The sequence below is a fragment of the Cebus imitator genome, unplaced genomic scaffold (genome assembly GCF_001604975.1).
Source record: "Cebus imitator isolate Cc_AM_T3 unplaced genomic scaffold, Cebus_imitator-1.0 Scaffold51, whole genome shotgun sequence".
In the NCBI taxonomy this organism is placed as follows: Eukaryota; Metazoa; Chordata; class Mammalia; order Primates; family Cebidae; genus Cebus; species Cebus imitator.
Window position 1 is genome coordinate 9,343,560 of NW_016107366.1, and position 71,820 is coordinate 9,415,379.

General features: G+C 48.3%; 1 protein-coding gene across 1 annotated transcript; it reads right to left on the reverse strand.

Moving 5' to 3' along the window:
- Window positions 1-8,646: 8,646 nt before the first annotated feature.
- Window positions 8,647-37,570, reverse strand: SPOCD1 (SPOC domain containing 1). Its single transcript, XM_037738253.1, is given in 17 exon segments — window positions 8,647-8,922; window positions 8,925-8,973; window positions 8,975-9,477; window positions 10,415-10,601; window positions 10,885-10,974; window positions 11,502-11,652; window positions 11,955-12,105; window positions 12,332-12,443; window positions 14,771-14,896; window positions 16,170-16,286; window positions 16,401-16,560; window positions 17,369-17,453; window positions 17,776-17,836; window positions 17,984-18,115; window positions 18,415-18,591; window positions 19,623-19,664; window positions 36,203-37,570. Coding segments are annotated over 17 exon segments (3,606 nt in total). The 3' UTR covers window positions 8,647-8,827.
- Between the last annotated feature and the right edge of the window lie 34,250 nt (window positions 37,571-71,820).

The window sequence follows — 71,820 nt, forward strand, 5'->3', positions numbered from 1 at the left end:
CTCTGCACTGCCAGCCCTGGAAGGTGGGGCAGGCAGCAATGAGGGAAGCCCACAGGGAGGAGAGGAGCCCAGGGACATGCCCAGGGACATGCCCAGGAAGTCTCCGGCCAGGCCCCTCCCTCAGGACACGAGCACACGCTGTCACACACAGGGACACACATCCTCAGAGAGAGAGAGCAGCCATCAATGGGGCTCTGAGAGTCAAGTCACAGGCACTGATATACACCCAGGGACACAGCCTGCCAGGGGCTGTAAGATAGGGACTATCACACACACAGTCACAACCCCACAGTCACACAGCCTCTGACACTGCCAGCCCCAGCCTGGGTCTCACACGCAGGCCATCAAGCTCAGCCAGAGTCCCCAAGGTCCTCCCTCTTGCCCCACCCCCACACCCCACCTTCCTTCAAGAGGACAGGGCAGAGGGCTGGCTGGCAGAGGGGCCAGCACGGTGGTGTGGGGGGGGCTGGCACAGGGACCCGCAGCCCAACGGGGCAGCCCAGCCAGGAGGGAGGCCTCTGAGAAGGGGTTGCCAAGGCAACAGGCTCCTGCAGAACCAACCAGAGGCTTAGATTCTCGGCTCTTATTTTTAGAAGTTGGGCCTGGGCTGGTTGGGCCGGCCATGGGCCAGGCTCCCCCGGGTATGCCCAGGGCATAGACACCAGCCTGAACACCCTCAGGGGCCCTGGTGGGCAGCTACCATGCTTCTGCTTCTTCCAGGCACTTCCAGCCCCCTTCCCGGGGGTCATGCTCCAGGTGAGATCTTGCATTCCCTCTGTTCAAACACAGCCAGGGGCCTACCAGCAGCACACACCACCCACCAGGCCTCAGGCCAGAGACACAGCCTGCTTGCCCTCTGCACAGCAGCCTCTGAGTGTCTTTGATTGATGGTATCCGGGGAAGGGGGGCTTGGCCAGGCCTGTAGGGTGGTGTTGCGAGGCTTGTGTGTCATTGTCGTCAGCATGAGTGCATATGTGAGAGGCTCGTGTGTCATTGTCAGCATGAGTGCATATGTGGGTATTGCAGGGGCTGCTCTCACTCTCAACTGTGAGAGAGAGAGAGAGAGAGAGAGTGTGTGTGTGCGTGTGTGTGCGTGCGTGTGTTTGTGAATTTCCTCTTCTACAGGGCAAAATAGAGGTCTTCCTCTGTCTCAGCTGCACTTGCCACTCCCCACTAACTTCCACCCCTGCTGGGGTTTTTCTAAGGTGAGGGGGGGGAGCGGAGATCTCAAGCTGCGTGGGCCTTGGTGGCCCCCCTTGTCCAGCCCCTTCCTGTCTCTGAGCAGGCTTCTGAGGGGGTAGAATGCCAGGAAGGGGAGGGCCCAGGCAGGCCCAGCCAGACAGAGCCCAGGAGAGGGGTACTGGGGAAGCTGGGGTGAACTGACTTTAAGGTGACTCCTCCAGCTGCCAGGGATTTCTCTCTTAATCTGGGACAGCTCTGTTTGCATCTCATTTCCCTATATTTGCATAACAAGGGCCTGGCTGGCACTAGAGATCGAAATTCCTGGCCTGGATAATTGGGTGGAAAAGCCTCTGGAGGCCCAGCAGGAATCCTGGGGAAGCAGAGGCTGGAGCCGGTGGTGTTGACTCGTGGTGTTGACTCGAAGGTCCCTGTCCAATCCCAGGAGCCTCCACTTCTTCCCCATCCCTGGTGCAGGAGGGGTGGGGACACTGGCAGAAACGGAGAGGACGGGGTGACAAGATGAGGACTCATTCCAATATCGCTAAGAGAGTACATTTCTAATGTTCTCATCACAAAAAAATGTTAAATATTTGAGGAGCTAGATATGCTGATTAGCTTAATTTAATCATTCCACAGTGTATTAAAAAATCATAACACCGCTTTGTACCCCATAAATAAATACAACTATAATTGGTCAATTTACAATAAGAAAAAAAAAATTGAGTCATCCTTAATAGTCCCTAGCACCCAACATGGAGCTGGGTGTGCACCCAAGGGTGGAAATGGCCTCAACTTGGTAAGGTCAGAGTCCGGATGAGGAAGTGAAACTCAGCAACCTCTTCCCTCCCCACACCCTCAGCCACCATCAGTCTCAGGAGAGTGCCCCTCTGGCAGGAATGACTGGGACCAAATCTGGGACCTGCTACTTACTGTCCCCAGGACTCTCAGACCTGGGCAAACAAGCTCCATGTCCTGGGGTCCCACTTTAGATGACCCCCTTTGGCTCTCTTCTGCATGGGGCGAGGAAGTCAAAGATTCATGGGTCCGCCTGGAGCTCCAGTCCCCTTCTAGACTATATTCCAACCCACGACCCTGGAATCCCCTCCCCAGGCAGGCCTAAGCCAACTACCAGGGTCTATGGAGCCACTTTCCCACGCGCATCTTTCCTCCTCAAGCCCAAAGGGAGGCTGTTTGCCAGGAGTGTGGACCAAGCAGGGATTGGAGTGTTGGGGTGCCCACAGGCATCCATACAAAGGCCCTTATACTGCAGGATGGAGCCCAAGGTAGGATGAGAAGGGCATGGGCGGACGGCTGGGGACCTCCTTTTGTGTTGTTTCCCTAGGTTCTTTAAACACTTGGGGTGGCTCTGACAAGCTATTTGACCTTGGACAAGCTACTGTGCCCCCCAGTAGGGTTAATAATAGTACTTGCCTCTCAGAGTTGTTATGAGGATGAACTGAGTTAATTCATGTAAAGCACTTTGAACAGTGCCTGGCACAGAGTCCCAGTGCGTAAGCGTGAGCTATTATTATCTATTATCCTAGAATTTGGCGTTTTTTTCTCTCCAGCTGCAGAAGTCCCTTTTCTTTCATTTGAGAGACTGAGCAAGAAGCAGGGGAAGGGGATCCCCTCCACTTCCTCTTCCTCCTCCCTCACAGCCCAGGCCCCCTTTCCCAGCTCCTGCACCCCCAGGCCTTCATGCCAGGAGGGCAGCCAGGTCATTGGACTGAAAGTCATGATTTGTTTAAAGTCTTTATTGGCTGAATGACTGAAGGAGCAACTGAATAAATGAAAAACAAGGACTGAGTGAATAAAAGTGAAACAAGGCTGGACGGACTGATGGAAGAACAGACTGACAGGCACGTGTTTTGGCCTTGGGACCCTCAGATCCGTGTCCCTGCACACCATTGTTTTCTGCCCATTTTGATTAGATGTTGGGAGTCAGAGAGGGGAGGCGGGCTCTCGCCAAGGTCAGCTCTGGCCTGGTGAGTGGCTCACCCTACGGAAGGGGCCCCTGTGCCTGCGGATGTTAGAGGGAGAATGCCCACATGCATCCAGGTCCTTCTGGTCCTGTAGATGTCTGAGTGTGAATGAGAGACCGTGGGGCAGGCTCCATCCTGGTCTGGGGCAGCGGGGGCTGAGGGGAGAGGCTGAGGAGCCTCACTACCTCCTTACTTACACCCCAGCCTGCTTCTGGCGGAGCCAGGCCTCAGTGCCTGCCTGTCAGCCAGCGGGTTAGCAGTGACGGAGAGCTCCCTTGGGGCCTGTCAGCCTCCACCATCTGGCCAGGCTGGGGAAAGTGGAGGGACCTGTCGCAGGATGCCCCTTTGGGCCCTCTGACTTGGCACTTGACTCATCTCAGAGACTGATGAGCTAGTGGGCATGTGGGGGTGCAGTTTTGTGGGACTGTATGTGTGTGGCCAGCTGGTACATGGTGGCTAGGTCGGGATGTGACAGTAAGCAGCATTTGATGTGTTCATATTCATGACTGGCTGTATTTGTGTGTCTGCATCTATATGCTGTGCATGACAGTGTATGTCCCAGAATGTGAGCAAAGTGCATGCGTCTCAGGTTTGAGGGTTTTCTAAGGGAAGCTCAGCGTGGAGATAAGGATGGGGAGGGCTTGAACCCAGTGGGGACTGGAGCTGTGGCTTTAAGAGGAAGGTGCACAGTGAATTCCTGCCTCAGCTTTCAAGCAGGAGAAATTAACCTCCATGTCAATCTCTTAAAAGGGGCTAGAAGTCCCTGTGAGGGAAGCCAAGTCAGCCTGAGAGCATCCCTGCCTGTCCTTGAGCCCCAATCCAGTGGTGGGCGGTGGGGGCAACGACTCTGCTTTCAGACACTATCCCAGGCTTCCCAGGGAAGCGTCCCTCCCTGGCCCCAGCACAGAGACAAGACACATACATGTAAAGCCACTCGAAAGTACAGGCACACAATTACCTGGACATGGACACTGGCACAGCATGATCACACGTGATCCAGACACCCACATGTGTAGTCACAGATCTGCTGGGCACAGCACATGTACACATACCCATGCATCATGACAGACACTCACCTCAGGCAGCCACACAGATGTATAGCACATGCATGTTTACACACAGGAATGTGCCCATGCACGGATGAAACACATTCTACAAGGAGTCACAGGCATGCAGACACGCTTGCATGTTTTCACACACATTCTGCCCCCCGTGTCCCCTCCCACACTGACTCCAGTTCTCTCTCGGTCCAATACCCTGCCACTGCCCTCACCCACTGTGAACAACCCTCTGAAGGTCACCACAGGAGGGACGTATGCATCTGTGACCCTGTGAGTAGAAAGCTGTGTGTGTCTACAGGTCTAAGTTTGTATATGTGAGTGTCACTGGTAGTCTGTGTGGCTCTAGCTCTGTGAAAGTGTCTCTTTGTGACACTGTGGGCATTTTTCTGTGTATCTCTGTGTATGCTTCTGGGAGGCCCTATGTGTGTGTGTATGTGTACCCGTCTGTGTGAATGTGAGTATACGAGACAGTGGGGAACTTTTATATCTGTGTGACTGCATTCTGTGGGCTACCTATCTGAATATGACTGTACGTGTATATCTCTGTGTGCATTTGCATATCTGTCATGGCTCTGCGGTCCAGGATCCAGAGTCAGGCTCAGTAGACACCCCTGCCAACAGAGGCTGTGGCCTGGGGTGGGGCCAGGCAGGACTGAACTGAATACCCTGGCCGTTGACAGTTGTATTTACAGAGCTCTGAGTAGGACGTAATTGTTCCTATTAATCTTTCTCCGGTTGTTAATTGCTCACTTATCGGGTTGTGTATTATGCCGACTGTTGCTCTTAATTCGCCTCCATAGCTGCAGGTGTTTGCTGCCTTATTAACTGTTAATTGGCTCGGCTAGGGATGGAGACTTAATTGGCCCCCAGAGCGGGACACAGGCAGGCCAGCCGGGCACTGCTAGGCTCACAGTCTGTCCCTGGAACTCTCACCTGTGAAGCACAGGTGGCAGGCCCACCGCCATCCACCAGCAGACAGCAGTCTTGCATGTAGCAGTCAGAGTGACAACTGCAGAGTATGGCCCCCATGCAGTCCTACCTCCTCTAGGAAGCCACTCAACCCCTGGGAATCCAGCTCCTACACCCCTAACCATCACCAACAATCTTCCTGCAAGCAGGATAGAAGCCAACCCCAGTTTCTAAAGAACAAGAGCTTCCAGGAGTTCTGCTGCTCCTATTCAGCACACTTAAGGGGTCCCCCTCAGTTTCTGCTTGCACAGCGCAAAGAACAGGGAACTCCCTCCACAGCACTGTTACATAGCTGCAGCAATGAGAGAGTTCTCCATACTGAGCTGACTTCTTACCCCCAACCCAAGTGGCAGCAGAGGAGTCCCTACTGTCCACAACAGGGAAACTGAGGCTCAGAAAGGGCAAGTGGGTGGCCCAGGGTTCCCCAGTCCTCTCTGGAAAAGGCACTCCAGGCAGATTCTGCTCTCAGTCTCCTTCCATCTCCAGACCTGCTCCATCCCAGACATCTCAGTCCTGGAAGGCACTTCCTCAGCCACCACCTGCTCAGCCCTGGTCTTCGGGCCTCCCAGGCTCAGCTGTCACTGCTGCAGCTGCCTCAGGCTCCCGGCCTTTGGGACAGGAAAGCAAGTTGTGGGCTCCCTGAGAGAGACAAGGATGTCAGGGAGTGGCAGTAGGAGAGTCCATGCTCACCAACCTGACCTCCAGCTTCCAAGAAAGACAAACAGGCAAACCAATAGTCCTCATGTTGTGTGTCAAATCCAGTCTGCCTTGACATCTGGGAGTTCTTCCTGGTGTCCAGTTGCCATGTCTTAAGCGGCAAAGGAAGCTGATTTGCTTTGGTTGGACTCTAAGAAGGGTTGGGCTTGAGAGAGGGAGGAAGGGAGTACCACCAAGTGCCCACTGTATGCCAGAAAGCAGCAACTAGTGTGTGTACAAGTGGCATCCCGTTTAACCCTCCCATAACCTAGTAAGTTAGGGATTAATATCCGTTTACAGAGAAGAAAACTGAGGCACAGAGAGGGTAACTAAACTTGCCCAAGGCCACACAGCCAGAAAAGGGCAGAATTGGGGTGCCAGAAAGGCCTGGCATTGCTTGGGAAGCTGGGAGTCTTCGGTCAGAGATATCTGGATGGATTCAAGCTAATGGTTCAATAAGGGGACGTGCGGAAAGGGAACCGGTGGTCACTATCACAGCTCACTCATTTACCCCACATCTGAGAACAGGGACAGGCGAAACACTCACGCATGCGCAGCCCACGTGCCCATCAGAAGGAATGAGGAGGAAGCAAAGGGAACCGTCCAGGGATAGTTGCCCAAACAAGTTCCGGCCCCGCCTCTATGCTAATGACATGCAGATATATGTAAATTTGTGCACGCAACCGCTCAAACCTTTGGGAGCAATGGGGTGACACAGGAGCGGTTGCTACGGAAACCCAAAAGCGATATCCGCTCCGCAACCCCCCCCCACAGGCAGGCGCACAGACACGTGCACAAAGATGCAGGGTTCTTCACTCCGCAGCCAAGAGGATCACGGAGTGGCAGAGGGTGTGACCGGAAGGACCCTTAGAAACTGCGTCCAGTCGGGGGAAGCTCAGGCCCCAAGAAAGTCACCGGGAGAGCAGAGTCGCGATCTCTGGTAGCCTGGGGCGCCTTCCACTAAAACCCAGGGCGCGAGGTGTTTCTTCGGGTCCCGGGCGATTCCAGCTCCGGCCTAGCAACAACGAGCCCCGCCCAGCGTTGCATAGCAACGCCCCCGGAGCCTAGCAACCGCCAGCCACGCCCCCTAGCAACGTCCCGCCTAATCCTAGTTCCTGGCCTCTGCCGAGAGAGGCTAGGGGCTCTTGGACTGGGGCCAAAAGGTGGCAGGGGTGGGGGAGGGTGTTATGTTTAGCGGGCAGCAGGATTTCGGGGCTCATCTACAGCCCTCCTGAGGGCGAACTCCATTTACAGAGGGGAAAACTGAAGCTCCCAAAAGAAATCCCTGCCCAGAGTACAAAGCTCGCTCTTCGCTGAGTGCTTTGGAAGAGCGGCTCTGGCGTCTCTCCGGAGGAAGCCCTGGGCCTGGAGGGGAGGGGGTGCACAGTCGTCTCCCTCTGAACCAACTGCATTAGGAAAACCACCCAAACTGTGGGCTCAGAACCGAGCTGTAGGTTTGCATAGTAATTTGCACCATTTGCATATAGCGCGGAGGCTGCGGCGTTCCCATGCCATTCCTAGCCGGAAAAGTTCCCGAAGGAGCCCCGCTCCCTCCCCGGGTTCAACTGTCCAGCTCCCTCTCCCTACCCCTCACCTGCACCCCACCTGCATTCCACCCTCATCCCACCCCGACCCCGCTTCCAACTCCTTCCGCCAAGTTCCTGCACCTCGCACCACCCCTGCCCCCAGCCGCCTTGACTCCGGTCCTGCCAGCCCCGACCTCCATCCCAAGGCCGAGGGCCCCCTCTGCTGTCGTCCGCGGGTAGGGCAGCCGCAGAGCTCATGGGGCAAAGAGGGGCTCTCCCAACCGACCATCGCCCCACCCTTCCCCGTCCAGGAGGGTCCAGGGCGAGGCCTGTACATGGGTGGACTTCGCGAAGGGGTGGACAGGGAGCGGGTAGGGCCCTTCTCACTACGGGCGAAGGGTGGGGTTCTAAAGAGTTTCTCTTCTGGAAGCCAGGCCCCTTTCCCCACGCTGGCCAGCTGGTTCCCCATCAGTCCGCAGACTCCGTTCTCTCGAGGTACACCCTACCTGAGACGCTTGACAGTTACAGCTGCTGTTGGAAGCTTATTCTAGGCCCAAGGCGGGGTAGCACCGTCCAACCCTAATACCAGTCCCCAACCCCACCCTGAATACCCACCACTAAGGCCAAGACCCTCGACTTTTTCTAACACCAGTCTGCGATCTGGCAAGAGAGAGAGAGAGAGAGGAGTCACCCAATCTGGATCTCCCAACTTCCTCAACAGAGACCTACCCACAGGCAGGCCATGAGACTCACAGATACTCACACACATGCACGCAGGTACACACATACACAGAGATCCCCTAGAAGCACAGAGACACAGAGGGGATACGGTGGAGGTAGGTACTACCCTTCCCCAACTAGTCAAAGGAAAAAAATCTCAATATTAACTGAAAAATGTAAAAACCACTGCAACTTGCTCTTCTTTTCCTCTCTAGCAATCTGTTGATGTCTGTGACCCTCCAAAAGGCTCTGTCCATTTCTCTCTCCACCCCCAACCTCAGTCCTGCCTTCTTTCCCACCACCTCCTCTTCCTCTTAGTTCAGAATACTTGCAAAATGCTTCCAGAAGCCACCGTGGCAATAACTGTGCCCTGGGGCACAGAGATGGTTCAGGACCTCAGCCCAGCAATGAGTAAGGCTACACATCTGTGCACAAGACACCCACTGACACACCCACCCAACCCACATGGGACCAGGACCAAGGGCTCTCCTGACCAGCCAGTAGATGCAATCCCAATTTTGCCAAATTCTTTATTGAATGAAAAATCAACAGCAAACATTGTCAAACAGGAAGCTCAAACAGGGCAGGTGCGTAGAGCTGACCCTCCTCTCCTTGCAGCCCAGCATCTCTCCGGAACAGGCTTCAACACGAGTGAGAGCATCCAAACCCCTGTTCTGGTGGGTAAGGAGGGTCAGGCCTTTCTAGGGAGGGGACACTCAGAGCCAGCTTCATCTGTAAGCCCCAAAGAGGAGTCAGGGGCTGGGCCAGGGAGCTCTGGAGCTGCAGGCGGCTGGACAGATGCTACAGAGGGTGAGGGATGGAGCTCTTGGTCTGGGGAGCACAGTAAGGCTTGGAGCTGGTGACTCATGGTCACCAGGGATTCCAGGTGCTGGAGCAGGGCTTTGTGGGGACAGGAGTTCCTGTGGAGGTGCTGGCCATGGCCAAAGCCATGGCCAGCTGGTGCTGCTGAATAGGGATGCCAGGACTGGCGCAAGCCGGGTTCTGGGGGCCATTGCCCTCGCCCAGGACCCTGCCAAATTTCAGGCTTTGGCCAGAGCCTCCCCCTGCCTCTGGGGGGTCTCTGCCAAGCACAGATTCCCCTTGGAGCTATATTGCCCCTGCCCTGGCTCTGCTGCCAGGCGCCTCCTGGGGGAGGGGTGCCCTTCAGGGGCATACTCGGCCTCCTGTCGTCTGGTTGGTAGTATCTCTTCTCTACCTTACTGTTGAAGGAGACCATCTTTTGAACCTTCCCCACCCAGGGGCTGGACGCTGCTGTGTCCGGAAGCCCTTCCTTGGGGAGCAGCACAGCCAGCAACAGACTTGAGTGAGTGACTTCCAGACCTGGGGAAGGAAAAGGGGAGACAGGAAGAGCCCCAAGTCCTGTGGGGGAGAACTATGTTCAGCTTAGCTGCGGCAGATCTGGAGGCTGGATCCCAAGAAGGGCCTCTCCGCAGTGAAATGAGGCCCATGAGATGCTGGGAAGAATAAGTGGGAAGGTGGGGCCATCTCGGAAGATTTGAGCTCTAGGATCAAGGGTCCTCTGGCTGAGGCTGGGGTATGGATGGTTTGACCTGAAGACTCTCCAGACTCAGAGTCTACCTCATTGTCTCAGGACATACAGCCGGGAAAGGCCAAGCGCTTTGCTCAGGAGTGGACAGGGCCCCCACCGCCGCCCTCGCTGTTGTCCTGAGCTGCGCCGTGCAGGGTGTCCAGGTACAGAGGCCGAGCCTGGCCCCCGCATAGCTGTGGTGAAACATTCCTCCCTCCTCTCTTAGGTGACATTTGCAGTCAACCGTGTGTAGACCCTGTCTCTGTCCTGCTGCCTGGGTCACATGTGGCTGTCCCGTTTTTCTTCGGGAGGTGCCTACCTTGAGAGGCAGTGTGGTGTGCTGAGGGGCTGGGTTTCTGAAGCCACGCTGCCTGGCTGTGAAGCCCAGCTCTGCTATTGACTGGCTGTGTGACTTTGCAAGTCACTTGCCTTCTTCCTACCTCAGTTTCTTCATCGATGAAATGGAGAGTCTAGTCTAATAGTACCATTCTGATAGGGTGATTTTGAGACTATAAGAATTCAGCTAGGTAAAGCTTTTAGAACAATGGCTGGCATGCAGTTCACGATGCAAGTGTGAGCTATTGCTGTCACTGTTCTCACATTTGCCTGGCTGGGTGAGGAGTTCCCTTCTGGGATGCGCCTGCCTCTGCTGGGTGACTGCATCAACCATGCCTGGTCTGGTGACCAAGTGAGTGGAGGCAGGGTCTGCTACGGGCCTTGGGCACTCACCTGGGCCCCCTAGAGGGCGCAGCCTGGTGGGCAGGGGCTGGAAGGCAGGCAGGGGCAGCAGAACCATCCCCATGTGCTCCACAGAGGCCAGGCCGTGGCGCTGCCTGTCGTTGAGGTATGAATAGAGCAGGCGGCAGTTCTGGGTGTCCCGGGCCCCGTGTGGGCACAGTCTGATCACGCAGACATCCTGCGATGGCAGGAGGAGAACAGCTGTAAGCTTAGTCCTCCTCTGCTCCTGCCAGCACCCCTGGGCTCCCTGAACCCCGAGAACCCCGCGAGGAAGTGTGTCCCCATCTTCCAGAGGAGGAAACAGATGGACCTGCCCAGGGTCACGCAGTGAGTCTGCAGTCACTCTGGAAACTAGACCTGGGTGTCCCAAGCCAGGCCTCTCCTCCAGAAGTGGAGAGGGAGGGTGTCTGGGGTGGGAGTAAGGTGCTAGGAAGAGGGGGTTCCCAAGAGTGGGCAGTTACCTTGGCCTTGGCTGGGCAGATGCTGGCCAGAAGGTCCCAGACAGTGTTGGGGGAGACGCAGCCTGCTGAGCGGATCACGGTGGGCAGAGCCTGGGGACAGGAGGGACGGCCAGTCAGACTCCCAGCTTCCCACCCACTCGGGGTGGATGCATTCCCAGCCACCTGGAAGGCTTCAGCCTGTGGCAAAGATGGGTAGGCCGTATTCCAAGACCCTCAGTGGCTGCCCAGAAATCTCTAATTGCCCCATGGAGGCCTGCAGCCTGTCCTGGCTAAACTACAACTTCTCCAAAGCCCCTCCCTCCTCTATCCTCGGCCCTCATCCAGCACTTTAGCTGATCATTCAGTCACTCAACGATCACTCCTAAAACCCTCCTGTAGGCCCTTCTTGCTATGTGCTTTGGGTGACAGGGAGTCCTTCACCCTGTGTCCCTGTAGGAATGGGGCCAACACCTCATTTGCCCCCATGCCTCACATAGGGCCAGGCACAAAGAGGGGTGCCAATGACTTTAGAATGGGAGAAAAGAAAGAAAAAGAGAGAGAGAGGGAGGGAGGGAGGTGGGCGGGTGCCTGGGATGGTCAGTATATGAGGGAGTCCTTGGCGAGGAGGGCAGGTGCACCTGGACGAGCCGACAGCTCTGTCCCGAGACCAGCTGGGCCCTGGCCCGGAACCGCTTGATGGAGAACATGTCCAGAACACCTTCCCAGGGCAGCGGACAGGGCAGGGCCTCTGTGGGCGCAGAAGGCACCTGGGGCCCAGATGGAGGGACCCTAGAGGGAGGGACAGAGACGGAGCCATCAGGACTTCTCCGGCCACACCTTTCTTTTCAGAGCAGGTCCAGAATCCCCACTGTGGGAACTGGAACATTGGCCCAGGCTTGACCTTGTGCAGGATGCAACCAGGTGGCTGGGGTGATAAGTTCCATTGCACAGATGGGGAAAGGGAGGCTCCCAAGGGAGGGAAGACTTGCCAGGGCCACACAGAAAGAAAAGCCAGTGCTCCGTCTGTTGCCCCAGCTGGTGGCCTCCCCTCAACCCTGCTGGGCTACCACCTCCCTGCCCCAGCCCCACACCTGTCCTGTGGCTCTGTGGGAGGCATCTCCTTGGCTTTGGGCATCTCTGGAGCAGGCACAGGAGTTTGGCTTAGGACTTTCTGGAAGATATTGTCCCCAAGCCTCTTGGTGGCTTTGAAGGAGCCCAGCAGCTCACTCGAGGGCTCCCAGTCTGCAAACAGCAGAGGCAGAAGCTGAAACAGGGGAAGCAGCGGGACTGACGCCAGCCCAGGGCTTTAGCGCCAGGGTTGAACCAGGTCCTTTTCTAGGTGACCTGGGGCACAGACACCCCCGCTCTGCTACCCTCTCCCTGGGCCACAAATCCCTGTTGCTGCTGAATTGCACACTCAGCCCCAGCCTGCCCACCACCCCTGCACCCCTCCTGTGTCCCCTCCCACCCATGCAGATGCGGCAGTCAGGGTCTAGGAAGTGGTGTTCGTGCTGCCCCGTGGTGTCCTCTGATGCGATGGGCGGGGCCTGTGGGCTGCAGTCCCTGGACACCTGCAGTCCCTGGGAGGCAGAAGACAGAGGGGCAGGCTGAGAAGGTGGCTGGGGATGCCAGGAGCCCACAATGGGTTGGGGACCCCAGGACGTGGTTTATTTTTTTCTCAGTAATAAATGTTGTTTATTATTGTGAACTCACAAAGGAAATTTGGAAAACACCAAAACTTGAAAATTGAAAAGAAAATCGCTTGTTGTCCCACCACTCAGAGACCACTGTTGCTTTTCTGGGTATTCTTTTATAATCTTTTTCTAGACACAGGGTTTGGGAGTCCTTTTCCTAAAACAGCTGGGATCACATATTCAACTTAGTGATCTCTTTCTGTCCACTGATAATAGCAGAGGCATTTGTCTTGTCACATAGTCCCTGCAGCCGCTGCTGTGACGGGGTGGACTAGAGCAGACGGATCCCCTCTGTTGCTATACATTTGGGTTATTTCCAGGTTTTCACTATTACAAAATAGCACTGAGGACATCTTTGTGCAGAAAGTAGTTTCCTAAACTTTAAATTATGTCCTTAGGACAAGATTTCAGGAGCAGATGACAGAATCAGGGAGAAGGAACATTTTAAAGACTCCTGACGTCTATTGCCAAATCACTTTTTTTCCTCATACTAGAAATAGCTTTAAACATAAAACAATCATTGCTTTAGGAAGGTTTAAGAAGATTTTGAAACTCTGCTCTTATTAGCCACCTCCAGAACAGTCTCAAAGCACAGACTTTGGAGTCAGGCAGCCTGGGTTCAAATCTCAGCTCCCACTGCACATTGTGTGGCCTTGGGTAAACAGCGTCAGGTTCCTCATCTCAGAAACGGGCAGGGAATAGCACCCACCTCCTAGGCCACTGTGAGATGTGAATGAGACACTGCTTGTAAAAGGGGAACATAGTAAGTATTCAATAAACAGTCAAGACTGTTATCATGTGTTATTTTCCCCTCCCCTCCCCACCATCTCCTCTGTCTCCTCCTCTCTGGCGCTATCTAGGTCTTTCTCCTACATTGCCATTCAGTTTGTTCAGGGAATACAAATCGATTTTATTTTATTTATTTATTTATTTTCTAAGACAGCCTCGCTCTGTTGCCCAGGCTAGAGTGCAGTGGTGCAATGTCAGCTCACTGCAACCTCCGCCTCTCAGGTTCAAGCGATTCTCCCGCCTCAGCCTCCCAAGTAGCTGGGACTGCAGGTGAGCACCACCAGGCCCAGCTAATTTTTGTATTTTTAGTACAGACAGGGTTTCACCATGTTTGTCAGGCTGGTCTCGAACTCTTGACCTCATGATCTACCTGCCTCGGCTTCCCAAAGTGCTGGGATTACAGGCATGAGCCACCGAACCCAGGCTGCAAATTGATTTTGATTGGGGAGCAGCCACACTCCCTTGGGGCTCCTCTTGGCACAGGCAGAAGTTCTCCCAGTCATTGGTGGTAGGAGTTGGGAGCAGAGATTTCCGTCTGTTCACTGTTTCCCCCGTGCCTGGAACCATGCCTGGCACCTGGCAGGTGCCCCATAAATGTACTGACTGACTGAGTATGTACTGGTTAAAGAGACCTGCCCCCCACCCCTCTCCTGGACACACAGCTGATAAGACCCAGTTGAACATCTGACCCACAGAACACTCGACCACAGCCAGAGTGGCCTTCTGAGAGTGACCAAAGTCAGGGGAAGTTCTGGTGGACTGCAGGAGTCTGAGGTGAAGGCTTCGTGGATTCTGGGACTGCTGAGCCGCCACGTCAGCTTCTGTGCAAGCCTCGGCCAAGGGGGAGGAAGGGGCAGGATGGACATGGGGATGGAGCAGATCCTCAGTGGCAAGAGCCCTAGACTCTTGTCACTCCTGTTGGCTTTTGTCACTCCTGTGGGCTTTCCAGGTCTGAGGACAAGTTCCAGGAGGCCCTCTGGACCGACTGCCTGGGCGCCAGGGGGTTCCCTGCCTGGAGCATCCCCAAATCAATCCACTGAATACAGTGGGTCTTCATTCCTTCCATCTGAAAAATTCACTGCCTGGAACAGTGCAGCCTACTGTTTCCCAGCAGAGATCTTGGCAGAAGGCCTGAGGTTGGGGGTGACTATGATGATGGGACTTAATGCCACTCATGTGGGGGCCTTGGGGTGAGGCCAAAAGGAGGGGGACCAACAGTGACAAGGCGCTGGCAGGCCTGTGCCAGCAGCACTGTCTCCTCCCATGCTCCCCTGTGCGTTAAGGGTCACTGTCCCCATTTTATCACAAATAAGTCGGGCCTCAGAGCAGTCGGGTGACATGCCCAAGGCCACACCACTGGTGAGGCGAGGCGTGGGACCCCCAGGCATGGGCTCTGCCCAGCACCAGGTCAGGCTCCAGCTTACCACCAGATCCTCCAGGGTCAGCGTCTGGTCCATGTCCCGCTGGATCTCCACTTCGCCTTTGTGGGTCATTTTGGAGGCTGGGAGTCTGCACGGCTCCTTCTGTTGCTGCTCAATGATATCCAGGCCCTGAAGAGAAAGAGCAGCCAAAGCTGAGCCTTGTTAGGGGACCTCTAGCCATCAAAAGCCCAAGTGCTCACTTTCCTCCCTTGAGGCCCTCTCTTGTGGTTCCCTTTTCCTCAACACTTTTACTTCCACCATATCCCTCCCCTGGGAAGCCCTCCACCCTTAGTGCTACCTCTCCATGTTCCACTGATGCACCCTTCAAATCCTGCCTCCTCCAGGAAGCCTTCCTGGATTTCGCTTTCACCCACAGATCAGTTCAACCTCTGACTGTACTTCATCCTGTTCTGGGAACGGTGTGGTATTGCTTAAACGGTGCAGGCTTTGAAGTCCCCACTGGGCCATTAATAAAGATTCATAAGGTGGTATGGCCTGGGGCAAGCACTTAGAGGCTCTAAACCTCAGTTTATCTGTTTGTAGGAATTTAGTGAAAAGCACTATATTAAACAACATATAGAGAGTGCTTAGCCTGGAATATGGCTCGTAGCAAATGCTAGTTGTAAGTCTTACTGTCGATCAATGTCACTCTATCTGCAATGCTCCCTGAAAGCCTGTGTCTCCTTTCCTAACAACCCCTGGAGGACAGGGGGTCCGCTTCTCTCTGGTGGGCTCAGCCTCGTGCAATTGCACAGGGCCCTGCGCTTCGGGAGGCCCCTGCATGGCTTAGTGCTCTGTTGTTGTCACCTTGCAATTCTTAGCAGTTGAACAGAGGACCCCGAATTTTCATTCTGCACTGGCTCCTGAAAATTATAAAGCCAGTCCCGATCCCGGTCCCCCACAGAGCCCGGACGGAAGCTCCGCCTATAGGGAAGGATTCACCTGATGGACTCTGGTTATTCCTTCTAATCCACTCAGTGTCTTCCAGAGCAGGGGCTGGAGGGCCTTGCCCCATCCCAGTGGCCTCAGCCCCTAAATCAGTCCCTTATTCTCTCACTGGGCCACCAACAAGCATGAGGTGAGTGTTCTCTAAAGCCCGCTCGGTGCCACAGCTTCCCAGTCCCCGAGCAGTTCCCGGGCAGGGACAAACCCACGCCCACAGGGCCAAGTGTGTCACGTCTCTACCAAGCTCTTTCACTTCATCCCAGCCCCTTTCATTTCCGCCCCTTCTCCTGCTGTGGGAAGGGTCTCTCTGATTCCCCGTCTGCCTTCTGTTTCCTTCATTCTGTCTTTCTGAGTGCCTCCTCCCTTGCTCCCTGTCTCTGTCTCTCCCTCCTCCACCCTCAGGCCACCCACTCTGCTCCCACATCCCCTTACCGTCCTGACTGAGCTCAGCACTCACCCGTTTCTCCTCCTGGTCCCGCCAGCGGGCCAGCTCCTGGGGGGCCAGCTGCATCGAGCTCATCCGCACCAGGTCATAGGGGTTGACATCTCCATGAACCACTTTGAGAAACAGGTCCTGTGGGGGCAGGGGGCAGGGCTGCAGCACAAAGCCGAAACAGCCCCACCTCACATCCTGCAGGGGCTATGAGCCTCAGACAGGGGACCCGGCCCAGCCCAAAGCCCTGCTTACCAGGTTCCTGGGGTCCCGCAGGTTGAACAGCAGGCTGCGGTACTTGGTCTTGTAGCGGCCGTTGGTGCCTTGTGTCAGGTCCCAGAGGGCTGCCTCAATGCCAGCAGCGATGCCCTCCACCACCTCCTCACTCAGCACCAGGTCTGGGAGCTCCCGAAGGCTGTGGAGGCCAGGGCAGGGTGTGGCCATGAGCCCAGGAGGCTCGCCAGGCACTTGGTCTCAGAGGGAGGCAGATGGGTGGGCGGCAGGGTCTGGGCCAACTTGTTCCTGTCGTGGGCGTTTCCCTGCAGGAACCTAGTTATTCTCACCCCAATTCTGTGAGGAGGAAATAGGATCATTCTCCTTTTACAGATGGGGTTACGAGGGCTCAGAGAAAATAAGGGCTTACTCACAGCCGTGTAATTAGTGGCAAAAGCAATACTGGAAACCCGACTGTCTGATTCGTCAGCCCGTGCTCTGTCTCTGGCCCATGCAATGTGTGGGGTGTGTGTGGAGGGGAGGAAGCCCAGGTCAGGTCAGAGTAAGGCCTGAGTCAGGGGAGGGAACGGAGCCCTGGCCCTGGGTGTCATTTGTCATTGACTCGCTGTGTGGCTTTTGCAAAGTCCGACCCTCTTTGGGCCTTGGTCTCCCCATCAGCAAATGAGAGCTCTGGGCTCGGGTCTCTGACCGCTCCCAGCATAGGCTCTCACCATCTGAAAGCATCTGCTGCAGGTGACATTGGCACGGCTGGACGTGAGCCGAGGCTGAGAGCTGCCGCAGCTGAGTGGGGAAACACAGCCTTGAAGCCAGAGAGACCCGGCTTCAAACCTCAGCTCTCCAATGGCACTTTGTGTGGCCAAGGGACCTTGCACAGCTACCAAACGGAGTTAGCCAGATACCCAGAAGCCCTTAGAACGTGGCAGGGCCCCAGAGGCGGGGCATGTGAGGGCGTCCCTTGGGATGTCACGTAGTAGGGAGCAGGGCCTCACCGAGTCCACAGCACCTCCTGCATGGAACGGACAACAGTGCCCCGCACCCCGATATACAGGGATGGCTTCTCCTGTTGGAGCAGAGCTGTGGAGAGAGAATGTCACAGGCTCCCAGGGGTGCCCAGGGTAAAGGGGAGGGGCTGACTCAAGGCTGATGGGCTTAGGCAGACAGGAGAGGGGTCCCACCCTCAAAGACCTAGACCCCTCTCTCCATCTGTCTGAGAGCCAAGCCCAGGCAAGCCAGCGGCCCCAACCCCTTTGGGGAAGAGCTACAGGCTGATGGGATGCGGGGAGAGAAGAGTCCTAGCAGGGGCTGGGGCCAGAAGCAAGGTCCAAGTCCTCCCCAGGCCCCAGCAGTGTCTGGAAGCCAGGGGGCGGCAGAGGAGGCTCCCTCCAGGGTCCTTCACCTGAGTCCTCCGCCTCCTCCTCCAGCAGAGGTTCCTCTTCTTCAGCCTCCATTGGGCCACTCTGTAGTGGAGGCGACAGGAACTGAGGCTGTGCCGATGGGCCTGGCCTTCCAGCCCAGGAGACGCTGCTTCCTCTAGTCACCTCCCCACTCCCACGTCCTCCCTGACCCATGCTCCAGCGAAGAAGGCAAGTGGCCAGGGCAGAAGCACTCCCCTGGTGACACGCAGGGTCCAAGATGGGGTTGCCAAGGGACAGGGAACCGCTTCTTGGAGGGTGGAAGGGGTCAGAGAGGCCACCAGAGTCCCATGCTGTGCCTCCTGAAGGAGGAGGCTGGAAAACCTTGGGGCAGGGAGCAGGACAAACTAGTCAGCCAGAAATGGAGGCCAGGGACGGTTCCCTCCCCAGATGCACTGGAGACCCAGCCCCTTCCTCCTGCAGTCCACCCTGAATTCAGAGCTGCAGAAGGAAGTACACATGGAGGCAGGCCAGCCACCCCGCTGGGGCCTAACCCTGTCTCTGGCTATTCTGTGTGATAGCGAGCAAGTGGCACCCTCTCTCTGAGCCTTGGTGACATCTCTGTCAATCAGGTGTGAAGCTGCCTCTCTCAGCAGGATTAAATGACGTCACGTGTTCTGTACCTGGCACCCAGCAGGGCCCTGCGCCATGGGTCTTTTCTTCCTTCTGAGCCTCTTGGCAGGTGAGAGCGAGCTGAACTGCATCAAGTCCTCCAGGACCTCTAGCTTTGGTGCGAGCTGACCCCCTGCCTGGCTATGGCTGACAGCCCCCAGAAGATGGATCACTGGCCCGGAATCCAGCTGTGGGGGAGACGGCACTTCAGAAGTAAGCAGGGCCAGTGGCTGTCCCCACCTTGAGAGTACTCCCCTCACCTGTAATTGGTTCATGTCTCTCTCCCACTGGACTGTAAGCTCCGTGAGGACAGACAGCATGCCTGTCTTGGGCCCCGCTGTATTCCCAAAGGCTGGAAAAGGCCTGGCCCATAGCGTTCAGTGAATGTTTGCTACCTGGCTAGCCAGTGTCCTGGGAGAGAAGCCTGTCTCCATCCCCATCCCTTCTCAACCTCCCCTTAACCCCCAGTCACATTCAGAGTTAACTGGACTCTCTCCCAGGACCCTCTCACCCTCCTGACCGCAGATGCATCTCATCAGGAGGGACACGCCCTGTTCTGACTCCACCTCCTCCCGCTCAAAGCTCTGTCATGCCCCTTTCAGGGGTCACTGACTTGCTCTCTGCCTCTCCCTTGAAGCAGCCAAATGCAGTCAGCACCTTTTGTAACCCTGCTGATCACTTCTCTATTGCCGATTTAAAAAAAAAAAATCGCTTCATGACCATTTCAAGGTGCAGAGTAGATTTTGTTCTTCTAATGAGCTACAGAATCTATCCTGTTCCCCTTTTTACTATGGCTGCCAGGAAGCTCAGCGTTAACTTTGAGCCTAGTAGTTGTACCTTTCCAGGATTGGTGGAGAGTAAAGTGTTGTAACAAGGTTCTCCCTTCTCCTTCCTCTTTTCTTGCTTTCTTTAGGCTTTTGGCCCATTTTAAATGTGTTTTGATTCCTTTAATTTATTGCAAACCACAGGGAATTGTTTTAAAACTAGGTGAGTCTGAAAACTAACTCTTAAACGAATGATCATGAAATGGTCAGTAACCAAGGTCTGCAGGAAACAAAAAGTCTAAGACCCAATATTATAGAGGGAGGGGAGCACTAGGATGCTGGGGGAGGGCAGGCTGGGTGGGGGTAGGACCACCTCTACTGTGCAGGAGCCCTCCCCCTCCACCCCACCTGAGGAAAGGGAGGAAGAAAAGCAGTATTAAACAGTAAAAACTTACATAATACACAAGCTTCACCCCATGGGGTATTTTCACTTCCTCCTTGAAGAGAAAGAGGATGCAGAGATTAGAATCCAGAGGACCCGGCCACCCCATGGCAGGAAATTCACAAAAAGACGGCATTCTTGTTGAGGTGAGTGTTCAGTGTTCACTGAGTTATACTTACAGCAAAAAAGTTGTCCATCAAAGGGAAAATGGTTAACAACAAAACATCCATCAGGCCAGGCTCGGTGGCTCACACCTGTAATCCCAGCACTTTGGGAGGACAAGGCGGGCAGATCACCTGAGGTCAGGAGTTCAAGACCAGCCTGGCCAACATGGTGAGACCCTCTCTCTCCTAAAAATACAAAAATTGGCCAGAGTGGTAGCGGGTGCCTATCATCCCAGCTACTCGGGAGGCTGAGGCAAGAGAATCACTTGAACCCAGGAGGTGGAGGTTGCAATAAGCCGAGATCACACCACTGTACTCTAGCCTGGGGGATACAGCAAGGCTCTATCTCAAAAAAAAAAAGTCCATCAAAGGGAAAATGGTTAGTACATGGTGACACTTCATACTTCTAAGTGTCTTATAAAGGGTAAGGAAGTCACCATAAAAATGACCACTCGTTGAGGGCTTATGAAGTAGCCGGCCCCACAGGTAGCACATCATGCAGGCTTTTACGGTCCCAGAACGACACCGTGAGGTATACACTATTTCTATCCCCATTTTACAGATGAGGAAACTGAGGCTCAGAGAGGATCTGAAAAGTCCTATATCTGCTAAGCTGCAGAGCTAGCATTAGAACCTCGCTCTGTCTGACTCCAAAACCCAAGCACTTAACTCGGGGGCTATGTGGAGACATGGAAAGATTCATGGGACGATGTCATGAAGTATTATTGGGAGAAAAAGAAAAAACAGGTTACAGAACAGTATCAGTTGCATAAGCCCATTTATGTAAATATATATTTATAGATACATAATAGAGGTTTATCTGGGGAATGAAATTCCAGCGAGACTTTCACTTTCTACTTGTAGATACTTGGGTATTCATGTTATTCAAAATGAGCATGTATTTCTTTTGTAACCAGAAACATCTTTTTTTATTAAAAACAAGTTCAGAACAATACGTGTAGTGTGCTACCCTTCGTGTTACAGACAGAATGAATTTTTAAATTTGTATTTGCTTGAATACGCATAAAATATCACAGGAAGTATCTGCAAGAACCTATATAACCCTGGCTGCCAGTAGGGAAGCGACTGGGTGCCGAGAAAGATGAGTTTCACTTTTTTTGAACCATGGAAATGAATCAGCCTTTCAAAAAAGTAAATTGAGAAAGAGGGAGAAAAAACAAAGAAAAGGGGTGTGGGAAGAAGAGGAGCAGGAAAAGCATCAAGACCAGCCCTTCACAGTTCAAAGCTTTCTGGCTGGCCCCTGTCTCAGGGGTCCTAACGTTGGCGTTATGTGGCTCCAAAAGAACAGGCAGGAGAATGAGACAAGCAAAGCCTTTCAACACTGGACGTATCAGAGCAGAATACAAACTACGTATGTATCACATGTTTAAAGAAGTAAAAGAAAGAGGTGAACGCATGAGTGAAGGACAAAAAGAAAACCTACAAAAAACAACCAGGCAGATTTGGTTGGGAACCAACACAACTTCTGGAAATGAAAAATATAACAATCTTCATTAAAGTTTACAAACTCAATATATTGGTTTAATAGCATACTAGATGCCGCGGAAACAAATCAGCTAACTGGACAATAGATTTAAATAAATTATCCAGAATCTTCACAGCAGACACTGTGAAGCACCAAGAGACACATTACGCCTGTAATCTCAGCACTTTGGGAGGCCAAGACAGGAGGATCGCTTGAGGCCAGAAGTTCAAGAGCAGCCTGGGAAACATAGCAAGATCCCGTCTCCACAAAAACAAGAAAAAAAAAAAAAAAAAAAAAAGCCAGGCGTGGTGGTGTGCACCTGTAGTCCCAACTGCTCAGGAGCTGAGGCGACAGAATTGTTTGAGACTGAGAAGTCAAGGCTGCAGTGAGCTGTGATCACACCACTGCATTCTAGCCTGGGTGACACAGCAAGACACTGTCTCAGCATAAAGGAAAGGAAAAAGGAAGAAAGAAAGAAAAGGAAAAGAGGAAGGAAGGGAGGGAGGGAAAAGAAAGACAGACGGATAGAGAGAAAATGATTAATTAATCTAACTGAAGTTTCAGAAAGAGAGAGGAAAGAGAATGTGTAGAAGAAGTGTTTAAAGAAATACGGCTAATATTTTTTCAAAATTGATAAAAGACAGCAACTTACAGATTCAAAAAGCTCAGTGGATCTCAAACAGAATAAATAAAAGGAAGTTCATATCTAGACACACCAACACTCATGATAAGGAGATCGTTACAAGCATAAAGAAAAAAAGTAATAGCTAACACTTGAACAGCACTTAAAATGAGCTACGTCTGTGGCGACTGTTTTACGTATCAGTTAATTTAATCCTCACCACAATCTTATGAAGTAGGTACTGGTACTATTATCTCTCCCATTTTACAAAAGAGGAAACTGAGGCACGCAGAGGCATGGGAAGGTTAATCAGCTTGCTCAATGTCACACAGCTAGAAAACTAAAGAGCTGGGATCTAAATCCAGGCAGTCTGATTCCAGAGGCCAAACCTTCAACTACTGTACTATGACCCCATTCACCAAAATACATTTTATCTATAAAGGAATGGCAATTAGACTAATAGATACTTTCTCAACAGTAATAATGAAAAGCAAAACATAGAAAAATAATATTTTCGATGTGCTTAAAGAAAATAATGATCAATTGTGGACCCAGACAAAATACTTTTCAAGAATAAAGAAGAAATAAAGATACTGTAGAGAAAATCAACAGAGTTGTTTTTCTTGATAATTTTGTTTTGCTCAATAAACAAAATGCTAAAAGATAAACCTGAGGAAGAAGGAAGGAAAAAGGATCCCAATAGAAAAGCTGAGATGAAAGGAGGAATTTTGAGCAAAGAAAATGATGAAGATGTTGTTAAATCTAAACAAACATTCTATGAAACTGTAATAACAGTGTGTAACTTGGGGATTAAAAAATACATAGGACGAATCGACTGGATAACTACAGCACACAAATTGGAAATCTACATGCTTGGAATTAGAGCATTCCAAGATCCCTGTGTCATTTCAGAGGAAGATAAAGATTGTAACGACCTTCATACTTTGATAAGTCAGTGATTTTTGCTCAAATTTCTAAGAGAAGCACCAAAAAAATATGAGCTGAGGAAAGGAAACATCTAAACTACTAGAGGAATAAAAAGAGGTAAGAAAAAATAATCCAAAAGGAGGCAATGAAACAAAGGAGTGAAGAAATGCAAAACCCACGCAAAGCACAAAACAGGCTGGGCGGGGTGGCTTATGCTTATAATCCCAGCACCTTGGGAGGCCGAGGCAGGACGATTGCTTGAGTTCAGGAATTCGAGACCAGCCTGGCCAACACAGCCAGATCCTGACCGTACTAAAAATGTTTTTTGACAGAGCCAGGCACAGTGACATGTACCCATAGTCCCAGCTGCTTGAGAGGCTAAGGTGGGAGAATCATCAGCCGGGGATCAAAGCTGCAGTGAGCTACGATCATGCCCCTGAACTCTAGCCTGGACAACAGAGTGAGGCTGTGTCTCACAAAAAAGCGCAAAATAAAATGGTAGGAGTAGATGTAAATAAATCAGTAACTGTAACAAATGTAAATGAACTAATGCAATACTTTGGAAAAATACAAAAATGATCAGATCTTTAAGGAAAGAAAATACAATTATAAAGTCTTTATGAGACCCATTTCTAAAACATAATGACGTAAAAAGGTTAAAACAACAAAATGGAATAATATATGAACAGGCAAATACCAACCAAAATAAAGCTTTGTAGCTATATTAATAGTCAGATAAAACAGACTTTAAGACAAAAAATCATTAGAGGCAAAGGCTTGACTACATAATGATATGCAGTTTTACCAGGAAGCTATCACAACTCTAAATTTATAAGTATCTAAAAGCATCAGCTCAAAAAATATAAAGCAAAAAATAGTAGAACTGTAAGCAAAAGACAAATCCACCATGATAGCAAGAACATTTCATGTATCTCTCCAACTATTGATAAATAAAGCTGACAAAAGAATCAGTAGGAATAAAAAATAATTAATGAAAATGATCGACAAGCTTAATCTGTATATATACACAGAATATTAATCCTAATAACTAGAGAATACATGTTCTTTTCCAGTATACATGTAACATACATAAAAATTGAGCAAAGCCTGGGCCAAAAAGCAAATATCAACAAATTTCAAAAGATGTTTTTAGATCATCCCTGCCCAACAGAAACATAAGCCACATGTGTACTTTTAAATATTCTGGTAGCCACATTTTAAAAAGTGAAATTAATTTTGTATTTTATTTAATTCACCATATCCAATATATTATCATTTCAACATGTAATCAATATGAAAAACTATTAATGAGATTTTTACATTCTATTTTTTGTTCTTAGTCTTTGAAATTCAGTGTATGTTTTACACTTAGAGTATATCTCAATTTGGACTCACCAAATTTCAAGTGCTCAATAGACATGAGTAGCCAGTGGCTATCAGACTGTGTAACTCAGATGAACACCAACTTCTCAGACCACAATATGATTCAGTTAGAAGACAATAATGACAATATCAATACAAGATTATGTTTGGAAATTAAGAAATACACTTTTAGCCAGGCATGGTAGCTCATCCCTGTAATCCCAGCACTTTGGGAGGCCAAGGCGGATGGATCACCTGAGGTCAGGAGTTTGAGACCAGCCTGGCCAACATGGCAAAACTCCATCTGTACTAAAAATACAAAAATCAGCCTGGTGTGGTGGCACATGCCTGTGGTCTCAGCTACTCGGGAGGCTGAGGCATGAGAATTACTTGAACCTGGAAGGTAGAGGTTACAGTAAGTCAAGATAGCGCCACTGCACTCCAGCCTGGGGGACAGAGCCAGGCTCTGTCTCCAAAAAAAAATAAATAAATACACTTTTAAATAACACATAGGTCAAAGAAAAATTGTAGTTAAAAATGATAAAACAGGCCAGGTGAGGTGGCTTACACCTGTAATCCCAGCACTTTGGGAGGCCAAGACAGGTGGATCACGAGGTCAAGAGATCGAGACCATCCTAGCCAACATGGTGAAACCCTGTCTCTACTAAAAATACAAAAATTAGCTGGGTGTGGTGGCACGCACCTGTAGTCCCAGCTACTGGGGAGGCTGAGGCAGGAGAATTGCTTGAACCCAGGGGGTGGAGGTTGCAGTGAGCCGAGATCGTGCCACTGCCGTCTAGCCTGGCACCTGGCGACAGAGTGAGACTCTGTCTCAAAAAAAAAAAAAGATAAAATATTGAGGTTGAATGACAAGACTGTATGTATGTAAAGACTATGAATGCAGCAAAAGTGATAATTAAAAGGTTCCTCTATAGTTTTAAATGACTTTATTAGAAAGGAAAAACTGCAGAAAACTAATGAGCTAAGTATAATTTTTAAGACTTTATAAATAATAGAATAAACTGAAAGGAGGATCACATCGATGACAAACATACAATGGAGAGGGCGAACAAACCAAAAATCAGTTCTTGAAAAACTGACAATTCTCTGACAAGACTGATTAAGGCAAAGAGAGAAGGTGTAACTAGATAATATTTGGAACATATCATTACAAATGCACAGTCCTTAAAGATAAGAGGCTCTTGTGAAATACTGTATGCCAACGTACTTATAAATTTGAAAACTCAGATGAAACAGATATCTAGAAAAGTAGGCTGGGCGCGGGGGCTCACGCCTGTAATCCCAGCACTTTGGGAGGCCGAGGCGGGAGAATCACAAGGCCAAGATATCAAGACTATCCTGGCCAAGCCCCGTCTCTACTAAAAATACAAAAATTAGCTGGGCATGGTGGCATGCACCTGTAGTCCCAGTTACTCAGGAGGCTGAGGCAGGAGAATCACTTGAACCCAGGAGACGGAGCTTGCAGTGAGCTGGGATCGTGCCACTGCACTCCAGCCTGGCAACAGAGCAAGACTCCATCTTAAAAAAGAAAAGAAAAGAAAACTACAACTTACCAAAATTGATTCAAGAGAAAAACAACACTGAATAAACCTATAGTCATAAGATAAATTGAATCAATAGGGAAGGAAACATCTTCCCTAAAGAAAACATCAGTCCAGACTTTTTTTTAAACCAGGCATTCTATCAAAATGTGCAAAGAACAAATAATTCCAATCTTAAATACATTATGCCAGAGAATAGAAAACAAAAAGACAATCCACAATTCATTCTATGAAGCTAGCAAAACCCTGATACCAAAATCTCACAAGGGTAGTATGAGAACAAATCATTTCAGGCCAGTTAATTCATCAATTGAACTACAAAAAACCCCAAACAAAATATGAAATTGAATTCACAAGATATAAAAAAAGATGTACCATTATCAAATTGGGTTTGTTCCAGCAAGGCAAGAACTTAACATTTTTAAAAGCTTAACATTAAAAAAAAAAAAACCTCATGGCTGGGTGTGATGGCTCATGCCTGTAATCCCAGCACTTTGGGAGGCCAAGGCAGGCGGATTACCGGAAGTCAGGAGCTCGAGACTAGCCTGGCTTGTGCGGCGAAACCCCATCTCTACTAAAAATACAAAAATAATCCAGGCATGGTGGTGGGCACCTGTAATCCCAGCTACTCGGGAGGCTGAGGCAGGAGAATCGCTTGAACCTGGGAGGCGGAGGTTGCAGTGAGCCGAGATCAAGCCATTGCACTCTAGCCTGGGTGACAGAGCGAAGCTCTGTCTAAAAAAAAAAACTAAAAACAAAAACCAATTCCTTAAATTAGCATCAATAAATTCGAGGATAAAAATCATATTATGTTAGAAACAAAGAAAACAGATTTGATTAAATGCACTGTGCATTCAGAATAATTAGCAAACAAGGAAGAGAAGGGCATTTCCTTTACCTGACAAAGAGCATCTATACAAAAAACATAGCAAGTGTAGGCCAGGTGCAGTGGCTCACGCCTGTAATCCCAGCATTTTGGGAGGTCAAGGTGTGCAGATCACTTGATGTCAGGAGTTCAAGACCAGCCTGGCCAACATACTGAAACTCCATCTCTACTAAAAATGCAAAAAATTAGCTGGACATGGTGGCAGGCACCTGTAATCCCAGCTACTTGGGAGGCTGAGGCAGGAGAATCACTTGAACCCAGGAGGTGGAAGTTGCAGTGAGCCGAGATCAAGCCATTGCACTCCAGCCTGGGCAACAAGAGTGAAACTCTGTCTCAAAACAAAACAAAACAAAATTTAAAAAACCTAGCAAGTGTCATACTTAAAGTGAAATGATGACGCCATTGCCTTTAAAATCCAGAACAAGTCATGGGTTCCTTGCTATCACCACTTCTATGCAACATTAAACGAACAGTCTTAGCACAGTAAGGAAAGGGAAGGGAAGAGAAATGTAAAGAATTGGAAAGGAAATAACAAAAACTGTCATTTGTCTACATATGATTGTCTACATAGAAAACAAAATCCAAATAGATAAATTATATAGATTAATAAAAGCAAGATTTCTGGGTGCAAAATCAATAAACAAAACTCAATTGTGGTTTTACACGGGAGACAGTGTAGAAATGCAAAACATATGCAAAGCACAAAACATATGCCTGGCACTTTGGGAGGCCAAGGCAGGTGGATCACCTGAGGTCAGGAGTTTGAGACCAGCCTGGCCAATATGGTGAAACCCCAACTCTACCAAAAACATAAAAATTAGCCGGGCGTGGTGGTGGATGCTTGTAGTCCCAGCCACTCAGGATGCTGAGACGGGAGAACTGCTTGAACCCGGGAGATAGAGGTTGCAGGGAGCCAAGATCGCACCAGTGCACTCCAGCCTGGGTGACAGAGTGAGACTCCATCTCTCTCTCTCTCAATCTCTCTCTCTCTCTTTCTCTCTCTCTCTCTATATATATACACACATACATACATGTATACACACACACACACACACACACACACACACACAATAGCATCAGTAAATACAAAGTAGTACAAGGAGACATGTACCTCTGATGGAAAGCACATACCACCACCTATGAAGTAGTTCAGGCCAAAAGCTGAATCCAATTCTAATAAAACCTCTAGATTCAACCACCAGTTCACAGCTTAAAGTGAAGACAGAGGAACATGTTTCACTCTTGTACAGGATGCAAAAATTACAGGACAATCTAATTTCTTCAAAAAAAGAAAAAAAGATTGCAAGAAAAAACAAGATACGGAGGGAGAACCTATAGTTTAAAAGACTTAAAAGAGACATCAACCAATCACAAAGTGTGGACCTTATTTGTATCCTGACTTTAAAAAGACAAGCTATAAAAGTAAGGTGCTGGCCAGGTGCAGTGGCTCACACTTGTAATGCCAGCACTTTGAGAGGCCAAGGTGGGCGGAATGCTCAAGCCCTAGAGTTTGAGACCAGCCTGAGAAACATGGCAAAACCCCATCTTTACAAAAAATTAGTCGGGCATGATGGCACATGCCTGTAGCCCCAGCTACTCAGGAGGCTGAAACAGGCGGATCGCTTGAGCCCAGGAGGTGAAGGTTGCAGTGAGCTGAGACCATGCCACTGCACTACACCTGGGAAACAGCAGGACTGACTTTCCAAAAAAAATATTGATTGATTAATTTTTTAAAAATAGGCATCTTTATGAAACTATTACAAATTTGGATATTGAATGAATATTTGATGATTTTCAGGCAAGATAACACATGATGGCTAGGGTTGGGTGTTAAGCACAAAAGGATTCATTCCAGGGGTCAGCAATCTTTTTTTCTGTAAAGAGCCAGAGAGAAAATATTCTAGGCTGAGTGCAGTGGCTCAAACCTGTAATCTTAGCACTGTGGGACACTGAGGTGGGTGGATCACCTGAGGTCAAGATATCAAGACCAGCCTGGCCAACATGGTGAAACCCTGTCTCTACTAAAAATACAAAAATTAGCCAGGCATGGTGGTGGGCACCTGTAATCCCAGCTACTTGGGAGGATGAGGAGGAAAATCGCTTGAACCCAGGAGGCAGAGGCTGCAGTGAGCCGAGATTGCACCACTGCACTCCAGCCTGAGGGACAGAGCAAGAATGAGTCTCAAAAAGGAAAAAAAAAAAAAAACCAGAAAATATTTTAGGACTGCCAAGTGACAGTTTTTCTTCTTGACCAAACTCTAGCCAGGCTCCTCTGAATCTCCTTCTCAGCTAGGCCTCAACCTTTGTAAAGACTTGACTTGAACAGACACTAACATAGTTTCTAAGAGATCATGGCACATCCCTAAGATGACTCTAGCCTTCTTAAAGTGGATGCCTAAGAAAACTCAAGGCTGCCTCCAAAATGTACTGCTTGTTCTAGCCAACACCTGAGGGTAGGACCTCTGCCTCCAATCTCTATCAGAGTATAGAATCCTAACTTGGTGAAATCCAACATGGTCAAGCCCCTTCTCTACTAAATATACAAAAATTAGCCAGGCGTGGTAGCCATGCCTGTAAGCCCAGCTACTTGGGAGGCTGAGCTCATGCCACTGAGCTCATGCCACTGCACTCCAGCTTGGGCAACAGAGTGAGACCCCATCTCAAAAAAAATAAGGTGTAAGATTTTTATGGAGAAAATATAAAGACATAAAGATCAAAATAAATGAATATACTATGTTCATGGATTGGAAGACTCAATATTGTGAAGATGGTAGTTCTCAGCCAGGTGCGGTGGTGGTTCATGCCTGTAATCCCAACACTTTGGGAGGCCAAGGCAGGCAGATCACTTGAGCCCAGGAGTTCAAGATAACCCTGGGCAAGATAGTGAAACCCTATCTCTTAAAAAAAAAGGTTAGTTCTCCTCAAGCTGATTTATAGGTTCAATATGTTTTCAATCAAGATCCCAACCTGTGTGTGTGTGTGTGTGTGTGTGTGTGTGTGTCTGTCTGTCTGTCTGTCTGTCTGGAAGTTGACAATCGGATTGTAATATATGAAAAAGCAGAAGAGTGTAAGAGTGAAGATCCTCTCAAGAACAACAAAGTTGGAAGGCTTGTCTCACCAACTATCAAGAATTTTTAGTAAGACACAATGTATGAGAACTTCATCACTACCTTGAGATAGGAAAGGAATTCTTTAAAAATACTTTTAAAACAAACTATAAATGAAATAATTGATAAACCTAGATATTTTTAAATTAAGAATTATATCAGCAATTTTACTTCTGGGTATATATGCAAAAAAGAATTTAAAGCAGGGATTGAAACAGATATTTGTACACCAATGTTCTTAGCAAGATAATTCACAAATGCCAAATGGTGAAAATCATCCAAGTGTCCATTGATAGACGAATACAATGGAATGTTATTCATCCTCAAAAAGGAATGAAATTCCAATACACACTACAATGTGGGTGAGCCTTGAAAACATTACGCTAAGTGAAATAAGTCAGTCACAAAAGGCCAATTATTTAGTGATTCCACTTATGTGAAGTGCTTAGAGTAGCCAAATTCATAAAGACAGAAACTAGAATGGCGGGAATCAGGGTTTGGGGAGGGAAATAGGGGGTTCTTGTTTAATACGTACAGAGTTTCAGTTTAGGGTGAGGAAAACGTTCTGGAGATGGATGTTGGTGATGATTGCACAACAGTGTGAGTGTACTTAACGCCACTGAACTGTACACTTAAAAATTGTTAAAATGGTAAATTTTAAGTTATGTATATACTTTACCACAGTTTTTAAAAATTAAGAATTTCTGCTCATCAACAGATACCACAAGGAAAGCAAAATTATGAGCCATACTCTAGGAGAATATATTTACAAAATACATGAGCAACAAAGGAGTACTATCCAGAATAGATAAAGAATTCTGGCCAGGTGCAGTGCCTCATGCTTATAATCCCAACACTTTAAAAGACCAAGATACGAAGATTGCTTGAAGCCAGGAGTTCAAGGCCAGAGTGGGCAATGTAGTGAGATCCCATCTCTATAAAAATTTTTTTTAGCCTGGCATGGTCGCTCATGCCTGTTATCCTAGCACTTTGGGAGGCTGAGGCAGGAGGATCACTTGAAGTCAGGAATTCGAAACCAGCCTGGCCAACATGGTAAAACCCTGTATCTACTAAAAATACAAAAAAATTTAGCTGAACGTGGTGGTGGGCACCTGTAATCCCAGCTACTCAGGAGGCTGAGGCAGGAGAATCACTTGAACCCGGGAGGCAGAGTTGCAGTGAGCTGAGATGGCGCCATTGCACTCCAGCCCGGGCAACAAGAGCGAAACTCTGTCTCAAACAAAAACAAAAACAAAAACAAAAAAAGCCGGGCACGGAAGCTCATGCCTGTAATCCCAGCACTTCGGGAGGCCGAGGTGGGCAGATCATGAGGTCAAGAGATCAAGACCATTCTGGCCAAATATGGCAAAATCCCATCTCTACTAAAAATACAAAAATTAGCTACTTGGGAGGCTGGGGCAGGAGACTTGCTTGAACCAGGGACACAGAGGTTGCAGTGTGAGCTGAGATCGCGCCACTGCACTCCAGCCTGGCAACAGAGCAAGACTCCATCTCAAAAAAAAAAAAAAAAAAAGTATTTTCTTAAATAAGCTGGGCATGGTGGCACATGCCTGTAGTCCCAGCTACTCAGGAGTTTGAGGTGAGAGGATTGTTGGGGCCCTGGAATTCAAGGCTGCAGTGAACTATGATCTTACCACTGCACTCCAGCCTGGGTGACAGAGCAAGACCCTGTCTTTAACAAAAAAATAATTTAAAAAAGAACTCCTCCTACAAATCAATAAGGAAAAGTTAAACAACCAAAAAACTTTTTTGGCAAAAGACTTAAGAATAACCAAAATGAATGAAAAGATGCTCGTTAGTAAGAGGGCAGTGAAAATTAAAACAACACTGAGACACCACAGCATACTGCCATTTCAGCAAAAAATCCAAGTCTGATACTGTCACAGCTTGGCAAAGACGTGAAGTCGCCGGAACATTTACACACTGCTGATGGGGGTGTATACTGTCTCAACCACTTTAGAAAGCATGTGTGCACCCTATAACCTAGCAATTCCACCCCAGAAAATATTCCCTGGAGATACTCTTGCCCATATGTACCAAAAAACATACAAAACTAGGCATAGCAGCACCATATGTAGCAGGAAAAAAACCAAAAAACCCAAATGTCCACGCAGAGTCAACAAATAAATAAATTGTGGCATATTCATGCAATGGGGGTACAACGCTAAGGAGCTGCGTGATCTTGGGAAAGTTACTTAATCTCTCTGTGCCTCAGTTTTCTCATCAGTAACATGAGGATAATACCACTATTTACTTCACAGTGTTGGGGCAAGGTTCATTATCATTATTCCAGACCCTTAGAACAGTGGCTGCAGCAGAACAAGCTCTCTCCGTAAACGTTGGTGTTGCTAACATTCCTTGGTCCCTGCCCTGGAGAAAGGCCATGCTGACATTTTACCCCCCTGCAGGCTCTCCATTTCCATCCAAGCAGCGTTGCCCTCGCTGGTCTCTCCCACCTGGCTCCTGTCCCACCGGTAACGCCCACCTACCCTTCCACTCCTGCAATGCAGCCCTGCAGGGCACTGCCCTCTTCCTAGCAAGCCTCTCCTACTTTCTCAACTGCTGAACACCCACTTCCCTTGCCCAGACCCAGCTCAGACATCCCTCTCCTCTCCCCTCTGGGCATCCTCGATCCACTGGGCTTCCGTCTGTATTTCAGTGCTGTGGCTAGCTGCTTTCTCCTCCCACTAGTAAGATCCCTGGACAAGCCCCACTCCTTGTTCAACAAATTATAGCAAAGCCCCATAAGCACCCAAGTTATGCCAACACTTACTCACTATGTGCCCTGAGTGAGTCACTTAACTTCTCTGAATCCCAGTTTTCTTACTCAGTAAAATGGGGATATTAACACTGATTTTTTTTTTTTTTTGAGACAGGGTCTCACTCTGTTGCCCAGGCTGGGGGGCAGCAACGCCAGCACAGCTCACTACAGACTTGACCTCCTGGAATCAGGCGACCCTTTCACCTCAGCCTCCCGGGTAGCTGGGACTATAGGCACACACCACTATGCCTAGCTAATTTTTGTATTTTTTGTAGAGACAGGGTTTTGCCACATTGCCCAGGCTGGTCTCCTGGGCTCAAGCAATCCACCCGCCTTGGCCTCCCAAAGTGCTGGGATTACAGCTGTGAGCCACCCCGCCTGGCCAGCATTGACCTTTAATGGTTAACGTGAGGATTACATGAGATGACATATGTGAAGCTCTGTCTATAGTCAGCACACTAATAAAACGAGCTCCTCTGAGGCTGCTCATCTGCTGGGAAGACACGTTCCTCCACGCATCTCCTGACACTCTGCAGCTGCAGACAGCCTACCTTGAACCAGGGATTCTGGGCCAGGCCAGAGGAGCTACGTGCCCCCCTGGTTGCAACAGGCGGACTGCGAGCAGCACAGGGTTACTGGCAGAGCTGCCCTCCACACACCCACTGCTATCCCATCCACGGCGCAGCTCCAAACCTCACCAGCCACTGTGGGGCCCAGGACAGACAAGAGAATGGTATCCACTTCCCCTCCCATGTCTCCTCCAAGAGTCTCTGGCCAGCCTCTGATACCAGAGTTCTAGGGCCCAGTTCATTCTCCCCATTTCACAGATGAGGCAACTCAGATTCAGAAGAGACATTTCTAAATATCTAAAGTCTTCTTGCAGCCAGGCGCCGTGGCTCACGCCTGTAATCCCAGCACTTTGGGAGCCTGAGGCAGCAGATCACATGAGATCAGGAGTTCAAGACCAGCTTGGCCAACACAGTGAAATCCTGTCTCTACTAAAAATATAAAAATAAGCCGGGCGTGGTGGCACACACCTGTAGTCCCAGCTACTCAGGAGACTGAGGCAGGAGAATCACTTCAAACTGGGAGGCGGAGGTTGCAGTGAGCCAAGATTGTGCCATTGCACTCTAGCCTAGACAACAAAGCGAGACTCCATCTTAAAAATAATAATAATATGTGGCCAGGTGTGGTGGCTCACACCTGTAATCCCAGCACTTTGGGAGTCCGAGGCAGGCAGATCACCTGAGGTCGGGAGTTCAAGACCAACCTGACCAACATGGAGAAACCCTGTCTCCAAAATAATAATAATAATAATAATAAAGTCTTGCTGTTACTGAGCTTAAGAAAGCGGGGGGAAGCTAAACTCATCTAAATGTCTAAAGACAGGTCTAAAGTCACCCTGCAGTAAGAGACAGAGCTTGACCTTGAACCTCTCTGTCTGCCTCCGCCACAAGCCAAGCTGTCTCCAGGGGAAGGTGCTAGGGCCCTAAGCGGGGCTCCGGACCAGCTGGGCACTGTGCCCCCCATTGCCCAGGCCCCACTCAGCCCTGTCTGCAATCACCCACCCATCCCTGTCACATCCCAGACTGAATTCTTCTCCCGCAGCTGGGACTGGTTGTCATGGCAACGAGTTGTTTGGAAAGCTGTGGGATGATGGGCTATGCCGCAGAGTCAAGGATGGAGCCTGGAGGAGCCAGCAGTCGTGGGCTGCTTCCAGTCAAGCCAGGCAGGAAACCGGCTCCACCACCAGCCCCCTCAAAGGCTGCAGACCCAGGAATCCCAATTCTGGGCATCTGGTCGAAATAAATCACATGAAGAAGGGAAAAGCCAGATGCACAAAGATGGTCCACCCCTGCATTACTTACAGCAGGACGAAATTGCCTAGGTTGGTAACAGGTAACCTATCTGAGTATTTTTCTTGCACCAAGCACTCTGTTAAATGGCAAACAGGTGTCATCTCATTTCATCCTCACCACCTCCCTAGGAGGCAAGTCCTCTTAATACCCACATTTTGCAGATGAGAGAATTACACTCGCCTCAGTTGTTCGGATAGCAGCAAAGTCAGGATTGAACGTCAGCCTATTGGCCTCCAGGACTCACGCTCCTAACTCCATTACAGTGGTTGGAAATGGGAAGAGGAAGTCCCAGCCCACCCTCTCATCCTGACAGCGCCTGTGGTTAGGACAAATACATCCACAGACACTTATGACGCAGGGCTCAGGAAAAGATCAAATTCGGCAGAACAAGGTGAACCAGCTGAGAAAGATCTTCAAATACTATAGCACTTACAAAACAAAGCAAAGTCCTGGAACAATAAGGCATAATAGGAGCCTATTTATAGATAAAAAGGCTTGATGCATAGTGGAAAACAGCTCACTGATTCTATTTTACTAATTGGCCATTTGGCCTTGAGTACTCATGTCACCTCTCAGAGCCTCAGTGTTCCGATCAGTAAAATGGGTATATGTCAATAATGTCTACCTCACAGGCTTGTTACAAAGATTGAAGATAAAGTGCTTAGCACAATATCCAGCACGTGTTAAGCAAGCCAGACGCTGTTACGACTGTGCTGATACCACAGAACATGCACAGAGAAGGGCAGTGCAGTGAGCGCTCAAGATAGATCGCCTGGGGTTATACCCTTGCTCCCATTCACCAGTTGGGTCTGTTACCTCACCTCTGTGGACACCATGTGAAGATGAAATCAGAAACACTTAGCCACATCCTGCACATTCAATAAATGTGATGAAAATTCAACTGCGTGAGAAATATACACCAAAACCAAGTAGGTCATCTTCCGCCTTTGGTGTGTAAATGTTAGCTATGATTATTAATGAACCGATGATTAGTATAAGTAAAAGAACAATGGAAAGGGAAATGGTGATACAGGGAACATGGCTGGGCACTGCCTCGCTAGCTGTGTGAGCCTGAAGAATACTGCTAACCCCTTGAGCCTCAGTTTCCCCGTCTGGTTATATGGAGCTAACGCCTATCTTACAGGGTAACTGTGAGCAGTAAAGGAAAAACAATTTACCTTGTGCCTTGTGCTGTGCTGGGCACATTATTTTATACCATAATCTCATTTAATCCTCAAAACAATCCCATGAAGCTGGAATTAGTATCCCTTTTTTTTTTTTTTTGATTTTTTTATTTTTGTTTTCTTTAGTATCCTTTCTTTTGAGACAAAGTTTTGCTCTTGTTGCCCAGGCTGGAGTACAATGCTGCGCCCTTGGCTCACTGCAACCTCAGCCTTCCGGGTTCAAGCGAGCAATTCTCCTGCCTCAGCCTCCCAAGTAGCTGGGATTACAGACATGCACCACCACGCCCAGCTAATTTTGTATTTTTAGTAGAGACAGGGCTTCTCCATGTTGGTTAGGCTGCTCTTGAACTCCCAACCTCAAGTGATCCGCCCACCTCGGCCTCCCAAAGTTCTGGGATTACAAGTGTGAGCCACTGCACCCGGCCTAGTATCCCCCCCACCTTTTTTTTTTTTTTAAACTAATGAGGAAACCTAGAGAGATTTAAAAAACATCCCAATGGCCTCGTTTTACCCATTTAGTTAACAGGCATGTGAGAGAGAATGTTCATGAAGAGGCCATCTAGCTTAGCTCTATTAAATTGTACCGTCAAGCATGACATTGAGAGACATGGCCAGGCCCCCCTCCTATCCCAAAATCTCAGACTCAGCTCACCAGTCTGGGGCAGCCTCCTGGGCCGGGTTCCTCTGGCCCGTCCTGGTGGGAGTTGACTAAGCTTCTGTCTGCACCCTGGTCTTGGGCACAGGGCACCGGACCCTTCTTCAGCTTCTTAGTGCCCTTGGATCTTCTCTGCTCCGTGAATGGGCCTGAGCAGGCCCTGCTGGCTTCCGGGTCCAGAGGGGAGCTGGGGCTGCCCAAGGACTCCGGGGAGCCAACACAGCTGTCCGCAGGGGCAGCGAGTCCTTGCTCCAGCCTTCCCCTGGATGCTGGCTGACCCTTGACCTGCAGCTCCTCCTGGTCCTGCGCTGCAGCCCGGCCTTCAACACTGCCAGCCCGCACGACACGCACAGCTTTTTGCTGCTCTGCAGAGGCCCTTGCTGACACCCCCAGGCACAGTGCCGCGCTCTGTGGAGGAGCCTGTGCAGCTGGACTGAGGGACTCCCCTCCACTGGGCACTGGGAACCCGACAGCGCCACAGGGGCTGCCTGGCTGGGCCCCATCCCCTGCAGCAGGCAAATATCCAAACTTCTCAGTCCCTGAGGCACAACCTGCCCCACTTCCACCTGGCTCTGCAGGCCCAGACCCAGTGTCTCTGCAGGGGCCTCCCAAGGACTCCAGGTCAGCACCCTGGGGAGGGTCTCCCACAGATGAGGGCTTGTTTCCACCAGGGCTCCAATCAAGCCACAGGAAGCTGCCGGCCCTTTCCCCACCCTCCAAATGGGCCCCCTGCTTCCTGCTTTTCTTTCTTACCCTCACAGCGGCTGGGCCTGGTGAGGCTGTCGGGGGCCTTCCATGGGGCTCCTCTTTGCTGATTGTGGGGCTTCTTCTGTCACACCCTGGAGAACTCATCCCACCGTCTCTGGCCTCCCTGGACCTGGGGCAGCTCACCTCCTCCACCCCTGCAAGCCTCTCCCTGCAGACCAGGGCTCTCTCTGGAAGGCCAGCAGACCTGTGACAAAGTTTCCTGGGGCAACTGTCAGCTAAGATGTCACACAGATAAACCTGGAGCCTCTTGGAGGTCAGAGCTCTCCCCTGAGCTGGTACCGAGGGCAGCTGCATGTGGAGCCCAGGACCCGGCCTCGAGCCCTGGCTCTGTCCCACAGCGAGCAGCTCCGAGACCCCTGGGCAGACCCCAGCAGCACCCGCAGCCCAGGAGCTGGCACCTTGATGGGCCTCCTTCCTGGGGATCTTCCTTCTGCTGCCAGCCCTGACTTGGGGCCCAGAGCTTGTTCCTGGCCCATCTGGTGCCAGGCCTGGAGTGGAGCTGGCTCCTTCCATGTTCTGTAAAAGCTCACAGTTGTGTTGGGGACTGAGCACAGGGTCTTCTTTGCTGGGAACCTCTGCATCACCCACTTGGGACATGACTTTCCACCTACCTGGGCCAAAAGCACAACACCGGCCCTGTGTGGAGACAGAAAGAGGAGACTTTGTCATGGAGAGTCCGACCTGTCAGCCCATTCAGTGGGAACTAAGAGCCCCTCTTCCAGGCAGTGCTCCCAGACCCTTCCATTCCTGAGGCCTAGGTGTGAGCACTCCAGGGAGGGGAGCACCCATCAGGAGCTGGTGCCCTGGGTGAGGGTGGAGAGGCCTGCCTCCAAACAGGGCAGAGCTACAAGCGGCCTCCAGGGCCTTCTTGTCTCTGAGAGTTCACTCATTCGCTTAAATGGGATCTAATAAGATACCATTTATTAATGGCTTGTGTGCTTTCTTCATTTCATGCTGGCAGCCACAGGCAAGGACACTGAGATTCTGAGATGTTAAGACACTCACCCAAGGGCACACAGGAAGTAGAAGGGCCAGGATTCTCTCCTCTCAATTATCTTTCTCAATTCTCATTCATTCTCTCTCTCTCTCTCTCTCTCTCTCTCTCTCTCTCGTCTTTTCTGAGATGGAGGCTATTGCAGTGGCGAGATATCGGCTCACTGCAACCTGCGCCTCCAGGGTTCAAGCAATTCTGCCTCAGCCTCCCAAGTAGCTGAGGCGCAGGCCACCAGGCCCAGCTAATTTTTGTATTTTTAGTAAAGACGGGGTTTCGCCATGTTGGCCAGGATGGTCTCAATTTCTTGACCTCGAGATCTGCCCGCCTCGGCCTCCCAAAGTGCTGGGATTACAGGTGTGCGCCACCGCGCCCGGTCTCAATTTTCTTTCTCAATTAAATTCTCTCCCAGCTCTTAAACACTCCGCAAGGAGCAGATACTAAACGCGGTTCGTGCCCATAACCCCTCCCGTCCCTCTCCCATCGCTCCCGTTCTGAAAGGCGCCCCACCCAGGTTCCCAGGCCTTCCTGGGGCAGTCCCCCAGCATCTGGAAACCGGGCGCCACCGGTCTCGTCACTCTCACCTGCGCTTCCCCGGGTTTTCCCTCCTGGGGTTCCACCCACCAGCTGAGAAGGAGCTGGGATCACGTGATGCGGGGGAGGGAGGCCCCTGGTGAGGGATGGGGGTGGAGTTCCTGATGATGCGCACAGGGAGGCTCCCCAGGCGTGCTGGCGTTCCTGCCACGATAGAGGGCGCCCTCTTCCTCCCGAGGGCTTCCCAGAGGAGGTGCCAATCCTTCTGGCTCCCAAGCAGAGGTAGGTGGGTGCATGGGGCGGCGTAGGGCCTTGACTGACTGCCTGAGAGTTTAACTTGATCCTTCCGCAACAGTCCCTGAGCCGATAGGGGAATGTCAGAATTATCTAGATTTGTTGCCTAATTTTATTTTATTTTTTAACTTTTATTTCAGGTTCAGAGGTACATATATAAGTTTTTTATATAGATAAACTTGTGTCACAGGGGTTGTTGTACAGATTATTTCGTCACCCAGTTACTAAGCCTGTACCCAATATTTATTTTTTCTCATCCTCTCCCTCCTCCCACCCTCCACCCTCCAGCAGACTCTGGTGTCTGTTGCTCCCCACTTTCTGTCCGGGTGTTCCCATCGTTTAGCTCCCACTTATAAGCGAGAACATGCCATAGTTGGCTTTTCTGTTCCTGCATTAATTTGCTGGGGATCTGGCCCCCAGCTCCATCCGTGTTCCTGCAAAGGACGTGATCTCGTTCTTTTTGATGGTTGCATAGTATTCCATAGTATTCCATTTTTTGCCAGTGAGTATTTAGGTTGATTTCATGTCTTTGCTATTGTGAATAGTGCTTGCCTAATTAAAAAAAAAAAAAACTCAACTATAATTAATGTAGATGGAAATGCAGATTCAAGCCCAATAGAAGGTTAGAAATCAAAAGTTTAAAGCTTTCTCTCATTTCCCAATCCCCCAACTCCTGGAAACAACTGTTTTGTTTTTTGTTTTTTACCATGTTTGTTATTGTTTTAGTTTTTTTAATTTCCTGACCGAATAATACACTCATACCTCTATTACTTGATTTATTAATTTTAACTGTACCTGTTGACTTCCTGCTGTGGTGATTTTAAACACCACCCTTTCCCCCTTTCTCCTCCCAGTTTTTCTTTTTTATATTTATATTTTAAGTTTTTCTGTTAGTTTCTATTACCACTTTGAATAATATTCTTAAATGTCTGTTTCTTCTGTATTTTGTATCTCTTGACTCTTCTCCATGTGAAATGGATAATTTCCCTTGATATCCACTCCCTGCCTCTGCTTTCATCCATGAACTAAGCCTTTATTTTTTTAATTTTTTTTATTTTTGAGACAGAATATCACTCTGTCACCAGGCTGGAGTGCAGGGACACAATCTCAGCTCACTGCAACCTCCGCCTCCCGGGTTCAAGCGATTCTCCTGCCTCAGCCTCCCGATTAGCAGGGGGTACAGGTGCATGCCACCATGCCTGGCTGGTTTTTGTATTTTTGGTAGAGACAGGGTTTCACCATATTGGCCAGGCTAGTCTCGATCTCCTGACCTCGTGATCCACCCCCTCAGCCTCCCAAAGGGCTGGGATTACAGGTGTGAGCCACCGCCCCTGGCCTAATTTTACTTTTGTATGGTTGAGATTTATAGCATTTACATTCTATCCAGTAAAGAGAATTCAGTTTACCATAGTTTACCTGTAGATTGAGTTCTAACACTGAAAACCAGATGACATCTATGACGTTATGATTATGTAAATACTTTTACTGCAGAAACAGGGGTGTTTGGCTTTTTCTGAGATAGGACCTGGCTCTGTCACCCAGGCTGGGTTGCAGTAGCATAATCAGAGCTTACTCCTGAGCTCAATTACCTGAGCTCCAGTGATGCTCCTGTCTCAGCCTCTTGAGTAGTTGGTATTACAGGCGTGTACCACCACGCCCAGCTAATTTTTTAAAAAATTATTTTTGGTGGAGGCTAGGTCTCACTATGTGGCCCAGACTGGTCTTGAACTCCTGAGCTCAAGCAATCCTCCCATCTTGGCCTGGGATTACAGGCGTGAGCCACTGTACCTGGCCAGAACCAGGAATTTGATAGGTCTGATTTCGAGGGAGATAGAATTCCCTGGCACTAAACTTGTGCCAGGTGAGACTGTGAGAAACTTCCAGGCCAATGGAATACTAAACCACAGTTAGACTACATAAATTAGATCTCTATATCAACATGAATGTATCTCAATGCCAATGTGAAATTTTAAAAACAACATAATATTAATAATAAGCGAAACTGAGTCTGGAGTACACGGGAACTCCCTGTACTAATCTTCAGATTTTTCTGTAGATCTAAAACTGTTCTAAAAAACAAGGTTTATTACAAAAGAAAAAAAAAAAAAAACAAACAAACTGGGCTCGGTGGCTCACGTCTGTAATCCCAGCACTTTGGAAGGCCAAGGCGCACGGATCACAAGGTCAGGAGATCGAGACTGGCCAACATGGTGAAACCCCGTCTCTAGTAAAAATACAAAAATTAGCTGGGCGTGGTGGCAAGCCTGTAATCCCGGATACTCGGGAGGCTGAGACAGGAGAATTGCTTGAACCATGGAGCCGGAGGTTGCAACAAGCCGAGATGGCACCGTTGCACTCCAGCCTGGCTACAGAGTGAGACTCCATCTCAAAAAAAAAAAAAAAAAAAAAAAAAAAAAAAAAAAAAAAAAAAAAAAAAAAACACAAAACAACAACAAATGAAGAAGCTATTGGGTAATCCATATTGAAAACTGTCATGATCTGGCAGTCAGAGTCTTAGATGAGGGAAGGGTGGACATTGGATGTCACTGATGACCAAAATTACTAAGGAAATCATTTTTGTAAATGAGAACTCCTCCCACTAAGGAAAGTCTTGGTCATGATGGCAGAGAATTGACCAGGTTTTCTAAGACCAGCGAACTAAGCCATTCTGGTCCATTTGGGTAATGAAGTCTCCAACATTGAGCAGAGAAAGCGGGGGAGGAGATGTTAGTACCACATGGTACAGAGATAAAGAATGGCTGGCCAGGTGAGGGGGCTCACTCCTATAATTCCAGCACTTTGGGAGGCCGGGGTAGGCAAATCACAAGGTCAGGAGTTCGAGACCAACCTGGCCAATATGGTGAAACTCTGTCTCTACTAAAAATACAAAAATTAGCTGGACGTGGTGGCGCATGTCAGTAGTTTCAGCTACTGGGGAGGCTGAAGCAGGAGAACCGCTTGAACCCAGGATGCAGAGGTTGCAGTGAGCCGAGATCTCACCACTGCACTCCAGCCTGCGTGACAGGAGTGAGACTCTGTCTCCAAAAAAAAAAAGCATGGTAAACACTTAGGTAGTGCTGTATTGAGCCAGGGTCTAGTCTAAATACTTTGCCTCTATTAATTTACCTATGTTAATCCTTACACCAAGTCCATGAGGTAAGAACTGTTAGTATCTTTATTTGACAGATGACGAAATAGGCAGAGAGATTAAGTAATTTGCTCAAGGTTAGCAAGTACTGGTTTTGGAAGCCAGCCAGTCTCTGGCCAGTTTCTCTATCTCCTGGTATTCTAACTTAGGTTTTGTTTGTTTGTTTGTTTGTTTGTTTGTTTGTTTTTTGAGACAATCTCACTCCATCACCATCTGGAGTGCAGTGGCACAATCTCAGCTCACTGCAACCTCCGCCTCCCAGGTCCAAGCGATTCTTCTACCTCGGCCTCCAGAGTAGCTTGGATTACAGGCATGTGCCACCACAGCTGGCTAATTTTTGTGTTTTAAGTAGAGACGAGGTTTCACCATGTTGGCCAGATTGGTCTCAAACTCCTGACCTCAAGGCCTGTCTCGGCCTCTCAAAGTGCGGGGATTACAGGCATGAGCCACTGTGCCCAGCCTATCTCCTGGTATTCTAAAATGTCTCATTGTCGTAAAAAAATAAAGTAAGGTTTTGCCCAGGTTTTGGCCTAACGCCATTTACTCCATCATTAGCTGTTTGCTCCACTGACTCATGACAGCACCTCTGCCATATACCTGGTTCCCATTAATAAATGAAATTTATTTCTTGGCTTTTTTTTTTTTTTCTTTGAAATGGAGTTTCACTCTCATTGCCCAGGCTGGAGGGCAGTGGTGGGATCTTGGTTCATTGCAACCTTCGCCTCCTGGGTTCAAATGATTCCCCTGCCTCAATCTCCCAAGTAGCTGGGATTACAGGCGTCTGCCACCAAGCCCAGCTAATTTATTGTATTTTTAGTAGAGATAGCGTTTCACCATGTTGGCCAGGCTGGTCTCGAACTCCTGACCTCAGGTGATCCGCCCAGCTTGGCCTCCCAAAGTGCTGAAATTACAAGCATGAGCCACTGCGCCCATCCTATTTATTGGCTTTCTTTTCTTTTCCATTGATCAATTTGTCTATTCTTGCTATTGTTTTAGATCTATGGTTTTGTGATAAATATTGCTATTGGGGGAGCAAGCTCCACCTCCCCCAGCTTGGTTTCTGTTTTTTATAATTGTCTTAGCTAACTGTATACCTTTATTCTTCCATATGATCTGTAGAATCATTTTGTCAAGTTCCTTGAAGAATTCTGTTGGGATTTAAATTAGAATTTCATGTAATTTACAGATTAGGGATAAAATTGAATAATACTGAGTCTTCTCATCCGTAAATGTACGTTATTTCCATTCTTTCAGGCCTTCAATTCATTTCTGTGATTTTTCTTCATCAAAATATCACAGATTTTAATTAAATTATTCTATTCTTTAATATTTTTATTGCATTTTCTTTTTTCTTTCTTTCTCTTTCTTTTCCTTCTTCTTTTTTTTTTTTAAATAGGGTCTCGCTCTGTGTACAGGCTGAAGTGCAGCGTACAATCACTTGGGCTCAGATGATTCTCCCACCTCAGCCTCCTGAGTAGCTGGTACTACAGGTGCCTATCACCATGTCACTTAGGCTAGAGTGCAGTGGCGGGATCTCAGCTCACTGCAACCTCTGCCTCCCGGGTCCCAGTTCAAGCAAGTCTCCAGCCGCAGCCTCCCGAGTAGGGGACTACAGGCATGTGCCACCATGCCCAGCTAATTTTTTTATTTTTAGTAGAGACGGGTTTCACCATGTTGGCCAGGCTGGTCTTGAACTCCTGACTCGTGATCTGCCCGCCTTGGCCTCCCAAAGTGCTGGGATTACAAGCATGTGCCACTGTGCCCAGCCCATCAGTTCATTTTTAAAACTCTTCCTTTAGCTGGACGAGGTGACTCACAACTGTAATCCCAACACTTTGGGAGGCCAAGGCAGGAGGATCACTTGTATCCAGGAGTTCGAGACAAGCTGGACAACATAGTGAGACCTTGTCTCTATAAAAAATACAAAAATTAGCTAGGCATGGTGGTGCATGCATGTAGTCCCAGCCTAGAGACAGAGTCTCTAGGGAAACGAAGTATTAGTGCCTGACTCGCATTTTTATTTTTTGTAAAGATGAAGTCTCTCTATGTTGCCCAGGCTGGTCTTGAATTCTAGGGCTCAAGCAATCCTTCTGCCTCAGGCTCCCAAAGCACTGGGATTACAGGCATAAGCCACCAGACCCAGTGGCTACCTGTTATTACTAAAAATAAATGTAGTTTCGGGCTAGGTGTGGTGGCTCACGCTTGTAATCCCAGCACTTTGGGAAGCCAAGATGGGAGGATCACTTGAGGCCAGGAGTTCAAGACCAGCCTGGTCAACATAGTAAGACACACCCCCATCTCTAAATAAAAACAAATAAATCATATCTACATAAATGTTTCAGCCAAACATGGTGGTGAACCCCTGTAATTTCAGCTACTCTGGTGGCTGAGGTGGGAGAATCCCTTGAGCTCAGGAGTTTGAGACCAGCCTAGGCAACATAGTGAGACCCTCTCTATTGAAAAGAAAATTAAAACTTACTTTTACTACATTGTGATAAGTTAAAACGGTCTATATGATGTTGATTTTTTTTTAAGATTTCCTTTGTGATCTGATATACTGTCAGTCATTGTTAATATTCATTATATGCTTGAAAAATGATTACAATTATCAGTTTAATAGTTTAAGCTTTTCCTTTTTTTTTTTTCTCAAGATGAAGGCTTGCTCTGTCACCTAGACTGGAGTGCAGTGGCGAAATCTCGACTCACTGCAAACTTCGCCTCCTGGGTTCAAGCAATTCTCCTGCCTCAGCCTCCCGAGTAGCTGGGATTACAAAAAAGATGGTGCCCACCGCCTCGCCCGGCTAATTTTTGTATTTTGGGCAGAAACAAGGTTTTGCCATGTTGGCCAGGCTGGTCTTGAAGTCCTGACCTCGTGATCCACCCGCCTCAGCTTCCCAAAATGCTGGAACTACAGGCTTGAGCCGCCGCGCCCGGCCAACAGTTTAAGCTTTCTTACTTCAAGCTTTTTACTCATGTTTTTCAAATCCATAGTAATCTATGGTAACCTGAATCTATAGAAATCAGTGCTAAATGCAGGAAACAGAGACTACTCTGGGTATTTTAAGCAGAATGAGGTTTAATACAGGGCACTGAGTGTTTCGAAAGTCATTGGAAAGCCAGGCGCAGTGGCTCACGCCTGTAATCCCAGCACTTTGGGAGGCCGAGGCAGGCAGACTGCTTGAGCTTAGAGGAGTTCGAGACCAGCCCAGGCAACATGGAAAAACCCTGTCCCTACAAAAGGTACAAAAATTAGCTGGATGTGGTGGCGTGCACCTATAGTCCCAGTTACTTAAGAGGCTGAGGTAGGGGGATGACCCCAGGAGGCAGAAGTTATAGTGAGCCAACATCACACCACTGCACTCCAGCCTGGGAGACAGAGCCAGATCCTATTATATTTAAAAAAAAAAAAAAAAAAAAAAGTCACTGGGAGGCTGTAGGAATGGACCCGAGGCTGGGCCTAGAACACACATTAGAACTTTATTTTTAAGTACACTGTTAGGGAGACAATACAAATGTCTCATACAGGCACTGCCGATGCTGCTCCTACTGCCCACATGCACAGCACTAGGGGCCAGACACTGATGCGGGCAAACTCGATAGAGCCACAGCTGTGCCTGGAAGCAGTAACAGCCCACAGAAAAGGACAATGGTCTTGGCCTCTCATCTGCCTTTCAGATCTTGCACAATAGCACTAAGTGGTGGAAAATAATTCACATCTGAGACACTCATTGTAATGGAATCTGGGAAAGAGCTTTTGGCCTTCAATCCTCTATAGGAAGGCATACTAGTATGTGGAGGATCAGTTGAGCCCAGAAGTTCAAAGCTTCCATGACCTACGATAGCACCACTGCACTCCAACCTGGCCGACAGAGTGAGGCCCTTTCTCTAAAAACATGTTTTAGATAAAATTTTAAAAATCAGCCAGGTGCAGTGGCTCATGCCTATAATCCCAGCACTTTTGGAGGCCGAGGCAGGCAAATCACTTGAGGTCAGGAGTTCGAGACCATTCTGACTAACATTGCAAAATCCCATCTCTACTAAAAATACAAAAATTAGCTGGTAGCAGGCACCCGTAACCCCACCTACTTGGGAGGCTGAGGCAGGAGAACCGCATGAACTGGGGAGGCAGACGTTGCAGTGAACCAAGGTTGCACTATTGCAGTCCAGCCTGGGCAACAGAGTGAGACACCATCTCAAAAAAAAATTTTTTTTTAAATCTCATGCAATTATTATGGACTTGTCAATTTTTTCCTTTACCTCTGTAAGTTCCTGCTTTATATATATTTAAAAACACTTTTTTAGGATCATGCAAATTCATAAATTTTTACAACTTTTTGGAAGATTATAACTTTCATCAGTGCCAAATGTGCCTTTTCTTCCTATTAATGTTCTTCTGCTTTAATTCAGTTTTTCTGATATTAATATTGGCACACTGCTTCCTTGTGATCAGTATTTACCTGGTATAATTGTGTGTTGTTTTTTGTTTGTTTATTTATTTGTTTGTTTTCAGAGACAGGGTCATGCCCTGTCACCCAGCTTAAGTGCAATGGCACGATTACGGCTCACTGCAGCCTCTACCTCTTGGGCTCAAGTGCCTTTCTGGGCTCAAGTGATCCTCCTGCCTCAGCCCCCCAAGTGCTGGGAATATACAGGTATGAGCCACTGCACGCTACCCATTATTCATTTTTTATAGAAGAGAAAAGGTGGGCTTCACATACGTGACTTGCTAGGGATTGTTTGGCTGGAGAGAAGCAGAGCCGATGTCTGACCTCAAGTCCAGCTCCATCCAAAGTCCTTACGCCAGACTGTATCCCCACGCCAGACTGTATCCCCGCAAGGGCAGGAATCAGACTGGGTCTGCCTTGTGGTGTGCCTGTCTTTTAATAAGAAAACATACCCAGAGGCAGTCAGAGAGGGAAGAAGGAAACAATGGCATGACATCCTGGAAGCCATGGAAAGACTATTTGGGGTTTTGTGGATTTTTTCCCTAATAAATTATTTATTTTGGAATAATTTTAGACTTAAGAAAAAGTTGCAAATGTATAAGAAGTTCCATCTACTCCTCACCTATTTTCCCTCATTGTTAACATCTTTTATTACTGTGGTCTCTGTGTAAACTAAGAAACCAACATTGGTACATTACTATTAACTAAATTCCAAGCATTATGTGGATTCCGTCAGTTCTCCCCTTCAGGTCCTCTGTCTGTTCCAGGCTCCCGTGTAGGCTACCACATTGCATTTAGCTACCATGGCCTTAGTGTCCTCTGATCTGTGACAGTTCCTCAGTCATTCCCTGTTGTTCATGACCTTGACAGTGTTGAGGAGTAATCGTCAGGTATGTTGTAGAGTGTTTCTCCATTTGGATTTCCCTGATGTTTTTCTCCAGATTAAACAGGTCTCAGGGGTTTTGGAAAGAATGCCACATGGGGAAAATGCCTTCTCCTCACATCATAGCAGGGGGGCAGGTGATATTAACCTCCACCGCTTGGTAGAAAGTGTTTTCCAGACTTCTCCATTGCCAAATTACTACTTTAAGGATTTTAAAGGCTGGGCACAGTGGCTCATGCCTGTACGCCCAGCACTTTGGAAGGCCAAGACAGGCAGATCACTTGAGGTCAGAAGTTTGAGACCAGCTTGGCCAACATGGTGAAACCCCGTCTCTACTAAAAATAAAAATACAAAGCTTAGCTGGACATATTGGCGGGCATCTGTAATCTCAGCTTCTCGGGAGGCTGAGGCAAGAGGATCCCCTGAACCCAGGAGGCAGAGGTTGTAGTAAGCTGAGATTGTGCCACTGCACTCCAGCCTGAGCAACAGAATGAGACTTCATCTCAAAAAAATTTAAGATAGAAAGAGGTAGTGTTTTCAAAGCATATTGAATGGTGTGGAAGTGTCGTAATGTGATATTACACAAAGGAAGAGAATGAAAGGAAATGTACCAGGATGTTCACGGTGGCTCTTTTTTTTTTTTTTTTTTTCTGAGACAGAGTCTTGCCCAGGCTGGAGTGCAATGGCAGTATCTCAGCTCATTGCAACATCCGCCTTCCAGGTTCAAGCGATTCCCCTGCCTCAGCCTCCTGAGTAGCTGGGATTATAGACACGTGCTACCATGTCTGGCTGATTTTTGTATTTTTAGTAGAGACAGAGTTTTACCATGTTGGTCAGGCTGGTCTGGAACTCCTGACCTCATGATCTGCCCACCTTGGCCTCCCAAAGTGCTGGGATTATAGCCACCGGACAGTGGCTCTAAGTTGCCTCTTTTTTCTCCTCTTGTGTTTTTTCATTACTCTACAATAAATACATAGGACTTGAAATTTCTTTAAATATTTTAAGACATCGTATATAGTATCATCTCCATTATACAGATAACACATACAGACATATTTATTCACAGGAACAATGTATAAAATATCCATTATATGTTGATAGCTAGAGATTATCTCTGGATGATAACTTTTATTTCTTGTGATTTTATGTATTTTTCCATTTTAAAACAATAATCTTATTTTACTTTTTTATTTTTTTTAGAGACAAGGCTTTGCTCTGTCACCCAGACTGGAGTGTAAGTAGTGCAATCATAGCTCACTGCGGCCTCCAACTCCTGGGCTCAAGCGATCCTCCCATCTCAGCCTCCTGCATAGTTGAGACTACAGGCATGCCACTGCACCAGACTTGTTTATTATTCTTTTTAATTGGGCTTCAATGGCATAAAATGAGGTTTATCATAATAATTGGGTATGTAGTACACATTCTCACCATTGGTCCACAAAAGGCCTTCCTTGAATAGTTTATGAATTTATGTATTAGGGTATCTATTTTAATTATATAAAAATATCCATGGAACCACTGCCCAAGATGAAAACCAAATGCTAGTAAGAGCTTACACCAACTGATACGATTCTCCTCACTCTTATCCACCCACAGCAACCCCTAATTTGAATCCTGTGTTATGTTCTTTCGCTTTCTGTTTTATGTAGTTTTATCACATCCACATCTGTTTCCCCAAATTATATATATGTTGGAATTTACTCTTTTTCTTTTCTTTTTTTTTTTCTTTTTTTATTTAAGATGGCGTCTCGCTTTCAAATAAAAAATCCAGGTCGGCTCACTGCAACCTCCACCTCCTGGGTTCAAGTGATTCTCCTGCCTCAACCTCCCAAGTAGCTGGAAGGAATTACAGGCACCCGCTACCATACCACATTAATTTTTTTGTGTATTTTCAATAAAGACAGGGTTTCATCATATTAGCCAGGCTGGTCTCGAACTCCTGACCTCAGGTGATCCACCCACCCCAGCCTCCCAAAGTACTGGGATTATAGGCATCAGCCACAGCACTTGGTCAGAATTTCCTTTTACCACTCAAAATTATATTGCTAAGTTTCATCTATATTGTTGCATTTACCCATGCTCCTGTGTAATATTCCATTGTATGTTATTCTAAAATGTATGTGTCTGTTCTCCTCTCAGTGGTTCTCTGGATTATTTCTAGGTTTTGTGCTGACAGGAACACTCTAGCACGTGTTTCCTAGTGAGTGTGGTAAGATAGTCTCTTGCATATGAAGTAAGGAGTGAAATTGCTAGGTCATAGTTGTCTTAGTTTGGGTCTCCCTAAAGCAGAGCCGCAGACAGAGACTAAGATGCTCCCTGCATCTGTTGTTGGTTGTTTACCTGGGGGGTAAGCCCAGGAAGCAGGAGGAAGGTGGCAGAAAGAGTGAGACAGGGAAGACATCGAGGTCACTGCTGGAGAACTTGATTTTTGGAACTGTGGACCCAGAGAATGGACGACAGGGACATTTTTATCTACAAGCTCCTGAGCCCCATCTGTCAAGGGCTGTCCCTGGCATGTTATCTTCCTCACACCTCCAAGCTGTGCTTGGGTGTGGGCTGAAAACAAAAAGATGTACAACTCGTGCTGAGGTGGGACTTGTTAGCGTGGGGTGAGCCATGAGGTCAGGGGAGCTGCAGCCGGGGCTCAAATTAGAGATGGGTGGACGGGAGGCAGTGCTGCACCAGAGGCAGCTCCAGAGAGGATAAGTGAATGTTCCACTTTACAAACGAATGCCAAACTGTCTTCCCGAGTGCTTGTGCCAATTTACACTCCCATCTGCAGCCTCTGAGAAACCCTGTGAACCCACATCCTCTCTAACGCCTGGTACTATCCGCGTTCTTTTTTTTTTGATATGAGGTCTTCTTGCTCTGTCTCCCAGGCTGGAGTGCAGTGGCAGGATCACAGCTCCACAGCTCGCTGCAGCCTCGACCTTCTGGGCTCAAGCAATTCTCCCACCGCAGCCTCCCAAGTATCTGGGACTACAGGTGTATAACTGGTGGCATGCACCACCAGGCCCAGCTCAGTTTTAAAAATTATTTTTAGAGATGAGGTCTCACCATGTTGCCTAGCCTTGTCCCAAACTTCTGGACTCAAGTGATCCTCCTGCCTCAGCCTCCCAAAGTACTGGGATTACAGGCGTGAGCCACCAGGCCCAGCCATTAGGCTTCTTAATGACCAATTTCTGGCCCTTGGTAGCTTTCTCTCTCTCTTGTTCTCTATCTTTCATAAATATGCATTTGTGTGTGTGTGTGTGTGTGTGTGTTTCTTTTAAATTCAGAAGTAGAAAGAAATCTTATTTTTTTCAAGGAGTAGTTTACCTGTTGAGAGTGTCAGTTGTTGCCGCGGGGCCTAGAAATGTAATGACTGAAAAAGGGCCCGTCGTGAGGCCCGGGTTACTGGCGACTCTGGGGGAGTGGCTGGCAGGGGAGGGAGGCTGATGAAACCTCAAGGGGATAAGGGTGGGGCAATATGGATGCAACAGAAGAGAGCCAAGTAACAGGTCGGGTAGCCAAAGGAAGGAGAAGATTGCAAGGTCAAGTGGCGGGCATGTGTAGAAACGGAAGAACTGAGTTTATAGTGAAATGAGGAGGAGCCAGGAAGGAGAGGGTGATGGAGAGGCAGAAGCAAGGGGCTAACTCCGTGTTAAGAGCAGTGGGGCTGGGCGCAGTGGCTCACACCTGTAATCCCAGCACTTTGTGAGATTGAGGTGGGTGGATCACGAGGTCAGGAGTTCAAAACAAGCCTGGCCAACATGGTGAAACCCCATCTCTACTAAAAATACAAAAATTAGCTGGGCGTGGTGGTGCATGCCTGTAGTCCCAGCTACTCAGGAGGCTGAGGCAGGAGAATCACTTGAACCCGGGAGGCAGAGGTTGCAGTGAGCTGAGATTGTGCCATTGCACCCCAGCCTGGGTGATATAGCAAGACTCTGTCACCCCCGCACAAAAAAAGAAGAGTAATGGGGGCATCACAGTCCTCTCAAGGAAAGAGCATTGACCTTGCGGCCAGTCATATGCAGGTTCAAATCCCAGGGCTGCCAGTTATGAGGTGTCGGAGAGGGTGAGGACAGAGGAGCACCTAGACCAGAAGGTGTTCAACACCTGCTAGTTTGTTCTCTCTCCCTTCTTCCTCCAAAAGAGTCTGTGGCTGAAGCCAGTCAGATCCAGAAGCTGGGAGGTTCTGCAGGAGTGAGTGGCTCTTGGCTGAGTAGGCTGCAAGCCTTCGAATTCCATGAGTCTCAGGGAGGCCAGGTCAGAGCGAGTTTCTAGAGAAGGAGAACAAAGGGCTCCTGCGAGGGTGATGATGGAGGAGGCTGAGTTGCTACTGCCGAGGCAGGGAAATTGCCATGGATTAGGGTGGGGGCTGGGCCTTCCAGACTGAGGTCCAGCAGGATACAAGTGAAGTCCGGGCAGAAACGCGCTGTGTCCTGCCCTGCCCAAGCGGAGCCACCTTCCACTCCCAGCCTCCAAGCCTGCTTATGTCGTGTGGCCAGTACCCAATTCTTATCCCAGCTGCTCCTCCTCCTTTGTCCCCAGCTCAGGTCCTGCTGTCCTTCCACTGAGTTCTCCCAGCCAGAAATCTGGGCATCAGCCTCCCACTCAGCAGCCATCCCGGGTATGGACTCAGCCCTGCTCTGATTTTCCCAGAAGGTTCCCGGGGCTGGAGCACCTTCCTGGCTGCCCTGGGCAGCTCTCATCAGGCAGGACTCCCGTCGATCTTTCCGCAGGAGGCTGGGGGCTTCACTGGCTCCCTCTGGCTCCCAAAAGGATCCATCATGGGTTCAGCTGAGGGGAGCTCTTGGTCTTGCCTCCCTAAGGTGCACTGATTTTGGGGAACTGGCTTCTCAAGCTGCTGGAGAGGGGTGGGGAGGACAAAATTTCATTTTCCACGGATGCCTTTGTGCACACATCCCTCAACCTGGCTTTATGAGCTGTGGGAATGAGGGAGGGAAAGGGAGGATCTGGACCACACTGAGCAGCCAGGAGGTGAACCCCGGAGGAAGAGCAGTTCTCTGCAAATCATGCTTGCCCAGGGCACTCTCTAACCTGCCCGTCCTGTGCCAGTCCAGCCTTGGTCAGCAGGCAGCAGGCACCACTGCTTTGTACTGTGCGCGCCAGGCCCTTCCAAGCCCTTCAGCAGAAGGCAGTGGGGCCGCTCAGCCAAGAGTCACCACTGTCTACAGCTCCACTGACCCAGCCCAACATGCTGCAGCTCACTTTGTCACCCCATCTCCCAGCTTCTCTGATTTGCTAAAGGACATGTTCATGGTTGTCTGTCTTGTGAACTGGAAAACCAGAGCAGATCCTCAGGGCCCCAAGCAAGACACTTGGTGATATAGGGCTTGCAGCTCCGTGTCCTGAGGCTTAGTTCCTGCGTAGAGATGGACACCGCTGCCTCCCAGGGCCACCAGCACCAGGACCTTCTGAAGCTGCCAGGTGCCCTTGCTCCTTGGGGCCTCCTTCCGAGGCCCTTGGTCCTCTGCACTGAAGGTCATGGCTGCTGCCCCTGGACACTGCTAAGCGTAGCTGCAGGTCACCGGCAAGTGTACTGGGCGTTGTTTGTGCCTCCGAGTGTGCAGACACCACTCAGCCTGGTTGCACCTCTAAGTCCTGGGCTGCAGCCAAGGTAGCTGGATTTCCTGTGCCTCTGAGCTCCTAGCTGCTGTGGACACAGCCAAATGCTCCATGGCTCCTGATCCTCATCCCAAAGGCACGTGGACAGACACAGCCAGGAGGAAACCAGAGCGCTGGCTGCTGGGGTGCATGTGCTCGTGCTTATGAAAAGTGGCCCTTTTCCGAGGCCGCCAGGAGCTGCTGGCAGCCTGACCCAGGCTGCTGAGGGACGCACTTGGATAAACATGACTTACACTGCCGATGGCGACCTGGGTCACGTGGCCCCGGTAGGGTTTGTCAGGTTTCTCCACTGGGAAGGTGACTCTTCTCCTGTCCATGCTCCGTCCCATACTTACCCTTAGGAAGGAAGTCATTATGCACAGCCCACACTTAAGAAGTGGGAGCTTATGTGCCACCTCCTTGAGGGTGGACCATCTACATAAATTATTTGGAATCTGCATGGGAAATTTGTCCCTTCTCATTCATTTATTTATATCATTTGTTCAATTATGTCATCTGGACTCAAGTGTATTGATTTTATACTTTGGGTTATAATCCATTGCTACTTTATTTAGTTTGTTGCTCAAACTATTCAGTTTGGCTGTTAGTAGGCCCCTGTGTCTCTTTAACATTTTGTTGTACCCCAATTATTGCAGGGTATGCTATATTTCCTACCTCCTTGAAGACTTTCCACTCCCCTGATGTCAAACATCAAATGCCACTGAGACTCCAGTTCGCCCCTCCCTCCTTCACTCACCCCTGCCACTTGCTACTCTGGACCCTGAGCCCTGGCTGAGCCTCCGGTCCTGGGGACCTCAGAGCTGCTGGACACACAGAACTTCGAACCTTACCCTTCCCACACCCAGCCGCTGCCACGCACAAACAATGCCCTTTCCCCTGGTTGAGTCTGTCTGTCCTCCAGTTCCAGCTTCCAAAAAGCTTTATCACTTTAGTGCCAAAGCTGCCAACTTCAGTGCGTATGAACAAACCTACTCAAAGGACAAAGCAAAACAAAAGCCCTGCCCCTCTATTGCCTTTGAAACCTACCTTATCTTCTCTACTCCCACACTTTAGATGAATGTCCATTTGCTGGCAACTGTTTTTATCCCACAACCTCTCATTGGCCAGGATAGCGTCATGGTCTCTGGAATCATGCCTGTAATCCCACCGGCCTCTGATGCCAATCCCAATGACCCCAGGCAGTCAGTTGATCCCTCAAAGCCTCACTTTTTTGTCATCTGTAAAAGAGATGTAGTAATAGCCTCTGAATAGCTCACACTGATTGATCACTGCTGTCAATATCAGGCGATAACTTTTGAAAAGTACCTAATATCCTCTCCTGCAGGGCCCTTCCTTCCTCCATCTGGGGACTTAAGGTCTGGGTTTCAGTCTCCATGAAACCTTTCCCAACCAACCAGCTGGAGCAAGTTCCTTCCTGCCTGCCTGCACCTCCCTAGTACTTGGAGAGATTATTTGCTGACTCTCTGCTCCGTCCCACCCTTCCTCCAGCCAGGCAGCCCAATGGTCAGGTCATGCTGCATTAGAGCCAGGAGGTAAGGAAGAAAGGGCATGGATGTGGACTTGGACTTCACACTGGAGTGTGATCTGCATTGGGATCCAGCTGCTTGGCCTCAGCAAGCTCCGTAACCTGTTTAAGCTTCCTTTCCCTTATTTATAAAATTGTGGTAACAGTAGTTACTTTATAAGAATGCTGTGGAGATTTAAGTACACGTCAAGCATTTCACATAACGCCCAGCACACAGAAAGTGCTTAATAATTTGTCCCTTCCTCTCTTCTTACTATCAGGCAGGCTGCTCTCCCAGGCTCCATTTATTGATGGATTCAAGGTTAAAAATAGAGCGGCAGCCTTGGGGAGTAGGTCCTTCAGAGCTGGGAATTGACACCTTTGGTGCTGTGAATGGGGAAGGAGCTGGCCTCTCCCTTCAGGAGCCTCTCAGAGAAATGATGTCTCTAGCCTTTCTCTCATTGATTTCCAGGGCAGGAGTGCAGAGGCCAGGCCGCTAGTCAGGTGAGCTCAGAGCAGAGGCTCTGCGAACAAACGCGCTGGCTTCTCATCCTACCCCTGCCATTCAGTGGCTGTGTGACCTTGGGCAAGCAGCGTTTCCTCTCAGAGGATCATCAGAGAAACTGACTATGTTAACAACGCTGTTACTTTATATATATTACATATATGTTACGTTACGTATATATTACGTATATATATATATATAAAAGCAAACAACTGACACTGGCAGAGACCTTGAGGTCAATGACCAGCCAGCTCTGGGACTCAGGGTAATGGTGTCTCCTCTCTGAGCCTCAGTTTCCATATCTCTGAAACAGACACAGCAGCCCCAACTTACAAAGCTGTTGTGAGGATGCAGCAAGGTCATGGACAGCAGCTGCTGACAGCAGTAACACCTGATGGGCACCTGAGTTATCTAATAGTCCATCTTCCGGTCTGAGGGTATAGGGAGCCGACACATTTATTTTAGCTGTTTGTAACTATTGATCCACCAGCCTTGGAAAATGTAAAGAAATGCATCAATGGAAAAACCCTTCACATCTTGAGCTGCTAACAGAATGGTCCTGCCAGTGGGTAAATCATTTCTGTGCGATTGACTTCCCCTGCTGTCGGCTCAGCACTCTTGCCAACTTGCTTTGTCACCCTGGACAAGACACTGGTTTAATCAAAGCAGATCCTGAATTGTGGGCAGGAACTCCCACTTTCCCTTCTGCAGGGAGTCTTAGCAGTGATGTCAAAGGGCATATATCTGGCTTCCAGGGCCAGCCTCCTTCAAGTAGACCCTCGGGGGGCCGGATGGCCCATGACTTCAGGACCACACTCCTGGACTGTGTCTTCCTTCCCTTCCTGGGGCAGGCCCATCAGACTCCAAACCGTGTCCCTCACTCATTTCTGACCCTGAGATGGATATGGAATTTCGTAACAATAACATTAATAAAAATACACAATCTTGGCCGGGCACGAGATTTCACAATCCCAACTCTGGGGTTATAGCTGTGAGCCATGGCATCTGGCCTACCATTGTTATTTTAAATCCTTCTTGACCTGAACCCTCAGTTCATTTTTAAAAGTCTTCCTTTGTCAGGACAAAGCAACATGGTGGCTCATGCCTGTAATCCCAGCACTTTGGGAGGCCAAGGTGGGCAGATCACTAGAGGTCAGGAGTTCGAGACCAGTCTGGCCAACATAGAAACCCTGTTTCTACTAAAAATACAAAAATTAGCCAGACATGGTGGTGCACACCTGTAATCCCAGATACTTGGTGGCTGATGCATGAGAATTGCTTGAATCCAGGAGGCAGAGTTTGCAGGGAGCCGAGATTGTGCCACAGCACTCAAGCCTGGGCAACAGAGCAAGACTCTCCCTAAATAAAATAAAATAAATACACAATCCCATCACATTGTAGTCGTCAAGGGAGGATGATAATAAATTTCTGCAAGAGCTCAACAAGGGCTGGGCACAGTGGCTCACACCTGTAATCCTAACACTTTGGGAAGCCGAGATGGGCGGATCATTTGAGGTCAGGAGTTCAAAACCAGCCTGGCCAACATGGTGAAACCCTGTCTCTACTAAAAATACAAAAAGATTAGCCGGGAAAGGTGGCAGGTGCCTGTAATCCCAGCTACTTGGGAGGCTGAGGCATGAGAATTGCTTGATCCCAGGAGGCGGAAGTTGCAATGAGTCAAGATCACGGCACTGCACTCCAGCCTGGGAGACTCAGCGCGATTCTGTCTCAAAAAAAAAAGAGCTCAACAGCCTTGGGCCAAGGCACGACATGCAAAGGCTCTCTTCCGGGTCACCTGCAACCTGTGCCCCTCACAAGCAGAGAAGAAATTCATGTTTTGCCCAGGCTGAGCAGGATGATCACCAGAGGATACGAGCAACCCCTATAGGACTGCTCCCACCAGATGGGGGTGTTGATCTGACAGCATCCTGTAAGAGTCGGGGCTCTAGATTCTCATTTTCTTGGGTTTCGGTCCCAGCTATAGCATTGGGTGACTCTAGGCCACACTCAGCCTCTCAAATCTTAGTTCCTCAGTGTGTGTAGTTGCCCCTTGAACAACTTGGGGGCGCTGACCCCTGCATAGTTGGAAATCCATGTATATTAATAACTTTTGACTCCCCCAAAACTTAACTAATAACAGCCTACTGTGGACTGGGAGCCTTACCAATAACGCGAATCCTTAAGTGGAAATGGATCATGGGTCATCATAAAGGTCTTCACCCTCGTCGTCTTCACGCTGAGTAGGCTGAAGGGGAGGGAGAGGAGGGCTTGGTCCTGCTGTCTCAGGGGTGGCAGAGGCAGAAGAAAATCTGTGTGTAAGTGGACCCGCACAGTTCAAACCTGTGTTGTTCAAGGATCAGCTGCATATTTTTGTTTATTTGCATGTTTATGAGTATTCTTGCTTGTAGACAACAGAGTGCCGTCTGGCTAGTTTCCATAGAAGGGAAAGTTATTTAGGGATGTTAGAGAAAGAGGATCTGGATGCCTTTTCAGGAAGCTCTCCAAGAAGCATACTGCAGAGTCAGATTCATGGGGACCTGCTGCCGCTGTCACGGACTCCAGACCACAGGCTTCCACCAGGCTGGCAGAAACAGGGTGCCCTGTTCCCACACATAGCTCATCTCCCAGTGGCGTCTCAGGTGGACAAGTGTGACTGGGGGAATTGAGGTCACATCCCTGCACCCTAGCTGCAAGGGAGGCTCGATTGGCTCTAAGGAGGAACTCAAGATATCAGGAATAATCCAAAGTTATTTTGGATTATTTATTAAAGAATAATTTTTTAAATTGTTGAGCAGCAATGAAAGATAAATGGCCAATACAGCTTTCTTCCTGTGTCCCTCAATTAGATTGTTAACTCCAGGTAGGCAGGTACCTTGAATATCTTGTTCATCACTGAATCTCCAGCACCTAACAAGGAATCTGTGATGAAAAAACAGGTAAAGGAAATGTAAATAATAATAGAACCACCTCAACTTTGAGGCTTCTGGCCACTCTCAAGGGGCTATGTCTCCAAGCCTTTGGAAAAGCTCTTCCTTATTCATGGAATGTCCATTCCTCCACATCCCCTTGCCTGGTGGTGAAGTTGTCTTTGTCTATCTGTTCTCAGCTTTGACTCACCTCCTCCTGGAGGGTTTCCTTGATGTACACCTCCATGCCTATCACCTCTGTTGGCATCATCACCACATCCTTGCCCTAAGAGCTAGTTTTGTATGGTAGTTAAGAAGGCAAGCTCTGAATTCCAGCTGTCTGATTTCAAATACGGGCCTCAGTTCTTACTGACTGTTGGCACGTAGGTAAGTCGTGTGACCATTCTGACGATCATTCTCCTCATCTATAAAATGGGGATAAAAATAGTAGTTAAGTCACAGGATTGTTGTGAGGTTTAAATGAGATAGTATATGCAAGTTCTTAGAATGGGGCCTGGTACAGAGAGAGAGAGAACGTGCAATCAGCCTTTGCTGTTGCTGCAATTCTTTACTGTTCTAGAACTTAGCAGGGCAATATTGTAATTGCTTTCCAGTTTGTATCCCCAACTTAAATGAGGCCTTCTGGAGTCAGGAACTGGGGTGTCCTTTAACCCCATACCTCTTCATGCACCTGGCATCCAGACTGGATGTTTACATAATATTTGTTGTATAAACTCAACCAAATAAATTACAAATACAAAGATGGAAAGATAAAATGTTTAGCTTTTGTATAATAGAAAAATAACTTAATAACTAAAATGTCACCTGGGAGTGGGGAAAATGGAAAATGGATAATAGGTACGTGATGTAAAAAATTTTATATACATCAATAAAAAAATATCTGAGTTGCTCAGAGACATGGGTACAAAGGTCATGAGCAGGCAGTTCAAGTGCGGAAATCAAAGTAGTAAGTAAAATAGGGAAGAATAGTCAGTCTTCCACGTGAGCTACAAATGATAGCAACAGTATCACAGAATGCAGAATTAAACATAGAACTATCCATAACACTGAGAAATGTCCAATGGCAGAAGAATGGTTACATAAATAATGATATATTGGCTCAGTGGCATGGTGTTCCACCATAAAATAATTATGAAAATGTTGAAGCAAGCGTTTATGACATAGAAAGTTTGCAAGCAGATTGCAAAATTAAACTTAAAACATGATCACCGTGTGCGAAATGTTCATCTGGACTTGATAAAAGCTTGGCAGAGAATATAACAAAATGAAAACAGTTGTCTTGATAAAAAAGAGAAACTTTACCGACTGCCCCCATAGGCCAGATGCCATGCCCAGGGCTTACACACATATGATCTCCCTGAACCCTCCAGTTCTCCCCAGCTCCCTGTGAGCTAAGAGTTGTTCCCCTTTACAGGTAAGGCAGCTAAGGCTAGAGAAGGGCAAGAGGAGGTGCAGGCAGTAATTAGTGGAGACGTGTGCCAACCCTGCTGTGTTGGACTCCAAGTTCGGTGCTCTTTCCAACTCATCAGATGTGTAAGATGGATGTAATCCAATGACTTCTATTTCTTTTTAAACATTGCCTTTAGTGCTGTTTAAATGTCACTTGCGCAATTAAAACACAATTAAAGAAGAAGCCAAAGCTGTCTCGGTAAGGCAGTTTAGTCTCTGTTCCTCCAGAGAGCTCCGTGGACCAGAGCCCCACCTGGCTCCTGGCCGACGCCCATGGTTTGGCCCAGACAATCCCAGGACACAGCCCTGCTGAATTTTCTGTCCCTCTTCATTGGATTTAAAGCCCACGGGAGGGACCTGGCATTTCCTTCAGCCCTCTTACCAAGACTCTCCTTTCATTTGAGGGTTCTCAAGAACTCTAGTTAGCCCTGTCCTGGGGGCCCCAGTACTACTGTCAGTATTTCAAAAGGCCAAATGGAAATTGTGCTTTCACCCTAACAAGGCCTTGTGGGCTGACCAAGTGCTCCTAGTGTCTGTCCTTGCATGAAAGTATGTCCTGACCCTGTGCGCCAGCAGAAAAGGCACAGAATCCCAGTTGCTGAGTTCTGGGGAGTCAGGGAGGTCTCCCTGGGGAGTGGACTTTTTCAGCTGCGATCTGGAAGGTGAGTAGGAGTCAGCCAAAAAAAAAAAAAAAAAACAGAAGAAGGAGCCTCACTCTGCTGTCCAGGCTGGAGTTCAATGGCACAATCAGAGCTCAGTGTGACCCTGAAGTTAAAGGGAAAGTAACACAAGACAGACTGCTGTAACAAGTCAGAGAGAAATGAAGAAAGAAAAATTAAATGAGAAAAAAATTTTAACATTTAAACGATAAGAGAGAAAATGTGAGACCCTGTCTCTAAACACAATAAAATAGACCAGGCGCAGTGGCTCACACCTGTAATCCCAGCACTTTGAGAGGCCAAGGTGGGCAGATCACCTGAGGTCAGGAGTTCCAGACCAGCCTGACCAACATGGAGAAACCACGTCTCTACTAAAAATACAAAAAATTAACTGGGCATGGTGTCATGTGCCTGTAGTCGCAGCTTCTTGGAAGGCTGAGGCACGAGAATCGCTTGAACCTCGGAAGAAGAGGTTTCGGTGAGCTGAGACTGCACCACTGCACTCCAGCCTGAGCGACAGAGCAAGGCTCTGTCTCTGTCTTTCTGTTTCTCTCTCTCTCTCTCTCTCTCTCTCTCACACACACACACACACACACACACACACACACACACAAAATACACATATTGTGTGTGTGTGTGTGTGTGTATATATATATACACTATTTAAAAATTATTAGATTTTAAAGTTAAGAACAAAAAACAAAAAATAAAATAAAATAAAGAAAGATTCCTTTGAGAATCTACACAGAAAGAAAAAAGTCACTTAAAAATCCCAGGCTGGCCTCCAACTTCTTCACAGCAATATCTAGCATTAGCATACAATAGAGAGATACCTACAAAGTCATCAGGGAGAGAAAGTGTGACTCAAGAATTTTATTTTCAGCCAAACTGCTGTTGAAGGAGAAAGGCAAGAGGCAAACTTTTGGAACATGTGTGGGAAGTTTGGAGGCTGAGGCAGCAGCACAGTCTAGATTTGTTGGAAGAATAGGATTTTTTTCCTTATGGGGTGACCCAGAGTTTTACTTAGAGGTTCATTTACATATTTATTCAACAGATTTTTTTTTCTCTCTCTCTCTTTTGAAACAGGGTCTTGCTCTGTTGCCCAGGCTGGAGCTCAATGACACGATCACTGCTCACTGCAGTCTGGACCTCCCAGGCTCAAGCAGTCCTCCCACCTCATCTCCCCACCCCAAGCAGCTGGGAGCACGGCTATGCGCCACCACGCCGGGCTAATTTTTTTAATTTTTAAATTTTTTGTAGAGATGGGGTCTCCCTAGGTTTCCCAGGCTGGTCTTCAACTCCCAGCTCAAGTGATCTTCCCAAAGTGTTGGGATTACAGGTGTGAGCCACCATGCCTGGCTTAAACAGATTCTTCAAGATGCGAGAAGGTGTTGCGCCCTGTGTCTGGAACTGTCTTATACCAAATGCTAAGATGGGTGAGAAGAAAGCGTCTTGAAGAGGTGAGTTGGCCTTTGAAGGTGAGTCAGAGTAACAAAGGATCCCAGGCAAAGATCCAGGTAAAGAAAAGTGCATGAGCGAAGGCAGTAGGCCTGGAAGCATACAGCAGATATTCTAAGGCAGAAACCAAGCGATTGTCAAGGATGGTACCTGGAATGTCCAAGTGTTTGGAATGGGAGAAATGGGTAAACCTTGAAGACTCAGGATTGGGAAAGAAGGAAAGAGCTTGCACTCTGGACTTTCAAGAGGCTCAAACTTGGCTGGGTGCATAGCTCACACCTGTAATCCCAACACGTTGGGAGGCTGAGCTGGGTGGATCACTTGAGACTAGGTGTTTCAGACCAGTCTGGCCAACATGGTGAAACCCCATCTCTACTAAAAGTACAAAAATTAGCTAGGCATAGTGGGGATAGTGGCACATGCCTGTAATCCAGCTACTCAGGAGGCTGAGGCACAAGAATTTCTTGAACCTGGGAAGCAGAGGCGGAGGCTGTAGTGAGCCAAGATCACATCAATGAACTCACTCCTACCTGGGCGACAGAGCAAGACTCAATCTAAAAAAAAAAATAAGGCTCAAACTTTATCCCACAGGCAATGTGGAGTCATGGAATGAGTGAAGCAGGAAAATTCGAGGAGACAAGGAGATACCTTGAAACCTTCGCAACGAGAAAAGGTTCAGAGGTTTTGTGAGAATTCAGCCATTCCCACAATTGTTTAATCTAGATGTCATACCTAACGGTGCACACTAGAATCATTTCCTGCAAAGTCAGAAGCAAGGCAAGCTTACCTGCTATTGCTGCTTTTGTTCAGCACTGTGTTGAAGAGTCCCACCAGCACAGAAAAAGAAAGAGCTTAAGGATTACTGTGACCATCTACATATTTTTCATTGCTGAGTCAAGGAGTGTCCTGGTATAATTCCCTCCTTCTGCTCTTTATGTTTTTCCTGGAGTTTTAAATTGTCTTTGTTTTATTACACTATCTGCCTTTATTATTGTTTCTTTTCTTTTCTTTTCTTTTCTTTTTTTTTTTGAGATAGTCTTGCTCTGTCACCCAGGCTCGAGTGCAGTGGTGCGATCTTGGCAAACTGCAACCACCACCTTCCGGATTGAAGCAATTCTCCTGCCTCAGCCTCCCAAGTAACTAGGATTACAGGCGTGCGCCACCACACCCAGCTAATTTTTGTATTTTTAGTAGAGACGGTGTTTCACCACATTGGCCAGGGTGATCTCCATCTCTTGACCTCATGATCCACCTGCCTCGGCCTCCCAAAGTGCTGGGATTACAGGTGTGAGCCACTGTGCCTGGCCGCATCTGCCTTTATTATTGAGGGCAGAAAGTTCCCAACAAATTGGAAAGGTGGATGTTCCTATTTCCTTTTTGCAGATAGAGGAGTCAGAGAGGAATTGGCAAAGTCCACAGGAAATACCCAGTGGAGCAGCTGGGATGCTTATCTATTTCACGGGATGACTCTATCAACCCTTAGGCTGGCCCCGTACAGAGAACTGGAGTATGCGTTGGCGGGTACCGAGGTACAGTGCGTATGTCTCAGTTATCTGAACTTCATAAAGTTCACAGTTGCAGGAAATCCCAAGGGCACCAAATGAAAGAAGGTCCTGTGAAGTGATGCCTGGAGAGCCAGCCACGCCAGCCAATATTCAGCTCTCCAAAGGGCCGAGCCACCTCTGTGCAGCTGCAGGGCTTTTGTATCTTTATCCCCTTGCCTAGAATGTTCTTCTCTGCTCTTCCTTGGGTGAGCACTTGGGCAGCACTTCCTTGGGTTGCTCAAGGTTCTGTTACCAAGTCAGGCTCCCACCTTCACTAGGCAGAATGCTTCATGGAGGCTCCCCAGACCTCAGGCAAATGGGGGTCTCTCCCCTCAGGTCATCAGACTGGCCCATTCCTGTCCCAGCCTCGGGACTAGTGGACACCATCTCTGGCTCTTGCAGAAATACATGAAATGAAGCACTTGGAAAATTCCATGTTATTCAGCACCTGAAAGCAGAGGACTTCTTTCTGAGCACAAGTGAGAAGCCCTCAAGTGCTCCCAGAAATACCTGGCTCCCCTCTCTCTTTCTCTCTCTTACTCTCTCTTTTTTTCTCTCTCTCTCTGTCTGTCTCTCTAAACTGCCACATCTAATCATCTGTTTACTCAATACGCTACGTGAGCACTTCCCCAGTGCCAGCCTGTGCTAAGCACTGGGTAGACACACCAGGGCAGACTGTTCCTGGCACAAGGGCACCCAGCCCAGGGGCAAGTAGGGCTGAGATCCAGCCCAGGGACTGTTTGCCAAGCTGTGGGCTCAGAGAGCAGCATCTGCCCCAAAGGATTCCTTTTTTCGAATTCCCTCAAAAGCACTGCATGGGCTGGCTGCAGCCTTGCACATTAATGAATTAAACCCACATGGTCCCTGCCCTTGCGGAGCTCCAGTCCAGTGCAAGACAGACACATAATTAAACAATTAAACATATAATTAGAATTCACCCTGATTTTGCTGGTGAGGAGACCGGGTATTCTGGAAGCTAAGTAACTTAGACAGTGAGTGACAGGGTCAGGGTTCAAACTCTGGGCTCCTGGCTCCAAAGCCACAATCTGTTCTGCAGCATGCAAGAGGCATTTGAGCTACATCAGTATTCATTCTGAGCATCAGCCCCGATCTCCAGCGTTTCAGATTCTCCCTCTTTCTAATCCGTTTGATTATAAGCTCTAGTTCCTCTGACCTTGAAGTTCCCTCCTCTTGACCTTACCAGCTCCTTCAGCTCATCCCAGCCTCTCTTCTCCCTCTGGCTGCCAAATCTCTAGCTCGGATCCACCTGCTTCCTGTTGCCGAGGCCTGCAGCTGGTACTTCCTGTCACAGGTGTCTTTTGGAGCCAGTCATGCATCCCAGAGGCCCGGCTGGGGACAGAACTGAGCAACAGCCCCTGGACCATACTCAGAATTCCATTCCCAGTGGCAACACAAGCCACCACAAATCTAGGAATAAGCTGATATGAATAAAATTATGAAACTTTACTGAAGGTCATAAAAGGAGATCAGAATAAATGGAGAGACATGCCATGCTCCTGGGCAGAAAAACTCAGTACTGTAAAGATGTCAGTTCTCTTAAGAGTAATCTATAAATTTAACATGATTCAAATCAAAATAGCAAAGATGTTTTTTGGCCAGGCATGCTGGCTCACACCTGTAATCCCAGTGCTTCCAGAGGCCAAGGTGGGAGGATCACTTGAGGCCAGGAGCTTGAGACCAGCCTGGGCCACATAGCAAGACCCTGTCTCTAAAAAAAATAACAATAATTATTAGCTGGGCATGGTGGCAGGAGCCTTTAGTCTAAGCTACTCAGGAGGCTGAGACACGAGGGTCCCTTGAACCCAGGAGTTCAAGGCTGCAGTGAGCCCTGTTCATGCCACTGCACTCCAGCCTAGGAGAGACAGAGCAAGATCCTGTCTCTAAAAAAAATAAAAAGTAAATGCATTTTAAATGGATTTGACAAGCTGATTCTCAAGTTAATCCAGAAGGAAAAAAAATACAAAGAAGATACACAAGAATAGAATATCCAAGAAAACATTTTCAGTAGTTTTTATTGTGGTAAAATATACATAACATGATATTTATCATTTAAACCATTTTTAAGCGTACAGTTCAGTGGCATTCAGTACATTCACAATGATGTGCGCCCATCACCACCGCCCAGCTCCAGAACTTTTCTATCTTCCCAGCTGAAACTCTGTACCCATCAAACGCCAACTCCCCATTCTCCCTTCCCTACAAGAAAAAAAAAATGTAATGAATAAAAATCAGAAAACTGTCAAGCCAGAAACAAAGATACCTTATAAAACAACATAAATTCTGTCTATCAATCATAAATGTAGCATTTCAAATCCACGAGGAAAAGACAGACTATTTAATAAATGGCATTAGGATAAATGGCTCTCCAATTTGAAAAATATAAAATTTGAACTCTACCTCATGCCACACACACATCCAAAGTCCTTGTAAGAACTCAATGTAAAAAACAAAACCCCATAAAATCATTCGAAGAAAAGTAAGAAAGATGGACAGATCTGTCTACATAAAAACATTTAACTTCTGAATGACAGAAGACTTGGTGAACAAAGTTAAAAGACGGGCAACAGGCGGGGAAAACAAACCCACCATGCACGTGCAGGAATGCAGCAGAAACATATCTTGAGATAATAACGATTTGGCTTTTATTTTGCGCACTTCCTCACATCAATCAGAGATTTCATTTTACCTCCAGGAGAATTTGTGCTTTTGTAGCAGGAATATAAAGAAAGAGAAACAGTCAGTGTTTAGACGTCATTGTTTTTTTAACTTTCTGGATAGTCTACTGAAGCCCACATCAGAAATCACACTTTTGAAAGGCAAAGTCTTTTGATTTGCAAGAGGCTGCTTCTGCTGAGAGAAGAAAATGCTCTTGAAAATCAAAAGGGAAGGTCTTGGAGGAAGTTGAAGATAAAATGTATGCCTTAACGATGGATTGAGAGGGAATGGAGAAGACCCACGTTGTGTTTCCCTGAGGGAAGTAAATGGGTCACTGAGCTGGGAAACAGGGAGTAGGAGTGAGAGGTGACCTTGGAAGAGGTCAGGGGGATCCGGCATGGGGAACTGGACCTGCAGGACCCCAAGGAGAGGAGTGGAGTCAGTGCCCAGAGACAGCTAAGCCCCCTCCGTCACCACTACTGGGGAGCTTCCTGTGGACTGAGTCATCCCCAGCAGACCTTCTGTGGCCACTGGATACCTCAAGCCACCTTGGTTGAAGAGCTTCATTAGCCATTGTATTAGTCCATTCTCTCATTGCTGTAAAGAACTACCTGAGACTGGGTAATTTATAAAGAAAAGAGGTTTAATTGACTCATGGCGCTAAACGCTGTACAGGAAGCATGGCTGGGAAGGCCTCCGGAAACTTACAATCATGGCAGAAGGCGAAGGGGAGGCAGGCACATCTTACATGGCCAGAAAAGGAGGAAGAGTGTGAAGGGGGAGGTGCTACACACTTTTAAACAGCCATATCTCATGAGAACTCACTATCACAAGAACAGCAAGGGGGATGTCCGCCCCCATGATCCAATCGCCTTCCACCAGACTCCTCCTCCTACACTGGGGGTTACAATTCAACATGAGATTTAGGCAGAGACACAAATCCAAACCATATCAGCCATTCAATTCTGCACTGTCTGACGAAGGCATTCATTAACAGCTGTCTGGAGTGCTCAGCAGGCATAACATCTACCCATGTCCTGATACTTTGCTGAGGACCCCATCCACTTCCTTACCCCTAGTAATGCCTTCCCTTTTCATATGGCTCAGGATATTCACCAGCATCCCAAACCAAGGATGGGATCTTTGATACCCACAGAGGAGGCAGTAATATGGAGTGAAGACCACCTGCAAGCTGTTCTTGGGCAGAACTAGATAATGGTATCATCTACCCTGGTTAAAGTGATCCACAATATATAAAGAGCTCCTATAAATCAACAAAAAGTGGGCCAACAACCTAATAACTAAATTGGCAAAATATGAAAAGAGAATTCACAGAAGAAATACAGATGTCTAATAAGTATATGAAAAGATGTTCAGTGACTTTATAATTAGAAAAATGCAAGTTAAAACAACAATAAGATACATTTTGCTTAGTAAATTGGCAAAAATTTAAAAGGCAGATAAGGGAAGAAAGCATCCTCTTTTGCCATTGGTGGAAATATCCATGGGTGAAAGCTTAGTAAAGGGCAATTTGGTAATTCCATAGAAATTTTAAGTGTGCACACTTTTAAACCCAACAATTCCACTTCAACCAAAATGTCCAACCAGGGGATGGTTGAGAAAGTCATGAGCAAAAGGGTCTGTCCAACATGTATGTGCAGAATGGTTTTGCAGCATCGTCGTCATGAAAAACTGGGTTGCGGGTTAGGTTGGGGATGTTGCCATTTAGGTGGTGACCGTGATAGGCTGGACTGAGAGTGCGATCCTTGAGTGACCCATAAAAGGTGAGGAGGCACCCTTAAAGGAGATGAGGAGTGACCCGTGCATACTTTTGGGAGAAGACATTCCAGGAAACGGAAATCGGAAATCGCCCTGTGAAGACCCCGAGGGGAAGTGGGAGCACATACCTAGCATGTTTGGGCAGTGACGCCACTGTAGCTGGAGCAGAGTGGCAGGGAGGAGGGAGGGGTCTGAGAGGAGGGCACGCCAGGGAGTTTCCTAGAGGGGAGGTGGAGCCAACAGGCACGCCACGCAGGATCTTGCAGCCCATCGTAAAGGCGCTTTGGTTTTGCTATGAAATTGGAAACCACTGAAAGGATTTATTATTAAGATTTAAAAAGCAGAATGTAAAATCAAAGTATAGGATGCTATATTGAGAGTCATTTTAAAAGGTTGAAAGGGACTCATCAAAATTGACCACAGCTGCCAAGTTAGGGTGAAGGGATTATGATTTTTTTTTCCTCTGTCCAACTTTTAATGTTTCTGTATTGCATGTTTGTGATTAAAATCTGTTTCTAAGAGTTTTTTTAGACTGTGGTGGGTTGGGTTTGGCTGTCTTGAAAGCTGGCTCTCGAGAGGATGGCAGAAAACCATGAGGAGGGGCTGGGCACAGTGGCTCATGCCTGTAATCCCAGCACTTTGGGCGGCCAAAGTGGTCAGGAGTTTGAGACCAGCCTGGCCAACATGGCGAAACCCCACCTCTACGAAAAATATAAAACTTAGCCAGACATGGTGGGGCATGCCCGTAATTCCAGCTACTCAGGAGGCTGAGACAGGAGAATCTCATGTCTTGAACTCGGGGGGCAGAGGTTGTAGTGAGCCAAGATCACACCACTGCACTCTAGCCTGGAGGACAGAGTGAGACTCCATCAGAAAAAAAGAAAAAGAAAATTATTATGAGGGAGAAGGGGTGCAAAGAGCAACGGAGTTAGAGGTGGGTGGAGGGCAGGGGCCAGGAGTGAGACAGAAGTGGGTCCAGGGGTAGGGAAACCAGTACAGGGGTGGGGTGAGGGAAGGAGAGAGGGGGGACACTGAGGCAGACAGTGAGACGGGAAAAGTGAGACCAAGAGACCCAGAGGTGAAAGACGGAGAGACAGAGACCGGAACAGGCGCAGGGGCCCGTGGAGAAGCCCAGCTCCATGGTACCCCCTTTTGGACCTCCACATCCCATCAACCTCTCGACACCCCTGTAGGACCCACAGGCCCAGGTGCCTGACCCAGGCAGCCAAGCAGTGGCCCGACCTCCAGCCCCTCAGCATCCCAGGGTCTGGGAGCTCAGGAGCCATCAGTGCTGTTTGGATAACCTTAAGCAGGGAAGAGGCATGACCAAGTTTGAGTGTTCACAGAGCCCCTGTCTGCAAGGAGGAAATGGGTTGGGTCCAGTAAAACCACTCTGAGAAATATCGGGTACTTCTTTTTTTTTTCTTTTTGAGTTGGAGTCTCACTCTGTCATCCAGGCTGGAGTGCAATGGCGCAATCACTGCTCACTGCAACCTCTGCCTAGGAGGTTCAAGCGATTCTCCTTCCTCAGCCTCCAGAGTAGCTGGAATTACAGGCACCCGCCACCACACTCAGCTAATTTTTTGTATTTTTTAGTAAGGATGGGGTTTCACCTTCTTGGCCAGTCTGGTCTCGAACTCCTGACCTCAGGTGATCCACCCGCCTCGGCCTCCCAAAGTGCTGGGATTACAGGCATGAGCCACCATGCCTGGCTATATCGGGTACCTCTAAGAGCAAGGCAGGGCTGAAAAGCGCTTTCATATCACACGCACACACACACACCCCATGGGGGGTCCACACATCCACTGCAACCCACACAGAGAAATTCTGGTACCTGGTGAGGGCCAGAGCTCTTATGTCTGCTGGAGGTGCCCCGCAAGGCAGGAAGTGCACCTGCAGCAGGAACTCACCTGCCAAGACACCACGCAGACACTGGTGGGTCGCTCCTCACACCTGCTTGGCCCACTTGACTCAGGGCATCCCGGGGGGGTACATTTGAGGGCACCCTGCTTGAACCCCATTTCAAATGTACCCTTCCCTCAGCTTTTCTGCCCCTGGCCTTTCTCCTTAGCTGCAGAAGGCCACTCGACCCCCCAGCAGACACAGCTTGGACGTCCAGGAAGCTGAGACTGGAGTCGTGGATAAATCCAACCTTCCATGGAACCATTCTGAGGGCATTCCTCCTGGTTTCTCCGAGGGGTCCCAGCAGGATATGCCCAGTTGCCTACAGTGGGAACCAGCTCAGAGAACACCCTTGCTGAAGGAATCACTGGTCCTGTGGAGCCCCGCAGCTTGGATGCGTCTACTGGCCTCCTTGCGGTATCATGTACTTGCTTCTCCATCCCTGCATTTCCTGTAGATAGATGTCCGCCCTCAAGTTCAACTCTTCTGGCAAGATGCCAGACCAGGCACTCTTAGTATCCCACCATGTCCTGTGGGCCAGTGCTGGAGGCCACCCGCAGACCTTCTGAGTCTTGCAACCTGAGGGCATTTTCTGCTCCTGAGAAGAGACAGGGAGTTAACATCCCAGAGCACCCTTTGGCCAGTGTTGGGTGGAGATTGGTGGCTAAATAGCCCAGCTTTCCCGCCTCTCTAGGGAAGGTTTCCAACATGTCCTGTACAGCCTTTCAGAGGGTCCCCAGAGGAATGGAGCTCCAGTTCCCGGCGTAGGGACCCACTCATTAATTCACTTTTTGTTGGCTTTCTGTCTTCTCTGCCTCACTTCCCTATTCCCTTAAAGATAGATGCTTTCTGGGATCATCCCCCAAATAAATGCTTGCACCCAGATCCTTTTTCCTAGAGTCTGCTTTTTTGGGAAATCCAAACTAAGGCAGACATTCTCTGCATGGGGCTGTGTACTGCACCTGGCTTCACTTCAGGAGCCACAAGAGCAGTGCTAGGGTGGGCCCATGGGCTCAGGTGGTGACAATCTGATTCCTCCATTATGAAATTCTCCATCAACGTTTCACATTAATAATTTCATCCATAGGGTATTATTGCCTGAATCCATCATTTTATTAGGAGTTGTAAAAAAGACGGTTTTCTAATCCTTTCACATTTATTAGCTGGAATTTTTTAACAAAGAACTTTCCCTCATAAACTAGGGCTTTTAAGTTGAGATGAAATCGTAGAAAAATGACAGGATGAGGACCTAATTCTTTCTTTCCATTACTAATTCCCAGGACAAGGAATTGTACCCTGGTTACCTCCAGTGGTATTTAATGATACGTGTTTGATTTAGGGCTTTCTCTCTATCAATATGAACAAATGAGTGTTTATATAGTCAGTATGTTTTGATCCATTTCAGTCATTATTCTTTCTGATGATAAGTTGTTCCATCTTTAGCTAGTGAGTGTCCCTTCTTGTTGACCCCTATGCCTTTTGGATGTGATCCCATTATTCTTTGATAATGTCCTTGCTCTCTGGCCCAACAAGATGCTCCAGGCTCCTGTGGTCTGCTCCTTTTTCCAGACTTGGAATCTGCCATTCCTCCAAGGAGCCCTGGTTCTTGGTAGATGGCAAACATAATCTAGGCACAAATGCATGCATTGCTGCTGGGTTATCATTGTTTCTAAACCTTTTCAGTGGGCAGAGCTGAAACACATACTTTTGAACAGGAAAAACAAAGGATAAGAGTTTCTGCTGGTAGTTCCAATTCCAATCTCACATTTCAGGATTTTTATTTAACCTCTTTGGTCTTATCCTCATATCTTTTTTTCTCATACACTAAAGATTTTAGATTCTAGCACTAACAATTACTTATTTGCATTATCCTGTGATTTTTGTAAAATGGTTTCAAAAATAATCCCAGTATTTTTACTAACAACAAGATGTACAGATGAAGATGAGCTTTTAAGACTTCCAGGAGATAATTAAGAAGTAAGGGCTCTCAACTTCAACCTCTTGGGCTTGAGCCAGGCTTCCTCTTCAGTCTCCCTAGTGGCTGGGAATATAGGCACCCACCACCACACCTGACTAATTTTTGTATTTTTTGTAGAGATGAGATTTCTCAGGCCAAGCTGGCCTCAAACTCCTGACCTCGGCCTCCCAAAGTGCTGGGAGGACATCTCTTACTGTTGGACATTTGGATTGTTTCTAAAATTTCAAATAATGCCACAATGAATACCTTGCGCATAAGTCATTTTGGTATTTTTCTCAGTGTATCTTTAGGTTAGAACCGTTGGAAACAAATGCTCGGTGCCACAAAGAAAAATCAGCACTGAGACAAAGGATCTCTCAGCGAGGCAATCTACTTTCTGCAGAAAGGGTGCTCCCGTTAGCCATCTTGCCACGAGACTACAACAAACAAAGGAAAAGCAGACATATGTATCCCTTACGCATTTGGGGTCGTCCTTACTGCTGTGTCTGATCTCCATTGGTTGGAGCCAGGCCTTACAATCTAAACTAAAACCTGGTT